Source organism: Oreochromis aureus, linkage group 3, assembly GCF_013358895.1.
Source record: "Oreochromis aureus strain Israel breed Guangdong linkage group 3, ZZ_aureus, whole genome shotgun sequence".
NCBI classification, from domain to species: Eukaryota; Metazoa; Chordata; class Actinopteri; order Cichliformes; family Cichlidae; genus Oreochromis; species Oreochromis aureus.
This window is the reverse complement of record NC_052944.1, coordinates 13,654,535-13,726,623: the sequence shown is the minus strand read 5'-3', so window position 1 is coordinate 13,726,623 and position 72,089 is coordinate 13,654,535. Positions and strand designations below refer to the sequence as shown.

Sequence of the window (72,089 nt, the reverse complement as noted above, 5' to 3'; positions counted from 1 at the left end):
AGTGTCCGGCAGCCTCGCCTCTGTCAGTGCGCCCCAGGACAGCTGTGGCTACAATGTAGCTTGTAATCACCTGTGTGTGAATGGGTGAATGACTGAATCTAGTGTAAAGCGCTTTGGGGTCCTTAGGGACTAAGTAAAGCGCTATACAAATACAGGCCATTTATAAATTAAAAAAATATGTCCGTACTTTAAGATTCTCGTTCTTCTAAAGTGTCCGAGAACGCAGTTTGGTCATCTAAAAAGACAGGCACTTCGGTGAGATGAGATTGCCTTACACACTTCTCCATCAGGCGTCGGAAGTTGCCTGGGGAGTTTGTGACACCCTGTAACATCCTATTAAATTCAAAGAAGCCAAGGGGACTTAGGTTTGTTATCCTCAGCTACCTCCACCTGATAGTAACCGGACTTAGGGTCCATGACCAAAAACCATTTAGCTTCACTGAGAGCTGTGAATGTTTCGTCAGTCTTTGACAGGGTATATGCATCTTGGATAGTTCTTAGATTTAATTTACAGTAATCTATGCATAGCCTTTTTGACCCATTATTTTTCCTTGCCAATACAATTGGTGAGGGAAAAAGGCTTTGTGGCTCTCGAATGATACCTCCATCAAGTAGTTCTCTTAGATGTTGTTTACAGCCTCTCTGTCACTTGGGTATATGGGCCTTGGCCGTGCTTAGAGGGGCTTTTCATTGCTCAATTTGATTTGGTGTTTTACAACTGTGGTGTGGCCATGTGACATCTCAGCTTTTCCAGAATATGCTCTTTCCATTGCTCTGGGATGAGAGAATTATCAAGATTGAATGTGTGGTTGTCATTGTTTAGTTCATTTCAACTTGTAAGATTCATAGTTCGACTAGATGTTAGTGGACAAACATATTGGGCCGCACAGCTTGAGCAACAATGCTATTCGACTGCAACGTAACAGCATAGTCACTAACATTGTGTACAATGACAGGTACTTTACTGCTGACATTAAAAGGAATTTTTACTAAAGCCAACTCAAGAAAAAATCCACCTGGTAACTTGTATTGCTCATGCGACTCAAGGACAAAACTTGTGTTCCGGCTGTTCTTTCTTAATCTCACATTTCCCATCAGACAGTGTTTCTGTCTTGCAGGGATTGTCACTGTCCCTTTACTAAACAACGTGACAGGGCAGGAATGGGTACCATTCCTTTGTGCTTGGACAGCATGTTGAAAGATCATTGCAAACTGCTTAGAGTGTAGCTTGTGAATGAACTTGGGGCCATCTTGTGTAGAAACTGTCCATAAACCTTTAAAAGCATATTTGTCCCTATCAACAGCAGAATTTTACTGTTAAAGTGACATTCAGGAACAACAAGGGTCAAAATGACTAGTTGTTGTTCTTTGCCTGAAATGTTCTTGGGAAATGTAATGTGAATCTGAACGTAGCCCAAGTTTGGCACATTTTGCCCACTAGCTCCTTCAATTTGAGGAAGGGCATGTATCGATGGGATGGGAAAGTGGGAAAGGTGCATTTTGTGAAAAGACTCAGAAATGGTTGTAACTTGTGAGCCTGAGTCCATTATGGATTTGCAGGGCATCCCATCAACAAGTACTTGGTCTTATGAGACCTAGAGGCAAGGGGGGGGGGGTTAAGATTTAGGCTGTCTATGCAGTGAATGGGTATGTGATTTGCATTTCAGGATCACAATTTAATGTCTTGGGAACGAGGGAATCAGGTTTCAGCTCCTGGGTGTCCCATGACAGGAGCTGCCATTAGTTTAAATAAAACACGATTGTGGCCTGTCGTGCAAAAAAATCAGCCTGTTTCTTTTTCAGCTCTGCATTCTTTACTTGGACAAGTGTGGGATTAGTAGCTCACTGCAATATGATTGTCTTCCCACACTTAAAGCAAAACCATGCCTGAGTGTGCCAGGGCGTTTAGCAGCAGCCCTTGGGCGCCTGGTGTTAACAGCTAAAGAATTTTTGGGGTGCATGCTTCTCATGTTTGGTTGAATGTCTTTGGTGTTGGATGAGCATTTGGACTTCATTCAGCTATTTGACTTTCAAGCTTGGCAGTTTCATTTGGTTTTAGCTTCAGAGATTTGGGTTCAGTACTTACAGGAGGTTCAGTACTTGGGGCGGTGCTCCTTGGCCTATGAGTTAACTGTTCAACTTCCTTTGAGAGCTCATTGACTTTTTGTTCGAGTTTCACTGTCAGCTGAAGTAGGAGTCGCAAGTGGTGCTTGGTCAAAAGTGCACATACTAAAAACTGAGTGTGGATGCGCAGAAGCTTTTGTTGCACCTTAATGTTTTTGCATGCGGTCTAACTTGGCTGAACACTGATCTTCCTCAGTTCTTAATATGAGCAGAGGCTCTGGAAATAAGGGTGGAAGAAATCTTTTTTTGCTTCGAGCTGGAGGCTTATTATCATGTTTTGGTCCCAGAACCCTCTAATGAATTGCTTAAGAAGCAGTAGGCAGTAAAAAGCTCTTCACTGTCCTCAACATTTCCAAAGGCAAAATCAAGCTGAGTGACATGAGCACTTGGTGATGCAGTGACCCCTAGAGGCTCTCAAGTATCTTTCTCACTTGAGGGCATCCGTCACAAAAGGGTCACTGAGTACAAGATGAACTTGGGTGCGCCATGTCTCATAATCGACTTTACCATTGGGTCATGGAAGTCGGCCTTTCGTTAGGTTAAATTAGGATCGTAAGGCGACTGGCAGTGGAACCTCAGCCCAGAGGAAAAAAATGTGAATTGAGTGTATATAAAATTTGGAACATTTAATTTGCCCCAAAAATGTGGGCATGAACCAAAACATTTAAACTCTGCCAAAAATTTTGCTCACCCTAATAATTCGACCTTCAAAATGTTCAGTACCGTCCCTTTAAGTGTCCATAAATGCACCAGGTACGCTGTCCATTTCAGTTGAGTGCACTTAATATTCACTATTTGGTAAGTATTTCAACGTTATTTGGATTGTCTTTGGTTCATGGTTCTTCCCTCTAGTACATCAGTTTTTTGTTAAGCAGTGTCAGGCCTGACCCAAAAGAAAGGTAGCAACATAAAGTGTCCTTAGATTCCAAGAAAAAAAACATACATCCCTTAAAAAAGTAAATAAAATAAAATACATAAATAAATAAATATTTGGAAATCGTTGTCTCCCACCAAGCACCAAAGAAACAGGTGGCCTTTGGACTGAGAGCGCCCTTTGTCGACATCACAATTGGCATCCAGTCCTTAGATGGCACCGCTCAGTCCTTAGCAGCAGATTTCTACCACATAGAAAAACCAGCCAGGATATTCTTCACAGAATACATGAACTCTGTGGCTCAACAGGACGGAAACTTCTACGACAGCTTGTTGCTCGGTGCAGACAGATGCGCCTGAGCTGGGACTTCCTGACAGCAGCGTTATGGTGCATTCACGGTACATGGGTAAACTCAATACTCAAAAAAGTAACACTTAAAATAAAATAAAATAAAATACACTTGGCCATAAAATAATCCTGGGCTACACAAATACATGAAATGTATGGAAAGAGTTAATATAAGAAACTAGAAAAACTAGGAAAGTAAAGGTGTAAAAATAGATGGAGCATGATGCTAATGAAAGTACATCATAGACAAAAACTGAAAGCGTTTCTCCAGTTACCGTCAAACACCAGTTATCAGGCTTTCTTAACAAAGGTGTCTCTGCCAGTGACACGCAGATGTGGTTAACCCAATTCAATGCAAAAATATGAATGCTGCACCGTACAAATAAATGAATAAATGATCAAAACATTCACAACAACAACAACGTTAATAATAATGATAATAATAATAATAATAATAATAATAATAATAATAATAATAATAATAATAATAATAATGATGATGATGATGATTTATTAACTTTATTAAATAAGACATTTTCTGTTGAAGGCATAGTTGTATTTCACAAGAATGTGAGCAGGTCATTAATCTGTCATCATGTTGCTGAAGAAAAGAAACAGTAACAGTAGTAGGTGAATGTCTTTATTGTGTGGCAGTTTGTAGTTTATATAAAAATTGTCTCCACTTCTATATTTAAGTAATGGCAAAAAAAGAAGTAACTACTGGAACAGGTGTGCTGATGACAACTATTCTTAAAAGTTGTCATCAGCACGCCTGACTTTAAAGAAGAAGGAAAGCTCTAAAAAAAAGTTAAACTAAAGTTAAGTAAAGCTGTACGATATGAAATGGAAACTAACCACAGATACAATCAGTGAAATGACGAAATGACGTGCAGCTGCACTACAGCGATGTTAAAGCGGCAGAGTTTACTTCTACGTTTAGAAGATGAATTATTGAAATTAAATAATGATATTCAGTGAGTTTAATTATTTTACAATGTAACACAAGTACATTTTAAGTAACTGTAATTAAAATACCTAAAAATGACGTTTTAATATCTATATAAGTAAATGTGAAGTCTTTGTAAAAACCATGTTATAGTGAGTTATTTACCAGTGATGTCAAAAGAAGCTGATGAATGAAGAAATGAAGATATCACAAAGTTCTTTTATACATGCTTGTGGTTACAGCTCAGTTTTTTGCACAACTCTTTGTGTGTGTGTGTGTGTGTGTGTGTGTGTGTGTGTGTGTGTGTGTGTGTGTGTGTGTGTGTGCGTGTGCTGCAGTGTGGTCTGTGTGCAGAGGCATTAGCACTTAGCTCCTCAGGCTTTCATTTTTGTTTCACAGATATTTGCCTGTTTCACATGAAAATGCCAAGGTGACAACCAGAGGGAAAAAAAGTACACAAAACATACAACAAATACACATACTGTTTAAATATTTCAAATGTGCACAAACAATTCTGCTCACCTTTTACATAATTTGTCAGTAGGTTTGGATGACAGCTGCGAATGATGCATAAAAGAAAAATAAAGTTTTTGTATGTCAATATCAGTCAGGCACAGGGTTTGATAAGGGGAGAAAACTAGATCATTCAGAGTCTTGCAAAGACCTTGAGTGATGGGCAGGTCTTCTACAGGAACACAAGGGAAGACACCAGCCTCCTACGCAGCCACGCCACAGACCAGGCTCCGCCACAATGAGAAACTGTACTTATTGCTTGTTTCACTTTCCTGTAAACAAACCACATTTATGGAAAAAAGATTCACAAAGGTGATGATTTATGGCCTTGGCAACTCCCATTGTGTGAGTGCTTCTTTCTTTTGCTCTCCTCCACTCTTTGCTATCTGGTGTGAGTGCAGCTGTGAATACAGACTATTTCCACAGCTAGTAGCAAATCAAGGTCTTCACTCCAGTTAAATGATTCCTGCACTTGTTCCTCTCTTGTCCTCTGTCTTAGAAAACCCTCGGTGTTCCAGCTGTTACCTCCTCGCTGTCTCCTCTTGATTCATCCCTTGGAAAGAAAAATTCTACCTCAGATTCCCTCACCTGTTCAACTTGAACCTGAAATGAATTCTCCCGACAAATCACCACTTCACTGATTAATCCTCTACCTTTGCTCACAGGGACACATTTGATCAACTGACTTATTTAATTTTGTTAATAAAAACTGTAAATCTGTTCTTAGCCTTAGCCTGTGTGCTTTTGGACTCCAGTTCTAGTATAACTATGATAAAATGGTCTGACTATAGATGTGTACTCTGTAAGTCAACAGCAAAGCTGAGTTGGTCTGTACATGCCTTACAAGGTTGTAACACAGCATGGAAGCCTACAGGCATTCATGGACCAAGACTACTAGAGTAAAAACTGTACCTCTAACTGAGCACTTGTATTGAAGTAGTCAGATATAACAAAGCTCACAGAATACTGACTGAGATCACAAGAGGGCGCCAAACCATAAGAAACAAACAAACATTAGACACATTTGACCTACACACAATGATGTTTAAAGTTTGTCATATATCCAAAAGCCAAGGGTTTTATAATCATTAACTTTCTTAATACAGGATGCAGAACAGCGAAAATTTGACATTAATGCTGCCAGTGCCTCTGGATGTGAGGAACAATGTAAACTTTACTAAACTAAAGCATTATTTATTTTTAGTAGTTGTAGTTGTCAGTACTATACTAGTTTAATAATTAATAACCACAGCTTGGAGAACATTAAAGTATGGTCAAGTTGAGTAGACTCAACAATAAAATACAATATTGTATCTCCTACTTCTAAATGAACATAAGAGATAACTTAAAATAAGATGGTAAATTGTGAAAAGGAATGGACCTACATGTGTAACCCTCATCAGCTCTGAGACCCTTTTTACAGACAGTATGCCTACCATATTTACAGGCTACATATGCAGAACGGTAAATATGTGTACATATCAAGTCAAGTCAAGTCAAGTCAAGCTTTATTGTCACTTCAGCCATATACAGTTTGTACACAGTGAGGCGAAACAGCGTTCCTCCAGGGCCAAGGTGCTACATGCAACATAAATTAACAGAAAATCACTAAACTAGCTAACTAGAGACAGGACAGACTGACCTAACATAAATTACAACATAAATTAACAAAAACTAACTATCTAACTAAAACTAACTATCTAACTAGGTAGGTAGTGCAAAGGAAACCGTAAACATACTTGGTATGTAGGTAGTGCAGGAACAGTAAACATAAAAATATTGTGCAAAAAGAGCATTTACAGGTTGATGTGTAAGTCCAGTCTCAATGCTTTGAGGTAGTTGAGTTGAGCTGAGTGATAGAGTGTGTGTGTGTGTGTGTGTGTGTGTGTGTGTGTGTGTGTGTGTGTGTGTGTGTGTGTGTGTGTGTGTGCGTGTTTATCAGTCCAGTCCCTTTTTGTTGAGGAGACGGATGGCTTGTGGAAAGAAGCTGTTGCACAGTCTGGATGTGTGTGCCCGAATGCTTCGGTACCTTTTTCCAGACGGCAGGAGTGTGAAGAGTGTGTGAGAGGGGTGTGTCCAATCTCTGCTGTTCCTACTATCCGCTGTAGGGTCTTGCGGTCCGATATGGCACAGTTCCCAAACCAGGCAGTGATACAGCTGCTCAGGATGTTCTCGATAGTTCCTCTACAGAAGGTGGTCAGGATCGGTGGTGGAAGCTGGGCCTTTCTCAGTCTTCTCAGAAAGAAGAGACGCTGTTGGGCTTTCTTGTGCAGGAAGCTGGTGTTGAGGGACCATCCGAGGTCTTTCTCCAGGTGAACGCCCAGGAATTTGGTGCTGTCAACGATCTCCACAGAGGAGCCATTGATGCTCAGCGGTGAGTGGTCGCCTCGATATATCAAAACATAATAAAAATCTTCTGGTTGTGTAAGGGTTTAAAATGAGGTAAATGAAAGTTCTCATACCAACTGTCAAGCACAATGGTGGAGGGGTGACAATGATTGATAGAGTTGACCATGAATTCCTCTATGTGAAATCATCTATCTGATAGCTGAAGCTTGGCTCAAATTGGGTCATGCAACAGGACACTTATCCTAAGCACACCAGCAAATCTAAAACAGAATGGCTGAAAAAGAAAATCAATCAAGGTTTTTCCATTGCCCAGGTAAAGTCCAGATTTTGACCTGATTTAGATGCTGTGATGGGACTTCAAGAAAAGTGTATATAAATGAATGTCCCAAAAATTGGGGCATTGTTGTAAAAATTATGCCAATGTCACTTTGTACCTGGTTTGAATTCAAAGTACACATCAAGTCAAGTAGGCTCAAAATGCCTGGATGTGCTCTTGCTCTGCTTCTATCAAGAGTGCATCAGTAGTGAGTTCTGTGTACTTGGTGCAGCCAAGTAACCCAAAATGCATTTTGTCTGAAACAAAATAAGACATTACTTATTTGCAAAAGTCCTCCAAGGTTCTTGGACATCTCCATTCCCGCTGGTTTAACAGACAGTTGTCAGCTGACCAGGGCGCTGAGGCTCACCAGCGAGAACGCCTGACTTGCACATCGCTTTCAAAATCAATCATGGCCATTGATCAACAACCATTGATCGAAGACCACTGATAAATGGCCATGAGTACCATTCACAGAGATTTGGGGAATGGCTGCAATCACAGCATCATTATGCGAAAAGGGAAAGACTATCTGAATTGAGTAGGAGACCTAATGGTACATCTTTCATCATCTTACAATGCTGTGATTGCAGCCATTCGCTAACTCTCTGTGACTGGTACTCAGGGCCATTGATCAGTGGTCTTTGATCAATGGTCATGCCAATTTGCATATTAATGATCAAGGAACTGTCCATTGTTCCTTCAGTGGGCTGGTTTCAGTTATTGTGCAAATGTACTGTTAATAAGGTTGGGGAAAGTCACTTGGATAAGTGACGAAACGTTTCACCCACTGAAAACACTGCATCCAGATGAACAGAATCAACCTTTTGGGAAAAATAAAGCAGTTTAGTAAAAGTCAACAGTTTTTCTTAGGATACCAAACATAATATATGCATATGGTGTAATAGCCTCTATTTCACCATCTACATTCTACTGTTTTATGATTTAATGCATTATTTAATGACTTTTTTAAAAGCAGAAAAGATGTTTCTCAACATGTCTGCATCACTTTCAATAGAATCAATAATTTAATTTTTCTTCTATAACTCCAAACTTCAGGTACTGGACTGAAATAACTCAAATCTATGTAAACTATTTACATAGCATTTTAAAGGTGAAAGCTGTCAGCGTGATTTGTTGTGACAATATGTTTTTGTGTTACAACTCACTTTTTCTCCTGTGTTTAAGATGAGCGGGGTTAAGAGTTCTGTCTACTTGTGGGGTCTCTGGTTTCTACCGTCGCTGTCAAACCTGCATATAATCAAACTCATCACTGACTGGACCTGAGGACCATCAGAAACCTCTAATATTTCTAAAATTTAAAGTCATTCTCCTCACATACAAGGTCTTGAATAAACAGGTCCCATCTTCTATTTAAGACCTCATAATACATTACCACCATAAAAAACCCACCTGTGCATTGAATCATTAGTTGCTATTATTGAACTCTGGCTCTTTCCCATAGTGTCTTTTATCCTGTTTACCGCTGCTCTTTTCTGTTTCTCCTCACTCCTAACATCTTGCAGGAGATTGCTGCACCTCCCTGAGCAAGGCTCTGCTGGAGGGTTCTTCCTGTTAAAAGGGAAAACACTGCCACCAAGTTTTTTCTTTAATATTTTAGGGTCAATATAAATTACACATTATGGAGAAATACAAAACTAGACAAAAAATCTCTTCACCTGGTTTAAAGAATAACGAAGTAATGCAATCTATTTATCTGTATCTAACAAAGCTCTTATTTTCTCCAGATCTTTCACTGGCCTGCTAAAAATGCATATAGAGCTATTTCTTAGCTTTAACCAATGACTTTACAGTAAATAGACATGACTATGTAGATTGTTTGAGGATGTGTGAGAAGATGAAAATGTCAGCCACAAAAACAACAAAACAACAACAAACAAACAAACAACAAAAAAAGTACATCACGGAGTAGATCATTTACCAGGGTTCAGAAAGTGTGCTTCTTAAACTAAAAAGAAAAAAATATTCCAGTCCATGTTCCCAAATGTGTACTAAGTATTGGTGGTTATCTCCCCCAGAGCGAAATTATGACATCAGGGACAGAGAGTTCGTGGCAATCAAACTGGCACTGGAAGAGTGGTGTCACTGGCTTTAGGGAGCAGAGCAGCTCTTCACCATCTGGACCGACCACAAGAACCTGGTTTATCTATCTTCAAACAAGAGATAAATGCTCGCCAAACCTGCTGGTCTCTGTTTTTGGGTTGATTCCATTTCGTTCTCTCTTATCAAAAGCTGATGCTGTCGCTCTCCAGTTTTCACAGATTACAGATCAGTTAGAACTGGAGCCGATCCTGCCCACAACCTGCATTATTGGAAATCTTACCTAGGATATCGAGTCCTTCATCCAGCAGCACCTGCAAGGAGATTCTGATCCCTGCTCAGGAGCCACAAACCGTCACTATGTACCTGTGGCTGCCTGTTCTGCCGTCATCCATTAGGGGCACACTGCACAATTTGCCTGCTACCTGGGGGTAAGCAGAACTATTTGTCAACTTAGGTGCTATGTCTGTTGGGACAATCTGGAGAAAAAATGTGAGGGACTATGTCACGGCCTGTTCCATCTCTGTCCGGAGTAAGAACAGCATGTGTCAAGCTGCTGGGTTGCTGCAACCGTTAGCTGTTCCCTATCGCTCATGGTCTCACTTCCTTTGTTACTAGTCTACCCACATCCAAGTAAGACTGCCATCCTCTTGGTTATAGACAGATTCTCTAAGGCTGCCCACTTCATTGCTCTCAATAAACTTCTGAAACTGCTAAAATCTTAGTTTTCAGACTCTGCAGAATGAATCCCTACAGAAATAGTCTCCGACAGGGGGCCTCAATTTGTCCCCCAAGCCTGGAAGGTTTTCTTTTCTTCCTTAGAAACCAAAATCTGCCTGAGCTGTGGATTCAACCTCCAAACCAGTGGGCACACAGAGAGGCTTAGCCAAAAGCTTGAGGCCGCCCCGCAGCCCCAACCTAAAACCCTTCCACTTGGCCTACTCAGTTGCCCTGGATCTGCTGACAACTTTTTAACCTCTTCGACTACAGGTCAGTCTCTGTTTAAAGCTTCTGTGGATTATGAACCATCTTTGTTCCCTTCTACAGAGTTAGATCTCACAGTGCGTTCTGTACAACTCCAATGTCAGCGGGTTTGTACATCCTCGCACCGTTCATGATCAGAGATGGGCAGTAACGCGTTACAAGTAACCCGTGTAATCCGATTACTTTTTTCAAGTAACAAGTAAAGTAAGGGATTACTATTGCAAAACCGGTAATTAGATTACTGTTATTTTCCCATAAGCACGGGGCGATCTGCGTTAACTCACAAACGGAGATTTGCCGCGTTAATGCGGTTATGGCGTTAATGTCATTTTAATGAGATTAACGCTGACAGCACCAGTAGCAATATAAAGTGTCCTGAGATCCCAGGAAAAATGTGAATCCCTTTAAGAAAAATAAAAAATAAAAAAGGAAATCGTTGTACCCTACCACCCTCCAAAGACACAGGTGGCCTTTGGATTGAGAACATCTTTTGTAGACATCTCAAGTGGCATTCAATCCTTAGATGGCACCGCTCAGTCCTTAGCAGTACATTTCTACTATATAGAAAAACCAGCCAGAATATTCTTCACAGAATATATTAACTCTGTGGCTCAACATGTTACAGTACTGAAAATTCTACAACAGCTTGTGCATCTTGCTCCGTGCAGACAGATGCAATGAAATAAAAAATCATCTCACACTGAGCAGGGACTTCCCGTGAGCAGCGCTGCGGTGCGTTCACGGTACATGGGTAAACTCAACACTCAAAAAAGTAATACTACGTGAAATGTATAAAAGGTGTTAATACAGGAAACCAGTAAAGGTATAACTATAGATGGAGCATGATGCTTATGAATCATGGACAAATAACACCAGTATTCTGGCTTTCATAATAAAGATGTCTGTGCTATTGACACGCAGATGTGGTTAACCCAATTCAATGCAAAAATATGAATGCTGCAAATTACCATAAAAATAAATGAATAAATAAATGATGAAAACATTCACAACAACAACAACAACAACAACAACAACAACAATAACAATTGTTCTTATCAAATTATAAATACCGTCATCAATAATATGATAAACATCAGCATAAACTTTCTGGTGCGGGCATACTTGCATTTCACAAGAATGTGAGCAGGTTATTAATCTGTCATCTTATTGCTGAAGAATAGAGACAATAACAATAGCAGGTAAATGTCTTTATTGTGTGGCAGTTTGCATTTTATATAAACATTGTTTCCACTTCTATATTTAAGTAATGGCAGAAAAATAAGTAACTACTGGAAATGTATTCTTAAAAGTTGTCATCAGCACATATGAGACTGTGGACAATGGTAGCTGATAGTGAAATGTTTTTTTTATATTAGAATGTAAAGAAGAAGGACAGCTCTAAAAAAAAGTTAAACTGAAGTTAAGAGAAGCTGTACTATATGAAATAGAAACTAACCACAGATACAAAAGATGCATTATTAGAGAAAAATGAAATGACTGACATGGAAGTTACAATTCTGCTTGCTTTTCCTCAAGGACTTCAATCAGTTTTTTCAGTTGTCCCAGTTTCATTTCAGTTTCCTCTATTTTCTCACCCAACTCTTCATTCTCCCTGTCAGTGTTAGCCTGTATTTCAATCGCATAATTCTTAATGTTCTCCATAAATGTGTCAACTTGAGGAAAATCATCAGGTAAAACTTTTGCAGATTTCTTCATCAGTGCGATCAACGGGTCAATAAGGCTCAAGTATTCACTCAACAGTTCAGAACCGAAGTTCACTCCTTCCTCACGGTCAGCCTGATGGGACAAAATGTAACAGTTTCATATTACAGGAAGTCAGTTTACTATGTTGTAACATTATACTGGTCAAATATATCTACAAGTTTCTTATTGCAGTTCTCTGAACATGTACTGACCTTCAGTCTGTCCAATTGTTGTTTTATGTTCTGATAGTTTTCTTTGAGTTGTTTCTGAAAATCCAGCATATACAGTTATTAAAAGAATTTAAATTACACCAGCAACTTTGTTTGTGGTGACTCGCAAAATTACTGAAGGTTAAGAAAAAAAAACAATTTACCAGCTCCTTGTCTATTAGTGTGCTTGAAAGGCAAACCAGAGACAGCAGTGTGAACATGAGGAACAAGCCTTTGGTGGTGCTGCAAACAGTCACTGCCGCCATCGCTGTTCTGAGTAACTCTGTCTCTAAGTGTAAGTTGTACAGTGTTAAGAGTTGAACTGAAGGTTTGTAAAACTGCAGCTGAACGTCTTCATTATCCAGTGGAGTTATCATTTGAAATTTTAAAAAGTGCGACTTTAAGGATTCACAAAAAATCACAACTGAAACAACTGAATTTGAAACATTTTTAATTTCTATATAAGAAAATGTGAAGTCTGTATAAACCATGTTATAGTGAGTTACTTACCTGTGATGTCAAAAGAAGCCGATGAATGAAGAAACGAAGATATGGTTCATCACAAAATTCTTTTATACATCCTTGTGGTTACACCTCCCATTTTCCGTAACACTTTTGTGTGTGTGTGTGCGTGTGTGTGTGTGTGTGAGAGAGAGAGTGTGCTTTCGTGCATGTGCGGTTGGGTGTGCTGCAGTGTGGTCTGCGTGCAGAGGCATTAGCACTTAGCTTCCTCGGGTTTTCAGTTTTGTTTCACACAAAAAAAACCTGAAGATGCCAAGATGACAACTAGAGAAAAAAAAGTGCACAAAACATACAACAAATAAATGTACTGTTTAAACATTTCAAATGTGCAAAAACAATTCTGTTCACCTTTTACATAATATGTAAATAGGCTTGGATGACAGCTGGGAATGATGCATAAAAGAAAAATGAAATTGCTGAATGTATATTGCATGAGATCCAGAAATTTTAAGAAACCTTTTTCTGTGGGGCGATCATGGCTCAAGAGTTGGCAGTTTGTCTTGTAATCCGAAGGTTGCCGGTTCGAGCCCCGGCTCAGAAAGCCCCAGTCGTTATGTCCTTGGGCAAGACACTTCACCCATTGCCTACTGGTGGTGCTCAGAGGGCCCCGTGGCTCCAGTGTCCGGCAGCCTCGCCTCTGTGGAGGCGAGGCTGCTACAATGTAGCTTGTAATCACCTGTGTGTGAATTGGTGAATGACTGAATCTAGTGTTAAGCGCTTTGGGGTCCTTAGGGACTAAGTAAAGCGCTATACAAATACAGGCCATTTATAAATTAAAAAAATATGTCCGTATTTTAAGATTCTCGTTCTTCTAAAGTGTCCGAGAACGCAGTTTGGTCATCTAAAAAGACAGGCACTTCAGTGAGATGAGATTGCCCACACACTTCTCCATCAGGCGTCGGAAGTTGCCTGGGAGTTTGTGACACCCTGTGACATCCTATTAAATTCAAAGAAGCCAAGGGGACTTAGGTTTGTTATCCTCAGCTACCTCCACCTGATAGTAACCGGACTTAGGGTCCATGACCGAAAACCATTTAGCTTCACTGAGAGCTGTGAATGTTTCGTCAGTCTTTGACAGGGTATATGCATCTTGGATAGTTCTTAGATTTAATTTACAGTAATCTATGCATAGCCTTTTCGACCCATTATTTTTCCTTGCCAATACAATTGGTGAGGGAAAAGGCTTTTATGGCTCTCGAATGATACCTCCATCAAGTAGTTCTCTTAGATGTTGTTTACAGCCTCTCTGTCACTTGGGTATATGGGCCTTGGCCGTGCTTAGAGGGGCTTTTCATTGCTCAATTTGATTTGGTGTTTTACAACTGTGGTGTGGCCATGTGACATCTCAGCTTTTCCAGAATATGCTCTTTCCATTGCTCTGGGATGAGAGAATTATCAAGATTGAATGTGTGGTTGTCATTGTTTAGTTCATTTCAACTTGTAAGATTCATAGTTCGACTAGATGTTAGTGAACAAACATATTGGGCCGCACAGCTTGAGCAACAATGCTATTTGACTGCAACGTAACAGCATAGTCACTAACATTGTGTACAATGACAGGTACTTTACTGCTGACATTAAAAGGAATGTTTACTAAAGCCAACTCAAGAAAAAATCCACCTGGTAACTTGTATTGCTCATGCGACTCAAGGACAAAACTTGTGTTCCGGTTGTTCTTTCTTAATCTCACATTTCCGATCAGACAGTGTTTCTGTCTTGCAGGGATTGTCACTGTCCCTTTACTAAACAACGTGACAGGGCAGGAATGGGTACCATTCCTTTGTGCTTGGACAGCATGTTGAAAGATCATTGCAAACTGCTTAGAGTGTAGCTTGTGAATAAACTTGGGGTCATCTTGTGTAGAAACTGTCCATAAACCTTTAAAAGCACATTTGTCCCTATCAACAGCAGAATTTTACTGTTAAAGTGACATTCAGGAACAACAAGGGTCAAAATGACTAGTTGTTGTTCTTGTCGGGGAAAGGGAAAGCCATCAGGTAAAGCTTTCACAGATTTCTTCATTAGTGTGATCAATGGGTCCATAAGGCTCAAGTATTCACTCAACTGTTCGGAACCAAAGTTCACTCGTTCCTCATGCCCAGCCTGATGGGATCAAATGTAACAGTTTCATATTACATGAAGACAGTTCACTATGTTGTAACGTTATATTTGGTCACATATATCCACAGTTTGAAACGTTTTAATATCTATATAAGTAAATGTGAAGTCTTTGTAAAAACCATGTTATAGTGAGTTATTTACCAGTGATGTCAAAAGAAGCTGATGAATGAAGAAATGAAGATATCACAAAGTTCTTTTATACATGCTTGTGGTTACAGCTCAGTTTTTTGCACAACTCTTTGTGTGTGTGTGTGTGTGTGTGTGTGCGTGTGTGTGTGTGCGTGTGCTGCAGTGTGGTCTGTGTGCAGAGGCATTAGCACTTAGCTCCTCAGGCTTTCATTTTTGTTTCACAGATATTTGCCTGTTTCACATGAAAATGCCAAGGTGACAACCAGAGGGAAAAAAGTACATAAAACATACAACAAATACACATACTGTTTAAATATTTCAAATGTGCACAAACAATTCTGCTCACCTTTTACATAATTTGTCAATAGGTTTGGATGACAGCTGCGAATGATGCATAAAAGAAAAATAAAGTTTTTGTATGTCAATATCAGTCAGCACAGGGTTTGATGAGGGGAGAAAACTAGTATGCTGATCATTCAGAGTCTTGCAAAGACCTTGAGTGATGGGCAGGTCTTCTACAGCAACACAAGGGAAGACACCAGCCTCCTACGCAGCCACGCCACAGACCAGGCTCCGCCACAATGAGAAACTGTACTTATTGCTTGTTTCACTTTCCTGTAAACAAACCACATTTATGGAAAAAAGATTCACAAAGGTGATGATTTATGGCCTTGGCAACTCCCATTGTGTGAGTGCTTCTTTCTTTTACTCTCCTCCACTCTTTGCTATCTGGTGTGAGTGCAGCTGTGAGTACAGACTATTTCCACAGCTAGTAGCAAATCAAGGTCTTCACTCCAGTTAAATGATTCCTGCACTTGTTCCTCTCTTGTCCTCTGTCTTAGAAAACCCTCGGTGTTCCAGCTGTTACCTCCTCGCTGTCTCCTCTTGATTCATCCTTTGGAAAGGAAAATTCTACCTCAGATTCCCTCACCTGTTCAACTTGAACCTGAAATGAATTCTCCCGACAAATCACCACTTCACTGATTAATCCTCTACCTTTGCTCATAGGGACACATTTGATCAACTGACTCATTTAGTTTTGTTAATAAAAACTGTAAATCTGTTCTTAGCCTTAGCCTGTGTGCTTTTGGGACTCCAGTTCTAGTATAACTATGAGAAAATGGGCTGACTATAGATGTGTACTCTGTAAGTCAACAGCAAAACTGAGTTGGTCTGTACATGCCTTACAATGGTGTAACACAGCATGGAAGCCTACAGGCATTCATGGACCAAGAATAACTAGTGTCATGGAAAATTTAACAATAACCTGCAACACACCCAGCGAGCTTGATTTGAAGTGGGTTTAATAAACACATTGCAATGTGGAGAGAGCATCCCAGTGAAACACCAGGACCATCTCTGGATTGTGGCCACCGCCTACATCTCACATGTTGGCCCCTTTCACGGGGGCTATACCTTCTCCCTCACGGAGAGAATTATGACCTCGTTTTCTGCTTGGCCGTCACCTAAGGATTTACATCCCTGATAAGCAGAAGGAGTCCCACTATCTGTTCAACGTCACCCATTACAATGGCCTCACTGTGTTAACTTTCCACATGCGTGTAAACTAGTGACAGGAGTGCTCTTACTATAGTGAAGTGAGAAAGTGATATTACTATAACTAATGTGATATGATTAAATATGTGATTAATACATGAGAAAAGAAATCTGCCACTACATTCCACCCTTTGTGATACCACAATTAAGAATTAAAAATAATTAATTAAGAATCACATAAAAACACATGGAGATTTCTTTTCGAACTACTGAACATCAGCACCATTGTGTACTCAAAGAATTCACAATGTCCATCTTCCCTAAAGTCAGAAGGAACCAACAAATTCACATTTTATGGTCACCTTCTCTCCATCTGAGTCTCCACCCTTTGTTCGAAGGATGGCAGTTATATCATAAAAGAAAACACAATATGAGATCATATAAGAAATGAAACAGTGCTCGTTTTTCATCTGCAAAGAAAACTTCATCCTCGGTTACATCAAGCTGCTCTTTCATAAGAACCCGTTGTTAAGATAAGGAAGTTTTTAGGTGTGTGATATATTTTCCCACTTTATCATTAAATCTCCCAATTTATTAACTGTTTCTGTAAAAGACCCTCTTCCCCAGTGTTATTAGGGATTGAGGCACACATGCCTCACCAAACATCACACACTCCTTTGTGCCATTTGCTTTGCCCTGTCCAGATGTTTGCCATCAAGGACAGTGAATATGTCTGAACCTGTAGGTAAATTAATACCACAAACATATACTAACACTGATGTTAGTGCTTCTCGAGTTTTAAAGTAAAACCCAAAAGTAGCCATGAATTTCCACACAGCCAACATATATCAAACACTTCTGAGCTACATTTTACAACAGAATTATAGATCTTTCCTCTCTGTCTATGCAGTGTACTGTACTCTTTACTATTGTATGGCCATCAGCCAGTTTAAAAGGTGTAAACCCTCTCCAAGGCCATTTACAATTATCTTTACTGTGCCCACATCAGTGATTGGGGAAACCAAAACAACCACATTTAATTCTCAAAGAACAACCTCCTTCTTTAGGTGCTTCCAGCATGTTTGAGGTCTATCAAAATCCCTCAATGAAATGTGATGAACCCCAAATCCTATCTTTACGGTGTCAAATGTGTCAAAGTTGAGTACACATGTCAAAAGAACTCACAACTGTTATTACTATGTTTACTCAGACAATGAGGGCCTAATGCACTTACACATCAGGAACTGACATGCTAGATAATCAGTCTACCTACCCTACAAAATGTGCACAAGTTGCTGTAAAACTTGCATGCTATAATTACTCCAATCACTTTTACTCATGCTCAGGACTCTAACAGAGTTTGTGATGTTCGGAGAGTCATGTAAATGCATATCATTTATAAAATGATTATTAACGTCACCCCAACGACCTCCTTAACTTAAAAACATACTAAGCTTTCCAGGGAAACTGATTGGCTGTTTAAGTAGGTGTGATCTGCATTCATTCGCTGATCCCTCTTGAGTGGCACAGAGCCTGCTCTGCAGTCGTTGAGTTGGAGCTTGGCACGCCCTTGTTGGAGGAGGGCGCTCTTTTCACCCCTCACCCTCTCGTTCCAACGCAGCTTTATGGTTATCGCTGTGGTTCTGGAATCTTCTCATGATGACTAGTAGGGCCCCAAACCGCACGACCTTTGACCTCAACCACTGCCTGGGCTGTCAGCTCTGCTATGAATGGTCCCTGCTTCTCGCTGGGTCTCTGAAGACTTCTGATCAGCACCCAGTCTCAGTCGGGAGATTCCACCGTTGGGACAATTTCTTCCAGCAATACTCTGGCTGCTGCACCTGTATTTTTTGCTAGGAGGAAAAACTTCTATTTGGAAAGCATGTCAACCATCATCAAACCACACTCTTTAGTTCAGTGAACTTCACTTATAGGCCATCAAAGCCTCATCTGAACATGGATGCACCACTTGCATAGGTGTAATACCCGTAAATGAACTGTTAATCACACGAATCACTGCAAAAATCATAGAACAAAAACACTCATGGAAAACATAAAAACATTGTTTCATGTTAAACCTAGAATCCCTCCTTTTGACACATGGTCTCTCCCATGAGTCAACTCATCAGAACTAGGAGAATAACAAAAAGGAAAAGGTTAGTTACACAAATTCTCAGACAACATCATGGCTTCTCCTCCGGAGTAATTTCGCTTCAGCCCTGTAAACCCTGTGTTAAAGACTAAAATCAGCATTAATGTCATGGTAAGTGGGTCTAATTCTTGGCTCTGCCTGGAGCCTGCATCCACACCACAATTACCTAGAAACCAAAATCGGTGAGTAAATATGAACTTCACACTTACAAACAACTGTAGGTTATAAGAGTAATAAGGCATCCAACACCACAGACAAAAGTGTGCCATATGCAGTTTATTTCCCCAAATCATTAAAACACTACTGTTACCATAATTTGCCCAAACCATGGATCATCCCATGTGTTTAATTAAAACTACTGTAACCAGTAATCTTAAGTAATGTTACTCAGTTGTTTTCACACTTTGAGCTCAACACCTTAAAATGAATAACGATATGATAATGAGCCCCACACTAAGATGTTCTGTAATCACTGCACAGCCGTCTTCATTTCACTCATGTCTGCCTGTGTGATGCCAGAACCCTTAGAGAGGGAAAAAAAAAAAACATTAGCCAGTGGTTTGTCCTGGCAGGTCGGGCCTGGATCAACAGATTCCAGAGGTGTTTCTATAAATCATGTGGTCAACCCTCCTTGTCTGTGAAAGGAGTGATACTGATTTTAACACAGTATGTGCTTCACATTGAATACACATTTTCCTCCTGTAGCATTTATCATTTGCCAACAATACAGTGTGTTACTGTAACCAACAAGCAGCCAGGAAAACACAGTTTTCTCCACACAAAATCAGTAACACAGAAAAGTGCTATCTAAAGGGTTAGGTCTGCAAGGCCCGCCCACACTCATGTGGACCTCCAGTCTCCCCCTCCTCTGGTCTCTGTCATCCTCCTGCTCCTGCAAAAACAAGCAAACAAAAACACATACATCCACCCTTTTTTCACTGTTTAGGGTTTATTAGGCATTAGCATTGATTAATCCTAAAATAGTTACCGTCTTCTCAATTTCAAGTCAGTCACACTTAGTCCACATCATCAGTCCAGTCACAGTCCATTCATATGTATTTATACCAATCACATGCATTTATCCAGTCACATGCAATCGTACCAATCATTGCTGGTAGTGGAAAACCGTGCATGAATTTAAATATCCACTGACAGCAATATTACATCATTCCAAAAATAAAAACAATTCTTGTTGCTTTTGAAATGGATTGAATCGCTACAATCCTTTTAAACACGGGACTTACCATCTAATATGGTCAGCGTCCTAGGTAGGTGAATTTCCTCAGAAGCCCATTGTAATCTAGAGAAGCTCACCTTATATTTGCTCTCAATTAAAGTATTTTGTAGCGCTTTTACTTCCAATCTTGCAGGCCTGCTTTTAAATCATCAACACACAAAATCTCACCCCCAGAGGGATGATACCTGGAAGGTTTTTTTTTCTCCCTAAGTGCACTGTTACAAAAAACCCCCCAAACATATTAGGCCTTGTTCAGGACATGTCTAAATATATATATATATATATATATAAAAAAAATAAACCTGTGTTTCTCTTACAAAAGAAAACAACCCTAACCTAACTGTCAAAATCAGCCTGCTACTAAAACAAAAAACCAAAAAAACCAACAACCCTCAAATCATTTTATTTTTACCTTTGTTGCGATCCTACGGACTTTTCTCAACCTCCACAAGACAGCTGGCCACAGTTTTCCAACCCAATTTTCATGTGTTCTCACATTAACAACAACAGCCTCCTTTTTTCCTCCATGCTCTCTTCTCCCCACTTCTCACAGCTTCTGTCTCTCTCATGCATCTGCAGCAGTTCACGGTTGTGGCGTGTCAGGGGCCCAGTGGGCTGTTCTTCTTCAGCTTTGCCTTTTGTCTTTCAATCTTTTCAGTCTCTGTCTTTGCCATTTCAACTCCTAGTATGGCAAATGTGAAACTCAGACAGTCTTCTCAAGTCCATTCACACATAGTGATGTCGCAGGTGAACCTCCCAGCTTGTGATCAGGAGGACATGCTTCCATGGTATTTATACATGCTGCTGAACCCTTTAAGGTTTAGGGTTTAGGGCAGTGTTCGAAGCTTGTTCCTCAGGTTAAGATGTACATGGAGTGAAGCTGTGTAATATTCAGCCAAAACATGGGCTGGGTGTGGTTCCAATTATGTTAAGCTATCATTTTGCTCCGGCCGCTGAGCTTGTGGAGGACGTTGATCCAATTCCGTAGCCACCTGTACTAACACACTAAGACATATTATATGTCATTTTCATCACTACTTATTAACACTTTCCCTCTCTTATTCTTCTGTCCACATTTTAACACATCTCTTTCCATCACTCTTGGTTATACACCACCCACAGCACTTCTTACACACACACACACACACACACACACACACACACACACACACACACACACACACACACACACACACACACACACACACACACACAGTTTTCTTTACTGCATTCCTCAGTTTCTACTCACTTCACACTACATGTATTCTTTCCCATATTTCTGAAAGAAGAAAAAAATCACACAATCAAAACCTGGATTTGCCCGGACCACCAGTAGGTAAATGGACTGGTTCTTATATAGCGCTCTTCTACTCATCTGAGCACTCAAACTTGTGCATTCACCCATTCACATGAAAGTTCTCATAAAACTGTCAGTCACAATGGTGGTGATGATGATTGATAGAGTTGACCATGAATTCCTCTATCTGATAGCTGAAGCTTATCCTAAGCACATCAGCAAATCTACAACAGAATGGCTGAAAAAGAAAATCAATCACGGTTTTTCCATTGTGCAGGGAAAGTCCAGATTTTGACCTGATTTAGATGCTGTGATGGGACTTCAAGAAAAGTGGATATAAATGAATGTCCCAAAAACCCAGCAAATTGGGGCATTGTTGTAAAAATTATGCCAATGTCACTTTTTACCTGGTTCGAATTCAAAGTACACATCAAGTCAAGTAGGCTCAAAATGCCTGGATGTGCTCTTGCTCTGCTTCTATCAAGAGTGCATCAGTAGTGAGTTCTGTGTACTTGGTGCAGCCAAGTATCCTAAAATGCATTCTGTCTGGAACAAAATAAGACATTACTTATTTGCAAAAGTCCTCCAAGGTTTTTGGACATCTCCATTCCCGCTGGTTTAACAGACAGTTGTCAGCTGACCAGGACGCTGAGGCTCACCAGCGAGAACGCCTGACTTGCACATCGCTTTCAAAATCAGTCATGGCCATTGATCACCAACCATTGATCGAAGATTGATCAATGGCCATGAGTACCATTCACAGATATTTGTGGAATGGCTGCAATCACAGCATCATTTACGCGAAAAGGGAAAGACTATCTGAATTGAGTAGGAGACCTAATGGTACATCTTTCATCATCTTACAATGCTGTGATTGCAGCCATTCGCCAACTCTCTGTGACTGGTACTCAGGGCTATTGATCAGTGGTCTCTGATTAATTTGCATATTAATAATCAAGGAACTGTCCATTGTTCATTCAGTGGGCTGGTTTCAGTTATTGTGCAAATGTACTGTTTATAAGGTTGGGGAAAGTCACTTGGATAAGTGACGAAATGTTTCACCCACTGAAAATCCTGCATCCAGATGAACAGAATCAACCTTTTGGGAAAAATAAAGCAGTTTAGTAAAAGACAACAGTTTTTCTTAGGATACCAAACATAATATGTGCATATGATGTAATACCCTATATTTCACCATCTACATTCTACTGTTTTATGATTTAAGGTATTATTTAATGCCTTTTTTAAAAGCAGAAAAGATGTTTCTCAACATTTCTGCATCACTTTCAATAGAATAAATAATTTTATTTTTCTTCTATAACCCCAAACTTCAGGTACTGGACTGAAATAACTCAAATCTATGTAAACTATTTACATACTTTTTTAAAGGTGAAAGCTGTCAGTGTGATTTGTTGTGACAATATGTTTTTGTGTTACAACTCACTTTTTCTCCTGTGTTTAAGATGAGCGGGGTTAAGAGTTCTGTCTACTTGTGGGGTCTCTGGTTTCTACCTTCGCTGTCAAACCTGCATATAATCAAACTCATCACTGACTGGACCTGAGGACCATCACAAACCTCTAATATCTCTAAAATTTAGAGTCATTCTCCTCAAATACAAGATCTTGAATAAACAGGTCTCATCTTATATTAAAGACCTCATAATACATTACCACCATAAAAAACCCACCTCTGCATTGAATCATTAGTTGCTATTATTGAACTCTGGCTCTTTCCCATAGTGTCTTTTATCCTGTTTACCTCTGCTCTTTTCTGTTTCTCCTCACTCCTAACATCTTGCAGGAGATTGCTGCACCTCCCTGAGCAAGGCTCTGCTGGAGGGTTCTTCCTGTTAAAAGGGAAAACACTGCCACCAAGTTTTTTCTTTAATATTTTAGGGTCAATATAAATGACACATTATGGAGAAATACAAAACTAGATAAAAGATCTCTTCACCTGGTTTAAAGAATAACGAAGTAATGTAATCTATTTATCTGTATCTAACAAAGCTCTTATTTTCTCCACGTCTTTGGCCTGCTAAAGATGCAACTAGAGCTATTTCTTAGCTTTAACCAATCACTTTATAGTAAATAGTGTGGCTCAACATGTTACAGTACTGAAAATTCTACAACAGCTTGTGCATCTTGCTCCGTGCAGACAGATGCAATGAAATAAAAAAATCATCTCACCCTGAGCAGGGACTTCTCATTATCAGCGCTGCGGTGCGTTCACGGTACATTGGTAAACTCAACACACAGTAACATTTAAAATAAAAATAAAAATAAAATACCATTGGCAATAAAATAACCCTGGGTTACACTCCGGAAAGCGAGCCTGAGCTCTGCGTGATCCGCTAATGATGCTACTACTGAGAGTAAAGTCTGGCTACACAAATCATGGACAAGTAACACCAGTATTCTGGCTTTCATAATAAAGATGTCTGTGCTATTGACACGCAGATGTGGTTAGCCCAATTCAATGCAAAAATATGAATGCTGCAAATTACCATAAAAAATAAATGAATAAATAAATGATGAAAACATTCACAACAACAACAAGAATAATAATAATAATTGTTCTTATTAAATTATAAATACCGTCATCATTTATATGATAAACATCAGCATAAACTTTCTGGTCAGGGCATACTTGCATTTCACAAGAATGTGAGCAGGTTATTAATCTGTCATCTTATTGCTGAAGAATAGAAACAATAACAATAGCAGGTAAATGTCTTTATTGTGTGGCAGTTTGCATTTTATATAAACATTGTTTCCACTTCTATATTTAAGTAATGGCAGAAAAACAAGTACCAACTGGAAATGTATTCTTAAAAGTTGTCATCAGCACATATGAGCCTGGGTACAATGGTAGCTGATAGTGAAATGTTTTTTTTTTGTTAATATCAGACAGTAAAGAAGAATGACAGCTCTAAAAAAAAGTTAAACTGAAGTTAAGAGAAGCTGTACTATATGAAATAGAAACTAACCACAGATACAAAAGATGCATTATTAGAGAAAAATGAAATGACTGACATGGAAGTTACAATTCTGCTTGCTTTTCCTCGAGGACTTCAATCTGTTTTTTCAGTTGTCCCAGTTTCATTTCACGTTCCTCTATTTTCTCACCCATCTCCTCATTCTCCTTGACACTGTTAGCCTTTATTTCAATCGCATAATACATAATGCTCTCTATAAATTTGTCAACTTGAGGAAAACCATCAGGTAAAACCTTTGCAGATTTCTTCATCAGTGCGATCAACGGGTCCACAAGGCTCAAGTATTCACTCAACAGTTCAGAACGTAAGTTCACTCTTTCCTCACGCTCAGCCTGATGGGATAAAATGTAATAGTTTCGTATTACAGGAAGTCAGTTTACTATGTTGTAACATTATACTGGTCACATATATCCACAAGTTTCTCATAGCGGTTCTCTGAACATGTACTGACCTTCAGTCTGTCCATTTGTTGTTTTATGTTCTGATAGTTTTCTTTGAGTTGTTTCTGAAAATCCAGCATATACAGTTATTAAAAGAATTTAAATTACACCGGCAACTTTGCTTGTGGTGACTCGCAAAATTACTGAAGCATAAGAAAAAACAATTTACCAGCTCCTTGTCTATCAGTGCGCTTGAAAGGCAAACCAGAGACAGCAGGGTGAACATGAGGAACAAGCCTTTGGTGGTGCTGCAAACAGTCACTGATGCCATTGCTGTTCTTAGTAACTCTGTCTTTAGGTCAAAGTTGTACAGCGTTAAAATTTGAATGGAAGGTTTACAAACTGCAGCTGACTGTCTTCATTATCCAGTGGAGTTATCATTCAAAAAAGTGCAACTTTAAGGATTCACAAAGAATCACAACTGAAAAACTCAAATTACAACTCAATCTGAAACATTTTAATTTCTATATTAAAAAATGTGAAGTCTGTATAAACCATGTTACAGTGATTTACTTACCTGTGATGTCAAAAGAAGCTGATGAATGAAGAAATGAAAATACGGCACATCACAAAGTTCTTTTATACATGCTTGTGGTTACACCTCCAATTTTGCGCAACTGTTTGTGTGTGTGTGTGTCACTGTCAGTGTATGTTACGTCCCTCTGCAGCCTCTAATCTGCTCAGTGTGTTCAGCTGGTGCTAATTGGCCACACCTAGTCAGGTGTGCATAAAAGCTTACCTGAGGCAAGCTTCCCAGGGAGCTCACTTGTCTTTGCCTTGGTGGCACCAGCCATTTTAGCGAACCTGCTATGCCATTTTAAGAAAAACTAGTGATGGGTAGATGAGGCCTCATGAAGCGTTTCAGCACATTCCCCAAACTGTATCAACACTGTGTCGACACAGTGTTGCTGTTTTGCTCCATACTGACACCTGCTGGACCTTAAATATCATTGCAGGCAACTTACTTGAGACTCACAACAGACACTGATTCAATGATCTAGTCATACTTGTACACTGTAAGGTATTGTATTTTCCATGGAATCATTTTATATCTTTTACGTTTCAAATATTGTAGACATCTATAAAATATATTGTGAATGACACTAAGTGAAAATTAAAATGAAAGTATTGTGAATGTAATATTACCCATTTGACTCAGAGTTTATTATAAAATTCTATTCAGAAAAATAAGTTTATCCAATGTTTTTGCATTCAGTCTATTGCATTTTTTGACACCATTTCCCCAGCTTTGGAAAACCCACAGGCTGGGGTACACAAAAACTGTAAAGCCAGGTGGAAAAAGTTCTGATAAGATGTCTTCCTATTCCCCCAGTACATTAAAGGATCCTCTGATCTTGGAATGTTTCTCTCCGACACTCTCCACAATACTAAGGGGTTGGCAGTCCCTTATAATAAAATTCAGGACTGCCTGGTCCAGAACAGTCTTACTAGATGCTTGATTTCAAAATAATAAAACACATATTAATAAAAAAAAAATGATGATAAAGCTGTTCAGTGTCTATATAGGCTGACCTGTGTTCATTCTCAGTGTGTTTGTCTCCTCATTTTCATGTTTGGCTCTGTAATGCCTAAACACTGAGGAGGTGCTTTTGTTTGTCTAAGAAAGCTCCGCAGAACAGATGCGACATTTAACCTGCATAAAATGAAATAAATAATTTACACTTCAACTCACATTGCTGTTTTTCCTATTCTGATAGATTACACTGAAACAAAGACAGACAAACTATTTGCAGTTAAAAGATCAAAATGATCCCACACAGCAGAAACATTTCTTTTTCTTTCAAGCTCCATTTTGTTATGGAGAGATGTGTTTTTTTGTTTTTTTTTTAATCTTTGCGAGAGTAATTTCGTGTTTTTTTGTGGCGACTCATTCCGTTGACAGATGCGGATGCGGTACTTTTTAAACACAGTTTGGCGCGTTGGCAATGAGCGATACAGCAGCTGTATCGCTCACGTGACTTTTTCTTAAAGCGACGCACGCACTGATACAGGCTTCGCTAGGTGAGCTTGATACATGTGTCGGTGCGTCAGTGTTGCAGGACCCATCACTAAGAAAAACCTCTTCTCACACTCACTCTGATATTCATCTCCTTTTTTATGTTGCGGCTTTGAGCCGGGTCGTAACACAAGTGGGGGCTCGTCCGGGATCTTTGGACATTTTAGTGGAGACTGAATATCAGTTTTTTGCTTTTAAGTGGGTGAGTGATGGTGTTAACTGTGATTGAGCAACGTCCCTTTAGTAAGTGTGTTTCAGCTGGGTGGCTGTGCTGCCCTTCTATCGAAGCACTTGTTTGTTGTTTTGCTTTATTGTTTTAGTTTATTGTGTTTGGTGGTTATCCTGGGTGGGGGTACGCTTCAGAGTTTGGTAGGAGACTATACCTCTGGTCTGCTGCCTACCCTTGAGTTTGCGTTTAAAGTTGCCTCGAGCCCGGTACACCACTGAAGACTAGACAGGTCAAGTTTTGTTTTTAGCGTTTTAGGCTGGGAGTTGCACATAGTAAACCAGTGGCACCAAACTTGGTAGGAGGTTTGAGACCAGTCATTAATTACGATCTGTAGCTGAGGCAGGTAGGCTGTTTTTAAGTTGGCATAATGTGTACTGTGTGTGCATATGTCAGTGTTGATGGATGCTAATGAGATCCTCATGAGGTGAGTGTTTTGTGCTGTGACCTTTAGTGTTGTGGGGAATTTGGCTGTTTTGTTGGATCACTTGTGAGTGTTGTTGGCCAGGTGATGGCAATAGCACTGTGGGGTGCTGAGCCACCCTTGATGTGATCATTGTGTGGCCATAGCTCTCCATTTGTGGTTGGTCACTAGTGTGTTTGCTCTACTGAACTTTTTGGATTAAAGTAACTTGTTGTGGTATAGGGCCACTTGTATGTGACTGTTTGTGTGGTGGAGACAACAGATCACTTAGTTGTGATTATTTGTTCCTACTTTTGGTTTTGTGTTGTAGGTCAGGTAATCGTTTTGGGTTTGACTGTTGTGCTCCTTTGTGTTGGTCACATGTTACTTTTTGTGTGTTCAGTGTGGCAACTTCAGATCCTCATGCAGGGGCATCCATGCTTAAAGATGCTAACTAACGAAATCTGAGTATTTAGTTGTGTTAGGAGAGCTGGTATTAAAGTACTCAAGTGTATGCTTTTTGAAGGACCTGAAGGCTTCAGAGGAGCTATTATGTGTGATAATGTGTGATAGCCATTATCACACACAGGATGTGTGATAATGGGTATCACACATCCTGTGTGTTGCATTCTTTCATTTCATGAGAAACTTTACTTATTGCTTGTTTCATTTTCCTGTAAACAAACTATTTACAAGAAAACAAGATTCACAAAGGTGAGGATTTATGGCCTTGGCAACTCCCATTCTGTGAGTGCTTGTTTCTTTTGCTCTCCTCCACTCTTTGCCATCTGGTGTGAGTGTGGCTGTGAATGACAGGTGTAGCAGCCCTTGGCATCAAGAACAATAGAAGAGTCTCTAACGGGTGCAGCCATTTATTTCCTCACCAAACACGGCTCATTCTCTGGACATCGTTGAGCACCGTGAAAACTATATAATAAGAAAAAATTGATGCCTGTACAGTCCCCTTGAACCTTAACAATAAGCAATATCAACAAATGCGCTTAAATTTGATCAGGTAAATTAAAACAAAACAAGTAATTCTGAGATTTACAGTCACTGCTTAAATAAAACTAAATAAAGGCTGTTTAAAAGGCATCAATGTGTTTCACAGTTCAGCTGGATAAAATATAACATCAGATCACATTGCATCACATACCTCAGTCCACTTGCCAAGGGTGCAAACTCCCGTGAACACGTAAACATTCGTCCCGTTTCTCATGGGGCGCTGCTAGCTTGAGCGACACACATGTCTAAGTTAAAAAAATAGCACATGGATGCATGTAACGTAAGTACAGAACGAGAAAGTTTTCAGGTATCTCATGATACAAACGCAGTAACATACCTTACGTTAGAAACAAACTTAACACTGAAATTGATTAAAATATTATTGCAACTCACATGGACTTTATACAGCTTATTCCTGTGCATGACAGACTGCTCTATACAGTTTACTGAGCGCATCCGTTATTAATGCTACTGTGCACAAAGCTCCAACAACCCCCGTAATGATAATTTATGGTACAGACCAGCGGTTCATTACAGCAGGTTTGGCTGCATTTGAGGTCCTGTCTCTGTTCCTGATAGGTTCCCAACATCCCTGCCTTTGATCAGATCATTACCCTCTGTGTATTTACCCATATGGAAAAGAAATAGTAAAAACTTATAAAAGACTTGCATAAGATGTGGCCTACTTCATATAGTGAATCATATAAGGCTTTTTATGATTTACTCATGAAAGTGGCCACTTTCTCATTACTTTCATATATTGTTTTAGTAAGTATCCAAAGATACAAGTTTCATTTATATAATTTTTCAAGGGATCTTATATCTGTTTTCACTCTTGTATGCTTTTCATACAAGTTTCACACAAGACAGATACAAACTTTATAAGATTTATATGCATCTTACTGTAGAAGATACAATAAGATACAGTAAGATGTGTCAGTCTGACTGTAGAAACAGTCCTTACTGTTTCTACAGTCAGACTGACACATTCCCAGATCGTACAGCTGATCATATAGACTATTTTCACAGCTAGTAGCACATCAAAGTCTTCACTCCAGTTAAATGATTCCTACACCTTTTCCTCTCTTGTCCTCTGTCTTAGAAAACCCTCGGTGTTCCAGCTGTTACCTCCTCACTGTCTCCTCTTTATTCATACCTTGGAAAAGGAAAATTCTACCTCAGATTCCCTCACATGTTCAGCTTGACACCTTAAAGGAATTCTCCCGACAAATCACCACTTCACTGATTAATCCTCTACCTTTGCTCATAGGGACACATTTGATCAACTGACTCATTTAGTTTTGTTAATAAAAACTGTAAATCTGTTCTTAGCCTTAGCCTGTGTGCTTTTGGGACTCCAGTTCTAGTATAACTATGAGAAAATGGGCTGACTATAGATGTGTACTCTGTAAGTCAACAGCAAAGCTGAGTTGGTCTGTACATGCCTTACAATGTTGTAACACAGCATGGAAGTCTACAGGCATTCATGGACCAAGACTACTAGAGTAAAAACTGCACCTCTAACTGAGCACTTGTATTGAAGTAGTCAGACAAACAAAGATCACAGAATACTGACTGAGATCACAAGAGGGCGCCAAACCATAAGAAACAAACAAACACTGGACACATTTGACCTACACACAATGATGTTTGAAGTTTGTCATATATCCAAAAGTCAAGGGTTTTATAATCATTAACTTTCTTAATACAGGATGCAGGACAGCGAAAATTTGACATTAATGCTGCCAGTGCCTCTGGGTGCGAGGAACACTAAACTAAAGCAGTATTTATTTTTAGTTGTTGTAGTTATCAGCACTATACTAGTTTAATAATTATTAATCACAGCTTGGACAACATTAAAGTATCGTGAAGTTGAGTAGACTCAACAATAAAATACAATATTGTATCTCCTACTTCTAAATGAGCATAAGAGATAACTTAAAATAAGGTGGTTTATTAACATAAATTGTGAAAAGGAATGGACCTACATGTGTAACCCTCATCAGCTCTGTGACCCTTTTTACAGACAGTATTCCTACCATATTTACAGGCTACATATGCAGAACGGTAAATATGTGTACATATCAAAACATGATAAAAATCTTCTGGTTGTGTAAGGGTTTAAAATGAGGTAAATGAAAGTCCTCATACCAACTGTCAAGCACAACAACAGCTGATCAAACGTGCTGCTGTTGTTTAACGCGACATCCGCTGGTTTCCTCTTTCTGGCGCAAAGTGGACGATAAATAAACAAGAGGGAAAAACCGATCAGCTGATCATTGATCAGTTTCATGATTAAAGTAGCAACAGGAGAGGGAGGGGAGAGAATGAGAGAAGAAGAGGCAGCTGTGCAGCTTCAGCTTTGTGTCTTTTTCATTGTAGCTGAAGTCCGGGACAAACTGTTCCTTTTCACCTAAATACGAAACGTGTAATAATTTCTCTGAATACGAGACGATTCTGTTTTTTAGGGGACGGTTGGCAATTCTAATAATTAACCGTATGAACAAAATAAAGTTCAACATCAGTAACATAGCATCCACACAGCTGTATAGAAACCCCGTCATGCTAGCTAGCACGCAGTACGAAAAAGTCAGCACAACGAAAATAAACTCCACCTAAACTTGGTTTATATCTGACTCCGATAGACTGCAGGTCATAACTTCTTACCTGAAGTTCAGTTCACCTGACACTCGGACCGGCGGCCGCTTCGGGTCTCTCCTCTTGCCTCCCCTTTCCCTCATCCACCTGCTGGCCTCCACCACTTGCTAATATTACTGAATCTGTGGAAGCTCCGCGATATCCACCACACGAAGTAACGAGTAACGAGCCTATCTAAATCCCAGTAACGAGTAACGCGTTCCTGGTTTTGGCATAATAACTAGTTACCGTGCTCGTTACCACAATAATAACGTAGTTACTGTAACGCGTTACTTAATAACGCGTTAGTCCCAACACTGGTGTTAACATACAACACAGGTCATGAACAAGATTTTTTTTTTAATTTTTTATTGTAAGTGGGCTAAAGCAGTTAATTAAAAGTAGTCTAACATAAATATAAATGCTGGAATTTGATTATTTTAATAAACCATGTAACTTGGATGGATTCGATGGTGCTGTGACCACAGTTCACACGTCTGCTGTTGCTCACAGTGGTCCAAGGGATCGCTCAGGGAGTTTGTGTGTTCGCTCAGACACATGAAAAATTAGAGGGAACATTGGAGTTGACCATGAATTCCTCTATGTGAAGCCATCTATCTGATAGCTGAAGCTTGGCTCAAATTGGGTCATGCAACAGGGCACTTATCCTAAGCACACCAGCAAATCTACAAAAGTATGGCTGAAAAAGAAAATCAATCAAGGTTTTTCCATTGTGCAGGGAAAATCCAGATTTTGACCTGATTTAGATGCTGTGGTGGGACTTCAAGAAAAGTGTATATAAATGAATGTCCCAAAAACCCAGCATTGTTGTAAAAATTCTGCCCAATTATGGCAAAATTTCTTTTGATCTTAAATACAGTTTCCTGTGTCATGAAAGTTGCTCACTTTTTACCTGGTTCGAATTCAAAGTACACATCAAGTCAAGTAGGCTCAAAATGCTCTTGTTCCGCTTCTGTCAAGAGTGCATCAGTAGTGAGTTCTGTGTACTTGGTGCAGCCAAGTATTCTAAAATGCATTTTGTCTGAAACGAAATAGGACATTACTTATTTGCAAAAGCCCTCCAATGTTTTTGGACATCTCCATTCCAGCTGGTTTAACAGAGAGCTCTCCCTATCAGTTGTCAGCTGACCAAGAGGCTGAGGCTCACCAGAGAGAACACCTGACTCGCACATCACTTTCAAAATCCCTGCTGACTTTTGCCACTTAGTGAAGCACAAATCTTCAAAAATGACACTTCTGTGAAAACCCAAAAGGATTACTGGATATGGATTAAAGGATACGTATATACACTCACACACATACATCAGGGGCTACACAATAATGAGGCACATTTCCAGCAACAGCATTACGTTTTAAAATAGTAAATATACAGAATGTAACTTTGTAAAGGTTTATATCCATTGAAATGTCATCTGTAATTAAGAGTATCCATAAACAGTAACAATTTCCAGAACACTTTCTAAAAAAATACATCTATTATTTTTATCTGTAGTAATGCCATTTTATTGCAAATACCTATTAAATCAAAACCGATATTAGAGTTGATGCAATCAAAAGTGACCTATTTCTTTTTATTCTTCTGTGTTGTTTTTCAGAAAAATAACTTTAGTTACTATAACTACGTTGGACCGGAAACAAATATGACAGTAAATTAAACAGAAAGAACATGTGCTGTAAGGTCGCTGTAGCAGAAGTCATCTCCACTGAAGCCCCCTCATAGCAGAGGGCCAGTCATGCTGTTTATTAGGATTTGCTAGTTTTCAGTGAGAAAAAACATTTTCATCAAGTTTTAAATCCTTTCGTTGCTCTTTTCTCTGCGATTGTCATAAAATCGTCGTCCTCTTTCGTCAGTCTTGTGATCAGAGATGAATCTGTGCTGCATGATGTGCGTAACATCAGAGCGATAAAAGCCAGCTTTGCCTTTCAGTGATTCGCAGTAAGGACATAAATGACCTAAACTGACACTGAAAAAAAGTGCAGTCAGTTAAATGTTAGCTCACCTAACATGTAGCAGTGTTTACATGTAGCCATGTTTGACAGACTCCAGGGCTTTGATACCATAAGATGCCTCATATCCTCACAGACTCATGAGATCACACAGGTGGTCTGACCTGCTCGTGTCACACTGTGCTGTCTGTCCGTCCGTTGTTTTTCTCCTGCAGTGATGTTATGTAGCAGAAAAACAGTTGGATGCTCGAAAAGTGCAGAGCGATGGGTGACGTGTGGAGTACATCACAGTCTGTGTGTGTTCAACAGCTGTTAGAGCCACACTTTGTCCTTTCTGTGGTTTAACTGCTGGATTTATTTTATTTCAACACTCAAAAACTGTCAGCAAAGCAAAACTTCATGATTGGATGATCCCGTGTCACGTCCACAGTGTCAAACGTGCACAGAGACAGTGACACCCACAGAGAAACCCTCAGCTTGGTGTCCATTGCAAATCTGCACCTGTTGTCTTGTTTCTACTTTCTTTGTTGAACTCAGAAACTCGAGACTTGAGATGAAGAAAAATGTTAAATAATGGAATAAAAAAAAGATGATTATTAAAAAAAGTAAAGTAAAATTATATAAATAAATGAGGTGATGATATTTCTGTTTACTTTAGAAGTTATTATACACTGTATGCTGTGATTCTGATCTGGGAAACATTAAAGACATTCATAGCCAGACTGCTGACTTTGTCTCTTTATTCAGAGCCTAACAGAAGTGCTGTGACAAACGATTTACCCCATCCTGATTTCTTAGCTATTTGCATATTTGCCACACTTACATGTTTCAGATCATGAAGCACATTTTTCTGAGAGAAAGAGCAGCACATCTCGAGCTGCCACGTTGCTGAAACCGTCTACCCACATTCAAGTAAGATTGTCATCCTCTTGGTTATAGACAGATCCCCGAAGGCTGCCCGCTTCATTGCTCTCAATAAACTTCCCACTGCTTCTGAAACTGCTAAAATCTTAGTAAACCATGTTTTCAGACTCCGCAGAATCCGTACAGAAATAGTTTCTGACAGGAGGCCTTAATTTGTCCCCCAAGCCTGGAAGGTTTTTTCCTGTTCTTCCTTAGGAGCCAAAGTCTGCCTGAGCTGTGGATTCAACTTCCAAACCAATGGGCACACAGAGAGGCTTAGACAAGAGGTTGAGGCCGCCTTCAGCCCCAACCTAAAACCCTTCCACTTGGCCTACTCAGTTGCCCTGGATTGGTTGCTGACAACTTTTTAACCTCTTTGGCTACAGGTCAGTCTCCGTTAAAAGCTTCTGTGGATTATGAACCATCTTTGTTCTCTTCTACAGAGTTAGATCTCACAGTGCGTTCTGTACAACTCCAATGTCAGCAGGTTTGTACATCCTCACACCGCTTATGATAGAATACAAATTGTACTAAATGTGGACGTACATGGTGACGAAGGCCAACTGACATTAAATTTGCCAGTGCACCCACATGCAGGCATTGCTGCACAACTAGAGCATATTTAAGAATTATATCTTTTTAAAGTAATCACATTTTATATTAAATATAACAGAACACTGACCTTTGGTATTGAATCTAAAGAATACATTTCTCCTGAAAATGAAGGCAGGACAGAAATCACTGGTGATATGATTTAAACAAATAAAAATGAAATCACATTTGTTAGAGCAAGCTTTTAATAGACTATAAGTTCACAAAAACAAAAGCGAGGAAAACAGGGCTATTTACACACACACACACACACACACACACACACACACACACACACACACACACACACACACACACATAGGAAGAGGGGAAATGGATGTAAATGTAGACAATCACAAGGGGAAGACAAAAGTCAACCGAAGACACAAAAGATGACCATCAAAATAAAGACAGGGGAAAATCCAATGTATAACTACTAACCACGAACACAAGAAACTCACACTGAACAGGAAGATTTGACTTTGGCTAGTGTTAAAATTAAAACCTTGACAAACCCACTGTGCATATAAAAGTAAATAACAAAAGACAGATTTAAGGAATGTGAAGCATTTTATTAAGAATTCAAGGTAAATGACGGCATTGCATGCGCTTAACTTTGTGGAAATGAAGTTCGCGTTTTCCTGTAAAACAAAAGTGAATATTACCACTTCTAGAAAACATAGGCACACAGACACACCCACAGACAAGCCAAGTCACGCACAGGTAAGCTGTGTCATGGGGAAGGGGGGAGGGGACACTAGAAGCATATAAAGCATTTTGTGGTGTGTGCCCTTCGTATTATCATTTATCAGTTCCCCTGTAGCAGGTGGAAAAACCCCAGCAACACTGTACTATAAGAGGATATTGCAGGTAGATTTTTATACAACATTTCCATTCAAATTAAAACATTTCACTTTAAAGATTTAAGAAGGAAATTTATAAATGTACTTTATGCTTTGTTTTTTTTTTTCCAGAACAGTGATGGCAGCTGTGAACTTATCCAGAAGCAAAGGAGTGAGTGGTGTCACAACTACCAGGGGTTTATTCATCATTTTCACCCTGTTGGTTCTGGTCAACCTTTCAAGCTCACTGATAAAGAAGGACCAACTGGTAAAATGATTGTGATATATTTATATCTATATATTTTTTTTTTGATCTGTTGTAGCTTTGCTTTTATCAGTTAGACTGTTTGCCTTCACATGTTTCACATGGCTGCTTGTGGACATTCTCTATCTGGATTTGCAGGAAGAACTGAAAGAAAACATTCAGAAGTTACAACAAGCAGCAGTGACAAGGAAGGTGAGTCTGTCTCTGTCCATGTTGTGCTCATGAATGAGTGATGTGGATTGTCTATAACTGCTAATATAAATATTTATAAATCTATTAAACAACCAAAGCCCCCCCCCCCCAAGAATATAAAAGTAGTTTTTACACATTTGTCTCGTTTCATTTTCTCCTCCAGGATAATCTCAAGTTAGACAGATTCTATTTTCCACTGTTCTATGATGATTATATGCACTTAATGGACATTTTGTCTGAAACTATAAATACAACAATGGGAGATTTTCCACCAATGTTGGATTTAATGGATGACCTGAAAAAATTCCTGAAAGCCACCAAGAAGTACATAGACAAATACCTTGAGACGACAGCTGGAGAAATCCAGGACTATGAAGAGAAACTAAATGTTGTGATGGAGCGGCTAACACACCTAGAGAAACATAAAGATGAATTGTAACACATTAGTCTACATCTGTCTCTTATATTGTGTGTATTGTGTTTGTAAAACTTCTCTTTTATACCGTGCAGTTTCAGTTTCAGTTTTTGCCTTGAGAGTGGCCTTGGTATTTTAAATTGCTGAATAAAGCTAACTTTAAACTTGGGTTTAACCTGAAAAAATAACTCGTCAAGTTTTTTTTTCCCTCATTATCTTCATTATAAAAAAGTTGTAATGCAAATACAAACCAATGATCATGGGGATTTTGTGTGTGAAGTAGTTGATAGTTATTATCGATTTATATAAAATACTTTAATGTGAATAAAAATTGTTAATAAAACTGTTATCCTTTGCTTTTTTCCCCCCCTTTTTCCCAGAAGGAAGTACAGCAACTGTGGCTGATTGGTGTCCATTGTTTACTGACTCACCAAATTTAAATTCTATAACCCACAAAGTAGAGAATATCAATCAGCTGTTTAGCTGCTTTTGACTAACTCGTTAATATACTCTATATTTTATATATCCTTTCTTTCATTGCCATTCTGAAATAAAAGGGCCAGTCTATGTTTTCTAGTTATACCTCAATGAGGTGATGAGGATAATGAACTATCTGATCAAGTTCCCTTTAATGCTATTTTTACAAACTGTGAAATTCACAAGAAAAGACGACAGCTGTGGCTGACTGCTGAAATTGGCAGTGTGCAAACCTACAACATATACAATCATTATCAAATGATAACATGTGAGAAACACAGAAACAAATAGATGTAAAAACTTCTACTTCTTATACTTTTGTTTTCAGTGTTTGCATCACATTATGAACACTAGTATCTCCATAGATAGTTACCAGGTTATAAATATATTACTTCATGCTAATGTTGCAATATATGTAGTGTCCATTTTAGTGTTAAGATATACTATTCATCATATGATAAAGATTATTTGAATATTAAATGAAAAACTGAAAACTGGAATAATTGGAAAACTGGAATATGAACTGGTCTCATTTTTAACAAAAGTGATGCTGGCTCTAACATTGGATTACATTCGCTTTCTGTTCATTTGTATATTCTTTTTCAATGTGTAAAAAAACATTTCTTTGTCTTTATAAGCAGTCCATGTGTTAAACAAACCCAGTCTCAGGGCAGTTTGTAAAATAATCCCAGGAAAACCATCTAGATTTTCTTGTTCATGTACACAAACGGTACAGTGAGTAACATTCCTAAACTCCTCCCTTTTCTGCCACATGCTTCTGTCGTGGCTGCTGTTAATATATGGAATATTCTTCAACTGTTTAACAGTCTGATGGGCCTTAATTTCCATAAAGTGGATCATATTACATCTGTGAAATGAAAGAGAAAGCACAGCTCACTTAAAGTATTTGTAGCGTTTGAGTCCCTTGTGTTTTCAGTCTACACCTGTACAGTGCAACAGCTTGTTCTCCCTCCACCAGGCAGGTAAGATCAGCCAAAACTGCATCATAAGATGGTTTATAGTTAATACGTTTTATACAATATATTAATAACATAAAACAGGAAACATAGATTTAATTCTTCATTTATTCATTTCATTTATTTTCTGTCATTTCCTCTCCAGACGTTTTTATGTCAACAGTGATGGCAGCAGCAGGCGTCTCCAAAAGCAGATCACTGACTGGTGTCAGAAACACCAAAGTTGTAATCATCTTCTTGCTGCTGTCCCTGGTTTATGAGGCAAATTCACAGACAACTGAGGAATATTTGAATGTAAAATTAAAGTCATTATAAGTTACTATAAGTATATCAAAGTAGATTTTTTTCCTTCACTTACAGTTGTTAATATGTAGTTCTTAGGCAATTGATGCATCCTGTTTTTTCAAATTTCAGAAAATCAAGGCCACCTTAGGAGAAGCTGATGAAAAACTACAGTTTCTTCAGTCTATCCAGGAACTAATAAAGACATCATCATTTTCAGAGGATTTTCCACCACTGATGGATTTCACAAATAACTTGATTCACTTCATTGAGAAATCCAAGATGCTGTTAGAAAGAAAGGAAAAAGAATTTGAAAGAAATGAAGGACAACCTAAAACTCAACGGAATGAACTTTAAACGTTTCTGTCTAACTTCTTTAAAATAAATACATTTTAAGCAGAGCATTTAGCTATGCTTTAGACTTTAGCATCATTGTTTTTTGTTGTTGGATGGGACATGTATTTGTTTTGCTTTTACCTTTCCTGAACTGTGATTTGTTTTCTTTGCTGAAACTCTGCAACATTATGTTTTGTCAACTTACGTTGTTTTTTTAAACACAGAGGTGCTGTCAGCAATACTGGCATGACATGTTGACAGTAAAAGACAAATATCATTCCCATGTTTTGCAAACAGATTTTGCATTTTTGTCTTTGCATTGGATTCTAGTGATGTCTTCTTATGTGTATTAGTTATACAAGTGTCTGTATTGGTAATGTACCATCCATGAACCAATAAATTCCTGCATACAAAGATGTTTGCTTCAAGTGGTGATATAATTTGATAAAGGTCTTCAATGTGCATCAAACCACAATATTAACCTGTTTGGACCAGATATCATTTGACCAGGGAACAGAATAAATTATTAGTATAGACATCTATATTAGACAAATATGACTGATATTTGTTCATCATTGTTTTATTTTGCGAGCTGGAGATGCTGCTCCAGCGAGCCAGAAAACCCCCGCCCCTCTCCTCCCTGTGTGGCAAGCAGCAGGCGCACCTCGCAAACAGAGGGCGCCTTTACTCCCCGCACATGGGCAATAGAAAACCGATCAATGCCCATGCAATCCCCCAAATGCGCTGGCATGATGTCAGGGCAGCATGGGTGGCAGCAACTTTTTTTTGACGATGCCATGATGCCGCCCCCACCACGATGCTGCCCTGGGTAACCGCCCATGTCGCGGTGTCAACCTAAAAGCTCACTGGTAGAGTATCAAGTAGAAAAACGTGTCTTTACAATATGTTATTTCATAACAATAACTGATGGGCTTCTATTCCTATAAACAGGACTAGACAAACACTACTTTCATGAAAACAAAAGTGAAAGGGCTGCTCACATTCATAAGATGCAAATGAGTTAAGAGACACTGTATATAAAGCATTTGTGGCATGTTATCTCATTATAGTTTCATTCTCCACCTGTATGGTACAGCAGCTCTTCTTACGTTCGCACAGCAGGTAAGAGGAGTAATCATGCACAACAATATGATTTATTTTGATTAATATTTACAGAATAAGTTTATATCAACGTGGAAAAGAATGTTGACTCTCTCTCTCTCTCTCTCTCTCTCTATATATATATATTCAGTTACTTATTAACTCTAAATGTCTATGACATCTCAACTTTTTTAAGCAGGGAGTTTGTTCCAGTTCTAAGAGCGATGGCAGCAGCAGCCTTTTCCAATACCAGGGGACCAGCTTTAGCCAACAAAGGCTTATTACTCATCTTCTCTCTGCTGTGTCTTGTTTCAGTCGCAAGTTCCCTCTATACCCAAGACCAGGTGATGAATTAATTTTTGCTGAATTCCCATTTATGATTCAACAATTACACACTTATTTGTATATATACAGTCTAAGTCATCACAAGCTCATTAGCTGCTGAATTTTTTTCTTTATTTACAATGGGTCACACAGATGATGCTTGAGCAGATGAAGAAAGCAATAAAAGAAGCAGAGAGATGGAAGGTGGGTCAGTCAGTCTCCAAGTTTTAAAATCTGCTGTGTGTAGGCAGAAATGAAGAGTTTAAAAAATACCTTAATAAATCCATTTTACTTTACACTATCTACAGTGATTGCATTACATACAATGTAGAATAATATGGTAAATTTAAATGTTCTTATTTTTTTCTGTTAGGCAGAAGACAAATATAGAAAGGAAACAATCACAAAACTATTTGATCTTTCAAGTTCACTGACCCACAAGGACCAACTGGTAAATTAATATTTAATAACCTTTGTTCATTAGTTTGACATAAATAATCTCTTCCTGTAAGAATGCTCTTCTTTTGCTGTGGTTTTCATTGTGTTCTTCAGCAGCTGTCACACTCACTGTGCTCTGCTTTTTTCTGGAAAATATTCAGGAACTATTCCAGGAAACCCTACGCAGTGCTGTAAAACAAGAGGAAACACTGAAGGTGGGTCTGTCAGTCTCAAAGTTACTCACATGTTAACTGAGAAAGTCTTTCATTCATAAAACTAATAACTCAAAACCTACAGTAACATCAGCATACCTTTAGGCATCTGATACACTGCAAATGGAAAACATTGAAATGGAATTAAATGTTATATCATTTGTGCTAAAATGTTTATTTTTCTCATTCAGGGAGGAGACGAGTACAAAATGGCAGCAACAGTATTGGATGAATTGTTTGAGAAATACATTCATCAGTCAGAACTGGATATGTTAGCTGATTATCCACCAGTGAAGGAAGTATTTAAGGTTGGTTTGCACTTTATGAAGAACTTCCGAACTTACATGGACAAGAAGATGACTTTGCTACAAGAATAGAGAACAGAAAAGAAACTGGGTGTGATGGGGAGCTTCATAAAACTGTAGAAGAAACAACAAATTGAACTGCTTACATTTCTGTCTCTATGTCTGTTCTAGTTTGCGCATATTTAGTTTTTATGAAACCATTTTTTGTTGTTTCTAAATCATAAAAAAAAATACATACATTTCCTTCAAGTTATACATATGTGACTTCTTTATATTAATTTGGCACAAAGTTGTAGTAAACTGGGGAGTTCTTTTGTTTTACTGATCTTGACCAGTGATTCTTTTATTTAGACATTATAGGTTTCTATGCATTCTAAATAAATGTGTTATGTAAAGAATTTTTCTTGTGCTTCCTTTGTCAAACCCTAAAGTAAAAACAAAAAAAATCAGAGATGATATATGTAGAAACTGTATCATAATCCCCTATTTACTTATAACAAAGACGATGACAGTGTTTCTTTGCTTCATACGTTTTGATCATAAGTCCTTCAGGTCAAGCATAAATGATGGAATCATTAATCCATTTTTAGATATTTGTTTATATGTCCAAAGTATTTAGATAATCACATATTTCTTCATTTTATTTTTATCTATTTATTTACTCACTTTCCTGCTATTTTACCTCTGTCCAACCCAACAGTGGGTAATGGGTGTTATTAGTGGAAATCAGCCAATAGATATGGGCCTGTAGTGGCCGTCTACACCTGCTAGTTTGTTCTGAAAGTTCTTATCACTCATTTGGATGGAGGATCACTAACAAGAGCATGGGAAGACTCCAGAATCTACTCTCACTGGTTTCCCCAACAGAATTTGCTTCCCCTGCGGCAGAGGTACGGTACACCCTGAACAGGTCACCAGTCTGTCGCAGGGCTAACACATGTACACAGACAACTGTTCGCACTCACATTCACTCCCACGTTCACACCTACAGGCAATTTAGAGTTTCCAATTAACCTCTCCCTGCGACAAAACATTACCTGTCCTTTTATTAACTGCAAAAGTTGTGCTGGTCAGAACTGAATTAGAAATCAAAGGTCCTTAAAAGTTTTTTCTGCTCCCAGACCCTCGAAGACAAATTTCACCCATGAGAGCTGACAGGATACGATTTTTTAAAAAAGTGACATTATCAGAAACAAAGGTGAGCAACAATACTTAATAAGTGCTTTTAACATAACTGTCATTGACATAGTGGTCTTGTATTTGTTAAACATTTTCCAGGATGGTATCTGACAGTTTCTTCCACAGAAGAATCCAGAGAAGTTTCATTCATCACTGTGGGACTAGTTTCACCTAAAAAGCTCATTTCATTCATTCCCCGTTTATGGAAATGTTTCAGAGAGACTGATTTCTCTACCAGAGGGTGAACCAGTGTGTTTCCATAGATTACCTCTTTATGAATGTACTTCTTAACCCTTTCACACATAGTGGTCACTACAGTGGACAGCTATTCAAAGGCTGTTTTCTTGTATTTGTGTCAGTGTTGATGGTATACTTGCACATAAACCACTACAATGGACACTGATGTGTCACTCCATACCCTGCCACCCACTGGTCAGCCAGTGTTGTCCACCTAAGTGGACATGTAAAAAACTCTTTGAAAAGTAAATGTTAAAAAAAAAGTTCAAAAATCTTGTTTTCATGCCTAAAGATGAATAAAAATACTTAAGAAAAAAAATGTGATTGAGGTTGTCATAATTCATGCGTGAAAGGGTTAAAGGAAGACAAGTGTTTGTTGTTCCTAAGGTACAGTGAATGATATTAAAGGCAAGAGGTCAACACTGGGGGAACACAAGAAGCAGAAGTGCTTTCAAGAAGCAGCCGCAGTGAGGATACAGCCACCTTACACAGAGGTCAGAGCTCAGAACTGTAAAAAGCATCTGAAACAGCTCAGGTTGGAAAGAAGCCTTTTATTCTAGCTGTTGTTAGGGCTCAAACCCTGGTGCAACCCTGAACTGGATTAGCGGAAGAGGATGGATGAATGGTATTCCACTTATGTAATCTGATAATTTACAAACTGAAATTATCTAATCAAAATGTAAGTAAGGATTATAAAAAGCATAGAAAGCAGACATAGGTGTGACATAAATGTAAATGTATTACCTGACATACGAGGACAGCTACATGTAGTCTGAAAAACAGTTTGCAGGTCTGTCAGCACGAGACATTCTCACATAGAAGACATTGTTAGTCTCTAATTCATTTGTCCATAATTGGGCCATAATTAGTCAAACATTTCTCACATATTATGCTGTACAGTACAATCTTACTGACACAGGATTGAAGCTGCATGATGCAAATAAAATGACTAAATCATCCTTTTTACGGTTTATTGGTTTCAAACCAGCAGAAAAAGAATTCAGAAGTCACGGAAGAAATATATGAGGCCGTGTAGTGAAACGTTTTTTTTTCTTGTTATCATAAGACATTTGGAGTGATGGCTTCTACAACTTTGGTTGTGCATAAACTAAAACTTACAGTCTAAGAAGTCAGAGTGTTGATATTAATGAGAGACATAAGGAAAAGATTAAAACAGCAACTGCATTTGTAGTGACTCTCAAAATTACTGAAGGTTAAGAAAAAAAATCAGTTTACCAGTTGGTTCTCATCTATCACTGCACTTGAAAGACAAACCAGACACAGCAGGGTGAACATGAGGAACAGGCCTTTGGTGGTGCTGGAAACAGTCACTGCTGCCATCGCTGTTCTGTCTCTAAGAAGAAAATGTACATTGTAAAGCATGAAGAGTTGAATGGAAAATGTACAAACTCCAGCTGAACATCTTTAAATTCCAGCGGAGTTATTTAAAAAAAGAAAGAAAAAAAGAGTATAAAATCAATGCGTTACATTGCATCACAAAGGAAATAATTAAAATAGAACTGAATCTAAAATGTCACATCACAATGTCCTTTTACACACATACTTATTTTTCCACCTCCCCTTTTGCTCAGCTTAATGCTGCTGTGTGTGTGTTTCCTGGTTTCCTGGTGTACAGAAACAGTCACACTTACCTGAGCTTATTGTTGTAACTCAGCTTTCACTTTTGTTTCACATATATTTCCCTGATCTTGCCAATATTGAAACTAAATGATTTGTGTCATATGCTTACCTTGATATATATATAGCTGGTTATCTTCTGTATAGCGATGAAAATGTGTGCAGTGTTTTCTTACAGTACTGCCTAAGGGAAACAAGTTTAATGTGAACAGAATTGTTCCCAGCACAGAATTCTTTGAAACTCAATGGCTAACTTTTGTACATGAAGCAGACTCCCAACTTACATTTACAAACTGAAATTTGTCAGATAGATATGATTCAAACCAGTGCAGTGCATTTCCTTAAACTGGGAACAGTGTCTTCCAGGCTCTGTGGTAAAATAGTGCTCAGATCTTTTTTGTGTTTTTGTGTGGGTTGTTTGCAGGTGTGTTGCACTGTGTTTGTATGTGTGTAGATGCAGTACGACTTTCATCTTAGCTTAACTTTGAAGCTCAGGCCTTTACATTTGTTTTACAAATAACTTCATTTGCCTGTTTGTCTTTACAGGAACATGCAAAGTGTCGCTGTGAGACAGATGCAAATGCCTTAATGACAACATGAGGAGAAAAGAAAGTGAAGCACTACAGAGTGCACTAAATTATAAATGCAATCTTTAAATATATTTTAAAACTGAACAATTTTGTTTATCTTTACATCATTTGTAAATGGGTCAGGTATATTTTAGTTAATCCATTTTTGTGGCTGACTGTTGGGGATATGGCAAAAAAAGTTGTATATTTTGAGATAGATATTCTGACAACAAACAGTAACAGCAGCAGGTCAATGTTTTTATTATCTGACAGGTCATACAAACATTGTTTCCACTGCAGAAATCAAGTAATGGTTGAAAAAAAAAAATCTAAATTCTGTAAATGTATTCCTTAAACATTATCTTTAACACATAAAATCCTCTGGACAATGATAGCTAACAGTAAAATCCTAGTTTATGTAAAATTGTAAAGAAGGGGGACACTTCAAAAAAGTTAAATCAAACCTAAACAAGTACTATATGATAAGGGAACTAAACAGATGCAACATTAGAGAAAAAGGAAATCACTGAGACAGAAGTTACAATTCAGCTTGCTGTTCCTCAAGGAATTCAATAAATTCCTTCTGTTTTTGTAGTTTCTTTTCAATTTCTTCTATTTCCCCTCCCAACTTCTCTTCCACCCTATCAATATAAGCCTCCATTTTCTTCGACATCTCTGTTTTGAAGTCCGTTGGTAGTTTGAGCTCAGTCTCTTGTTGTTCGATCTCAGTCAGTTGTTGTTTGGCGTCAGTCACATTTTGTTTTAACTCAATCTGATAGGAGAACATTTACTTAATTTCATAACATTCCACAAATTCAGTTTACTCTTGTCATATTATGTTTTGTCATACATGTACTTGAGTCACTTATTACAGCTCCTAATGCACCAGTATTGTTAGACAATATTTGTCAAGTATGTGAGAAACATGTACTGACCTTCAGTTTTTCTAGCTGCTGGTGTGATTTCTGATTGGTTTCTTTGAATTTTTCCTAAAAATCCAAAGTAAACATTGACATGGTTACAGTTACAGATACATATGGCTGAAGTTAATATAGTGTACAGTATAATGCAACAACTACATGAGAAATAAAATAAAATAAAAATTAAGTAATTAAAAAAAAAAGATTTCATCAGAAACTTTATTTGTGGTCACTCACAGAGTCTATTAACTTGCAAGTTACAGTGAAGATAACGCAAAAGACAGTTTACCAGTTGGTCCTTGTCTATCAGGGCACTTGAAAGACAAACCAGAGACAGCAGAGTGAACATGAGGAACAGGCCTTTGGTGGTGCTGGAAACAGTCAGTACACTGCTTGAGGCTAGAACTGCTGCCATCACTGTTTGGAGCAAATCTGTCTCTAAGATGAAATTGTACAAGTGTAAAGCACAGTAAGTTAAATAGTAAGGTTCCCAACTCAACAGTTTTAAATTCTAGTTTAATTAACTAAAATGCAACACATTTTTAACATTTAAAATTTTAATTAAAACATATGTTCAACGTCTTAGAATCAGCTTTGATTCGAAGAGTTTTAACTTCTGAACTTACCTGTGATGTGAAAAGAAGCTGGTGAATGAACAAATGAAGAGATGCAACATCATAGTGTCCTTTTATACATATACTCCTGTTTCCACCTCCCATTTTGCTGTCATCACTCTGCTTTGTGTGTGTGTGTGTGTGTGTGTGTGTCATAATGTTTCTCCTCTTGTGAGGAAGCAGTAAGACTTACCTGAGCTTATTCACTTTTGTTTCACAGATATGTCTGCTTCACAAACTACACCATTATGTGTACATAAATTATTGTCACATGAAATGCATAAATGACTATCCGACAGAAAAAAAATCAACATGCAGTGAAAACTATGCAACTGTCACGGTACTGGGTCTGCGACTCAGTGTTTTTGTGCATTTATAGGGACAATGTCATGGCCTGGTGGCTGATGTGTTGAAAGTGAGGACCCAAATGCAGACAAACCAGACGAGGAGGGATCTTGACAGACAAAACATTACCTGTCCTTTTATTAACTGCAAAAGTAGTTCTGGTCATTAGCTGGGAGCTAACTGGGTAAAGGTGTCATGGGTCTGTAGCTCTGTCCAGCGTTTTAGGGAGCATATTTAGTCTTAAAGAAAGGCAGGACTTTTCCCTGCCTTTCTTTAGGACTTATATTTCAAGGCTTATATTATCTAATACGCATATTCACATAATTATGGATTATTATATTTCTAATATAAAAAAACGCACACACTGTATTTTAAAGAAAATACATTAAGACAGATTATATTAGATTTATATTTCAAACATGACAAAATGCTGATTTTCATCAGTAGAATTATTGTATCTCTACAGTTTAAACATTTAATAAGCTTTCTGCCTTCACAGAATGGACAGTGAAACAAATGGAATCACCATAAATACGTTACTTTATATTTATTACTTTATTTTTTATTCTCATTACTTTTTTTTTTTTATTCCTAGTGCTATAATAATAAAAGATTCTGGACTAGCGCCATGATGCAAACTTGTGGCCATAGTATATACAGTATTCTGGAGAAGGTATAAAACGTCACTGTATGTGCATGTGTGTGTGTGCGTGATTTATGTGTGTCATGGTCCTTGCTTTGAGTTCTTGCGTTTTGATGTAGTTTTGTATCATGGTTTGTGTTTAAGTTTATTCAGTTAGTCATCAGTTTATTCTATATTGCCTGGGTTGTAAAGGTTAGCTTATATTGCAGTAAAGCAGTTACTGTTTAAACAATGTCAAGACAGAAATATTAGCTTCTGTCATGACTAATTAATTTGCTAGTTAATTAAGTTACAAGTAAAATGATTATTCGCAGATTCACAGTAAATATCCTGATTAGCTTCAATGCATCTATAATAAATATGTAATTTAAATTTGTTGTTGTTTAACACAGATTTCAGAGGAGCATTGTTGCTTCATCCTTAATAGTTTAAAGAAGAACTGAATTAGAAATCAAAGGTCCTTAAAAGTTTTTTCTGCTCCCAGACCCTCGAAGACAAATTTCACCCATGAGAGCTGACAGGATACGATTTTTAAAAAAAGTGACATTATCAGAAACAAAGGTGAGCAACAATACTTAATATGTGCTTTTAACGTAACTGTCATTGACATAGTGGTCTTGTATTTGTTAAACATTTTCCAGGATGGTATCTGGCAGTTTCTTCCACAGAAGAATCCAGAGAAGTTTCATTCATCACTGTGGGACTAGTTTCACCTGAAAAGCTCATTTCATTCATTCCCCGTTTATGGAAATGTTTCAGACAAACTGATTTCTCTACCAGAGGGTGAACCAGTGTGTTTCCATAGATTACCTCTTTATGAATGTACTTCTTAACCCTTTCACACATAGTGGTCACTACAGTGGACAGCAATTCAAAGGCTGTTTTCTTGTATTTGTGTCAGTTTTGATGGTATACTTGCACATAAACCACTACATTGGACACTGATGTGTCACTCCATACCCTGCCACCCACTGGTCAGCCAGTGTTGTCCACCTAAAATCTTTTTTCATGCCTAAAGATGAATAAAAATACTTAAGAAAAAAAATCATGATTGAGGTTGTCACAATTCATGCGTGAAAGGGTTAAAGGAAGACAAGTGTCTGTCCTCTGTTGTTCCTAAGGTACAGTGAATGATATTAAAGGCAAGAGGTCAACACTGGGGGAACACAAGAAGCAAAAGTGCTTTCAAGAAGCAGCCGCAGTGAGGACACAGCCACCTTACACAGAGGTCAGAGCTCAGAATTGTAAAAAGCATCTGAAACAGCTCAGGTTGGAAAGAAGCCTTTTATTCTAGCTGTCGTTAGGGTTCAAACCGTGGTGCAACCCTGAACTGGATAAGCGGAAGAGGATGGATGAATGGTATTCCACTTATGTAATCTGATAATTTACAAACTGAAATTATCTAATCAAAATCTAAGTAAGGATTATAAAAATGGGAAAGCAGACAGAGGTGTGACATAAATATAAATGTATTACCTGACATACGAGGACAGCTACAAGTAGTCTGAAAAACAGTTTTGTCAAGCTTGCAGGTCTGTCAGCACGAAACATTCTCACATAGAAGACATTGTTAGTCTCTAATTCATTTGACCATAATTGGGCCATAATTATTCAAGCATTTCTCACATATTATGCTGTACAGTACAATCTTACTGACACAGGACTGAAGCTGCATGATGCAAATAAAATGACTAACTCATCCTTTTTATGGTTTATTTGTTTCAAACCAGCAGAAAAAGAATTCAGAAGAAGTCACGGAAGAAATATATGAGGCCGTGTAGTGAAACAGTTTTTTTTTTCTTGTTATCATAAGACATTTGGAGTGATGGCTTCTACAACTTTAGTTGTGCATAAGCTAAAGCTTACAGTCTAAGAAGTCAGAGTGTTGATGTTAATGAGAGACATAACTGAATTTAAAAATGGCACACCTCAAGTCAGATTCATTAATAGAGATATATGCAAGAATTGTGAAATGTATGTATCCCACATAGCTGTTTTTCATTTTGTCATGAGAGACTCACCGCTAATGACAAAGTTAACTGCAACCAAAGATAACTAGTGGGGGGTACACACACAAAACCAGTGGGGTAAAAAAGAGCAATGAAAAAACTGGCAGCCTGCACAGCCACAGATGTGCTAGAAGCTCTACTCTCTTTTACTGTCAGCTAAACACCTTGGAGAAACTTGCTAAGCCTAACAGTGGACACGTACTGCTGTCCAAATTGACATGATATAACCCCACATACAGCCCAGTCAGAAAGTGAGCAAAGACATTTAGTTAACGACAACAGGGCACCAAATGCGCCTAGCACCTAAACCAACCAGCCAGGTCAGATATTCTGCTTTTTCCTTTTGGTAGATAAAAGCAGCTCATGATGTTTCTGCTGTTTCAGTGTTGATACAGAGTAAAAGAAGAATGCTACAAAGAAGTGACGCTCATGGTCTCAGTGAACAGTGTGCAATCATGGTGACACAGTGCGTGTGGTTTTCAAAGCAATATGTCTCAACATTCAATAAACTGATCAAAAACTTTGAAATATGTATTTTTGTTTGGAGATGTGTAATATTATTGCATGATAGGGTTTGTTATTGAAAATTGTTAAATTCTGTTTTCTATTTTGATGACCACATTACTCAGGTAGCTGATAGCAAAAAATTTTTTTATTTTTAAATCAAACTGTAAAGAAGAAGGAAAGCTCTAAAAGATTTAAAAGGGACGTTAAGCAAAGGTGGATATGACAGGTTTAACCAGGGAGACCCAACTCCTCATTCTGCCTGTCAATGGGAGATTTTCCTCCACTGGAGGAAAATCATCAGGTAATAGTTTCATAGTTTTCATCATCAGTGTGGTTATCTGCTTCATCTGCTCATCCGCTCTGAAGCAGAGCCCTAAAAGGAAGATTAAAACAGCAAATGCATTTGTAGTGACTCTCAAAATTACTGAAGGTTAAGAAAAAAATCACATTACCAGTTGGTCCTTGTCTTTCAGGGCACTTGAAAGACAAACCAGAGACAACAGGGTGAACATGAGGAACGGGCCCCTGATGGTGCTGGAAACAGTCACTGCTGCCATCGCTGTTCTGAGTATATCTGTCTCTAAAAAGAAAATGTACATTGCAAAGCATGAAGAGTTGAATGGAAAATGTACAAACTCCAGCTGAACATCTTTAAATTTTAGTGGAGTTATTTAAAAAAAAAAGAGAAAAGAGTATAAAATTGCATCACAAAGGAAATGTTTAAAATACAACTGAATCTAAAATGTCTTCTTTGAAAATAAGAAAATTTCATATGGTGAGTTTGAGTTTCTAAGCAAATGAAGAAATAGCACATCACAATGTCCTTTTACACACATACTTATTTTTCCACCTCCCCTTTTGCTCAGCTTAACGCAGCTGTGTGTGTACGTGTTTCCTGGTTTCCTTGTGTGCAGAAACAGTCAGACTTACCTGAGCTTATTTTGTAACTCAGGCTTTCACTTTTGTTTCACAGATATTTCCCTGATCTTGCCAATATTGAAACTAAATGATTTGTGTCATATGCTTACCTTGATATATATAAAGCTGGTTATCTTCTGTATAGCGATGAAAATGTATGCAGTGTTTTCTTACAGTACTGCCTAAGGGAAACAAGTTTAATGTGAACAGAATTGTTCCCAGCACAGAATTCTTTGAAACTCAATGACTAACTTTTGTACATGAAGCAGACTCCCAACTTACATTTACAAACTGAAATTTGTCAGATAGATATGATTTAAACCAGTGCAGTGCATTTCCTTATACTGGGAAGAGTGTCTTCCAGTCTCTGCGGTAAAATAGTGCTCAGCTCTTTTGTGTGCGTGTGTGTTTTGGGGTAGGTTGTTTGCAGGTGTGTTGCACTGTGTTTGTATGTGTGTAGATGCAGTAAGACTTTCATCTTAGCTTAACTTTGAAGCTCAGGCTTTCACATTTGTTTTACAAATAACTTCATTTGCCTGTTTGTCTTTACAGGAACATGCAAAGTGTCGCTGTGAGACAGATGCAAATGCCTTAATGACAACATGAGGAGAAAAGAAAGTGAAGCACTACAGAGTGCACTAAATTATAAATGCAATCTTTAAATATATTTTAAAACTGAACAATTTTGTTTATCTTTACATCATTTGTAAATGGGTCAGGTATATTTTAGTTAATCCACTTTTGTGGCTGACTGTTGGGGATATGGCAAAAAAAGTTGTATATTTTGAGATAGATATTCTGACAACAAACAGTAACAGCAGCAGGTCAATGTTTTTATTATCTGTCAGGTCATACAAACATTGTTTCCACTGCAGAAATTAAGTAATGGTTGAAAAAAAAATCTAAATTCTGTAAATGTATTCCTTAAACATTATCTTTAACACATAAAATCCTCTGGACAATGATAGCTAACAGTAAAATCCTAGTTTATGTAAAATTGTAAAGAAGGGGGACACTTCAAAAAAGTTAAACCAAACTTAAACAAGTACTATATGATAAGGGAACTAAACAGATGCAACATTAGAGAAAAAGGAAATCACTGAGAGAGAAGTTACAATTCAGCTTGCAGTTCCTCAAGGAATTCAATAAATTCATTCTGTTTTTGTAGTTTCTTTATGTTTTCTTCTATTTCCCCTCCCAACTGCTCTTCCACCCTATCAATATAAGCCTCCATTTTCTTCAACATCTCTGTATTGAAGTCCATTTGTTGTTTGAGCTCAGTCAGTTGTTGTTTGGCGTCAGTCACATGTTGTTTTAACTCAATCTGATAGGAGAACATTTAATCAATTTCATAACATTCCACAAATTCAGTTTACTCTTGTCACATTATGTTTTGTCATACATGTACTTGAGTCGCTTATTACAGCTCCTAATGCACCAGTATTCTTAGACAATGTTTGTCAAGTATGTGAGAAACATGTACTGACCTTCAGTTTTTCTAGCTGCTGGTGTGATTTCTGATAGTTTCCTTTGATTTTTTTTCCTGAAATTCCAAAGTAAACATTGACATGGTTACAGTTTGGGAGATACACATAGCTGGACTGGCCATCGGGCATACGCCTGGTGGGCCGATGGCCAATGTTTTTTCTTTGTTTGTTTGTTTTTTTTTTGTTTTGGAAACAGTATAAACAGTGAAAGGTGGTGGATGGGCCAATGTGTAAAAATAACTAAGTTGTTTGGTGGTGGCTGTGGCGGAGCTTCTACAGAGGCAGCAGGTGGATGAAGGAAAGGGGTGGCAGGAGGAGGAGAGACCCGAGACGGCCGCCGGTCCGAGCGTCAGGTGAACTGAACTTTGGGTAAGAACTTATGACCTGCAGTCTATCTGGGTCACATATAAACCAAGTTTAGGTGTAGTTTATTTTCGTTGTGCTGACTTTTAACAGTCAGTTACAATAACTCGTACTGCGTACTAGCTAGCATGACAGAGTTTCTATACAACTGGGTACACTGAAAAAAAGGGATTGGCCAACTCTTGGATTTACGTAAACATCTTGCGTGTATTTAACATAAGTGCCTCATGCTTTAAAGTTAAGTGTAACTATATAGTGTAGAAACTACATGATATGCAGAGATGCTAGATTAAATTGTTCATATCATGTTCGAGTGAAGTAAGTCAATAACTTTCAGTCTCGTACGCTTTGGATCGTGGTTTCAGGATGTCAGGAGTTTTCCTGTATTGCAACTCAGGTCGGAATAAAAATGCTCAGACAGGTTTAACGTGTACACGGGTGAGACTCAGGGAGAGACTCGCACCCTGCAGTAAAAAGGAAGAGTCTTTTATTCAGAGAGCACATACAGGAAGAGAGAAAATAGAACTGCAGGCTTCCTGTGTAACTTCCCCATTTAGGAGTCTGCACACAGTTGCAGAGTTTAAGCTGAATACTGAAAAGAGCAAACACATTTAGATAAAGAAACGTACTTTTAAGCATAACATAATAAAAATCCCAAAATCCTAAAAAATCTCTTATCATTCCCTCCTGTTGTACATATGTATATGTACATAGCAACCACTAACAGTGTATCAGCCTACGGCCACTTGTAAACATTAGTAGTCAAGACATCATAAAATAGTGGGTTTCGTGAGTATGTTGTATCCAAGTGTCTATCTCATTATCACCTTCTTCATTCTGTGATAGGGTGATGCAAGCATGAAGTGAAGCAGTTACCATTTTTGATACCATGTTCTTCAAACAAGGTATGACACATGAAGTGAACAGACACAACAACAGCAGAAGAACACCAACAAAAGCAAGGCCTTTAATCAGCAGGGACTTCCAAGAGCCGCTTAAAAGCCACGTAAGCCAGTCTTCTGTGTTTGTGGCATAGTCTCGTTGTTGTGCATCCCGAAGTTGTCTGAGTGTTTTCAGAGCATCAGTCATGTTCGGTGAGTGCACATTATCTGGAATGTATGTGCAACATGTGTTGTTAAAAAGGATACATAGTCCGCCTTTCTCGGCGAGAATCATGTCCAATGCTACCCTGTGTTGCATTACTGCAATGCGCAGGGCGTCAATCTCCTGATCCCGTTCGTCGTTGAATTTAAATGAAGCATTCAGAACCTTTTGTCTTTCAGTCCAAAGTTTAAATTCCTCTGGGACATCGGAACCCCATATGGAATCATGCTGCTTGAGGTCTGGGGTGCTTCGTCTTTCCCTTGTTGTTGACGTTGATGTTGACGTGGCGTCCATGGTTATCTTGAAAGTGTGGTCAGATATGAAAATGGGAGCGCACTGACCTGTCCAATTCCCAGGAAGGATATCCCAGGCCATCCCTTGCACCCAGAAGGTGCCATTTGAGATGTTGCTGCTCTTCACGGGCCCTCCAGGAGCGTTTGTCTGTACTGCTTTGCAGTTGGCGGTGGTGTTTCCCATTGGCGTGGATCTGTTCTCTCAGCGGTAGCATAGGCTGTGGCTCAAATTCCCATTGTTTTCGAGAAATACTGGGAATGATTTAGCCTTACTTCTGTGCTTCACTTTCAGGTCAACCCAGAACCATTCGTCACATATGCCATTTCGCTATCTATCGCCTATCTGGAGAGGTTCCTCATGGTTGACCACGATTCCCTGGAATCGATGCCCACTGGCTGGCGTAGCTTGCGGCACACTTTGCTTGAATTATGTCCATTGCCTTCGCGTACAAGGTGGCGTACTGCGTCGTTGGGGGCATATAGGAGCAAACATAGCAGTCTTTTCTGGGTGTGCTGTCATGTATATATCGATACCATCCATGGGTGAATGTGGTCTTGTGTCATGTCACGAAGATGTGAGTTGTCATGTGTCCATCGTGTCAGAAAGTGGTGTTGTTCATCTTTCTTCTTTCGGGTGAGTGTTAATAAACTCACCAGGAGTGCAACATTAGCCACTAGGAGGACGAGTGTCTTCATGATGACCAGACACACCTGTGACCTCTGATGAGTAGACTACTGGCAAGAAGAAGAAGGCGGGGTATACCCGATCAGCCCTCCCTCCACCAATAGATCACCATACAGGAGTTAGGGGTGTTGGCGTCTAAACGTTTAGGTTGTCACTCACTTTTTTGCAGTGGGTTTGATGGATCCAAGATGGTCTTTCTGCAGGCAGTAGGTGTGGTGAGTATCCCCTTGATAAGGACCTTCCCACCTTGGTGAACTCCAATTTTTCCTTTGGAGTACTTTGATCAGGATCCAATCACCTGGTTTCAACCTGCAAGACACTGGAGAGTTGTTCAGAACAATCTCTTTCTAGAGCGTATTTTGAGCCTTGGCATTCATTTAACTCAATAAAACCCATGTGGATTGTATGAAAAGGATGAGGTGGTGTGCATTATGTGCATTATGTTTTTGGCAAATCATGCATGTTCCGACAAATTTCTGAAATTTTATCTACCACTCCTACTCCCCCTCCTGTTGACAATAATGCTGCTGATTTGTGTAGGGACTTTGGTAGTATTGGTTTGCTATTACAAGTCATCAAACCACTTTCTGGCTGTGCTCCACCTTTTAACCATTTCCTTTGTTCTGTAGTTGGTGCGGCTTTTCGTTCATTCATAAGCACATCAAGTGGTATTTGCATTGAGGAGTCAGACATTAATGTGTCTATAGTTTGTTGTGCTGCAGCTTTTGCTGCTTGATCTGCAAAGTTATTGCCTTTAGTGACCTCTGAGTTGTCTTTCTGGTGTGCAGCACATTTACATAATGCTAACTGTTTTGGCAATATCAACACTTCCAACAGTGCCTTCAAAAGATTTCCATGTTGCACTGGGTTGCCAGTAGAGGTAACCATCCCCCTATTCTGCCAGATTTTTGCAAAATGATGCACAGCAGCAAAGACATACTGGCTGTCAGTGTATATGTTTATGTCTCGGTCTTCATGCAGTTGACAGGCACGATGATTTGGCCGTGAGTTCTGCACTCTGTGCAGAGTGTGAGGAAGTTAGTGCTTTTGCTTCTAAAACTGTGTCTACTATGGTTACCGTGATAACCTACACAGTTCCGCCCAAAGGCTACTTTTGGACGCTGAACCGTCTACAAAGACATTAATGAAACCAGCCTGTGGGGTGCTGTGAAGGTCAGCGCGTGGTTTTGTTTCCTCATCTAGCTTCTTTATACAGTAGTGTGCGTCACAGATGTGTGACTGTAAAAGCAAAAGGCCTACATAAAAAGGTTGTCTTGCATGTGTCAAACTTCTAAGTTAGAAAAAACTTGCATTGCTTACAGTTCATAGCTCACAGCTCTAAAACTAGGCATCAACAAATCATATGCCCAAATCATTATGTGTCACTGTGTTCACAAATTTGTTTTCCAAACTTACTAAGCAAACAAACAAAAACAAAACAAATTGCCTATGGCATCAAGGTCTTGCGTTCATGTCAATTGAGTGTAAGCTGCTTTCTTCATTGCAAGTGTTTATTGCAATAAGGTTTAATTCATGCATCATATCACTGAGTTCTAAATTCAAACTATCTCCTCACACGCACACGGTTTCCTGTCACCGACAGGCACACATTTCCTGTTTCTGCAGACTCTGTCTTTCATAGTCTAAAAACCCTCTTTAATTCTGCTAAAAACAATATCTAAAAACGATACACCTTTATTTCACACACACTTTTAAATTGAGCTCTTTCAGACATCAGGAATCATCACACACCAGGAATCATCACACACACTGCCTTTTCTCTGCCTTTTTTTATTATTTTTGTACAAATCACACCCAATCACTCAAAACCTACCACTCACAGCATTTACACAGTTAGAATCACTCAAAATATGCTTTCATATTGTAATGAATTCAAACTCCATTTATACAATTGTAGTGAGCAAAACCAGCATCTCCATGTGCGTCACCGCTCCTCATTAGCTTGGTAGTGTCCACATATTTAATTAATTCAGCTTCTCAATCTTGTAGCTTTAGCTGTTGTATACAGCTGTTAGTATAGGTTTGCTCTTCATCTTAACAAAGTCTCATCTAAGATGACAGGTTTACAAGCAGGTCAAGTGTCTCTATGCACCTGATTAGTGTAGTTATTTCCTTATTCTCTTCATCTCATATATCATTGTACTGAGTTTGAGCAAACCTTGAGCTTGATTTAGACTACTTTTAACAATCATCCACCTCATATCATAACTGACTGAGGTGCCTCTTCTTATTAATAGTATGTCATTATTAATGTTATCATTGTATTGTTTTTCCTTTTTTATAACAGCAATAGTATATCACAATACACTACTTTACTACTTTACTACTAATATACAATAGTTTATTAGTTTATATTTTATTATGTATCCATCACGGGTCTGTGTGAATCTGCAGCTTCACACCTTCCCAAGCTGGAGACATTTTCCTTGGCTGAACAATGACACAGCCTTAATATGCCTTATGCATCTCTCTTTTTTATTTGATATATTTTGTGTGAATTATTTGGTTTCACGCATTCTATTCATTCAGCTTGGTTGTCTTCCCAATTTTGTTTCATTGTTAATACCAGTTTATAGGTTGTTAACCTTCCTATTATCTCCTATTATCATGCTTATCACTAGATAAGCTCTGCTTTAATTTAAGTTAACCTTAATTTAACCTTTTGTTTATTCCACTTCATTCCACTTTCCATGCTTTAAAATATTACAACTCTTGTGTATGCTTTGATTTCTTTTTAGCTTCCTTTTCAGTACTTATTTCTGCTTGGAGGGTTACTTATAATTTAGTCAATGCATTTTCCCTCCCACGTGGGACATTTAGTTTTCTTTGGATTTCTCCATCTATATGCACTAATTTGTCCGGCACCTGGACATTTCTTTTCTAACCACTGCTCGTCAGCAGTGAGTTACCCATTTTAATCCTTTTAATTTTAATACTTTACAACTACACAACTGCGGCACCTTCTCTGGCACGAGAATCGAGAGAGGTAGTTGACACGGCCTTCTACTTTCAAGCTATTCTTGAAAGCGGTGTCACCTTTACGTGATGAAACACGACCTGTTTCTCTCTTTTCACCAGTACTTGGGTGGCCAACAGCAAACAAAATAGTGGAATAGTTCAGCCTCCTTATTGTGCTGTAAAATCAACTTATTCCACCAACAAAACTAAAACAACAACAATACCTTTTCAACGCGTACTACGTTTTACGGACGAGGTTTATCTAAAATAGCTTCCAGCCCTTTTTCAGGCGAGCGTTTACTTCTAGAAACCCTTCTAAAAATGCTTCCAGCCCTTTTCCAGGCGAGCCTTTACTTTTAGAAATCCACTAAAAATGCTTCCAGCCCTTTTCAGGCGAGCCTTTACCTTTAGGAATGCTACCAGCCCCTCTGGGCGAGCCTAAACGTTTTCCGCGAGGTGTCTGAGTGTTAATATTCACCTGGTTGCTGCCGGTCTCTCAGGTCTACCTCATCGACCCCCACCGCCGTGGACCACTTATAAGAACGCCGGCCAGAACCCGAATGTCACGTCTCTGGACTTTATATCCTCTACCTAGAGAGGAGCTGTCGACAGACTTCAGCGCGGGCTTCTCACGACGTCAGGGCTCGATGAGGCTTTCCTGTGGGGTCACACAAAAGTGCTGTATCCCATCCGGCTCGAAGGACCAAGAAATGTCAGGAGTTTTCCTGTATTGCAACTCAGGTCAGAATAAAAATGCTCAGACAGGTTTAACGTGTACACGGGTGAGACTCAGGGAGAGACTCGCACCCTGCAGTAAAAAGGAAGAGTCTTTTATTCAGAGAGCACATACAGGAAGAGAGAAAATAGAACTGCAGGCTTCCTGTGTAACTTCCCTATTTAGGAGTCTGCACACAGTTGCAGAGTTTAAGCTGAATACTGAAAAGAGCAAACACATTTAGATAAAGAAACGTACTTTTAAGCATAACATAATAAAAATCCCAAAATCCTAAAAAATCTCTTATCACAGGAAGGCATCCATCTCAGTCAAATCGAGCAAATTGGGTGGTTGTTACATTAAAAAAGTCTAACTTGTAAGTTAAACACAATAATATCATGTTTCTATAAACGTAATTAAATCATGAAGGATCTGTATGAAATTCAACAACTTAATTTGTTCTTGTTGAGATGACATGATACAATCTAGTAAGAGTGGTTAGTTGCTGAACTCATGAAATTCACAAGATCGCACGAGATGTCAAACTGCAGGAAAATCACTGGAGTTATAAGAGGCAGACAATTATACACACACCACGTGTATGCTATTGCTATTTATTGTGGTTTAACCTGTCAAGGACAAAACGCGTACAAAAAATTCTGCATCAAGCCTTGAAATCATAGCTTTCCTGCTTTTGTTAAGTCTGGATTGGTGGCATGGTGGTTAACGCTGTTGCTTCACAGTAAGAAGATCCTGGGTTCAAATCCACATTCTGGCTAGTTTGCACTGGTTTCTCTCTGGGTATTCTGGTTTCTTCCCACAGTTAAAAGTCATGCAGTTGTTAGAGTTAGGTTAATTGGTGATTCTAAATTACCTGTCAATGTAAGTGCAAATGGTTGTTTGTGATTGACTGGTGGGCTGTCCAGGGTGTACCCTGCCTTGTAACCTATCACTTCAGGGTTATTTCCCAGCCCCCCTGCAACCACGATAAAGATAGGAGGATGGTAGTTGTTGTACATCCATTCAATTTTTATGGTAACCAGGATCTAGACTTTGTTGAACATTACATAATATGAAGAGAACATGTAGTATTTAAGTGACCAAGTAGTATTGGGGTAAAAGTTATTGAATAGTGTTGAAATAAAATGACAAAATTGTGAAGGATTAAAATATTCCAAGAGCTCAACTTACTTCATCTAAACATGTTTCAATCGCGTTTTATGAACACAAAATGCACAGGTTTATTGAATATGAAAAAGTTGTGTTGATTGAACTCAATTGTTTAAGTTTCTGCCAAAGCAAAACATTTGTGTGCAACCGATGTCCACTATTGAATCAAGTAAATCCAACATGGCCTTTTTTTCAGTGTGGGTGCTATGATGTTACTGGTAGTGAACTTTATTTTATTCATAAGGTTAGTTAGTAGAGTTGCCAACCTTCCCGTGAAAAATGGAATCGTCCCGTATTCAGAGAAAATATTACACTTTTCTTATTGAGCTGAGAAGGAACACAGGTTTGTCCGGTACTTCAACTACAATGGAAAAAGACAAAGCTGGAGTGGGTGTCACAAGCCACCACCTCTTTCGCTGTCAGCTGCCTCTTCTTCTCGCATTCTCTCCCCTCCCTCTTCTGTTGCTACTTCAGTCATGAAACTGATCAATGATCAGCTGATTGGCTTTTCTGTCACAAATCCTGTCTGTCTTGTTTCTTTATCTCCCACTTTGCGCCAGAAAGAGGAAACTAGCGGATGTCGCGCTAAACAACAGCAGCATGTTTAAGCTTGATCAGCTGTTGTTAGATTTTATTTAATATTATTTTCTAGTATCAGTTTGCTGGAGCCACAGCTGTAAAAGCTGCTGGTCATGATGTCGGTTTGGATATGTGGTGAGAGAGAAACATGAAAAAATGGAGAAACAGGTTAACCTTTTAGGTGACATGAATGACTTGAAGGGAAGTTATGAACTGTTTCTGAGAGACAAATAACACCAGGATCCTTTGTAGCTGACAACTGGTAACTGTGCAGGGGTGGGTCTAGCAAAGTTTTGCCAGGGGGCCATGTAGGGCATTAACAGGGAAAGGGGGGCACAAAGAAATACTTTTCAGGAAGTCCTAAAAACTCCCTGAAAAGCCTTCAGTTAATCCAAAATGCTGCAGCAAGGGTACTGACAGGGACTAGAAAGAGAGAGCATATTTCTCCTGTTTTGGCTTCCCTTCTTTGGCTTCCTGTTAAATCAAGAATTGAATTCAAAATCCTGCTCCTCACATACAAGGTCTTAAATAATCAGGCCCCATCTTATCTTAATCACCTTGTAGTACCATATCACCCTATTAGAGCACTTCGTTCTCGCACTGCAGGCTTACTTGTTGTTCCTAGAGTATTTAAAAGTAGAATGGGAGGCAGAGCCTTCAGTTTTCAGGCCCCTCTTCTGTGGAACCAGCTTCCAGTTTGGATTCGGGAGACAGACACTATCTCTACTTTTAAGATTAGCCTTCAAACTTTCCTTTTTGCTAAAGCATATAGTTAGGGCTGGACCAGGTGACCCTGAATCCTCCCTTAGTTATGCTGCAATAGACGAAGGCTGCCGGGGGATTCCTATAATGCATTGAGTTTTTCCCTTTCTAGTCACCTTTCTCACTCACTATGTGTTAAATGACCTCTCTGCATTGATTCATATCTGTTATTAATCGCTGTCTCTCTTCCACAGCACGTCTTTATCCTGTCTTCCTTCTCTCACCCCAACCGGTCGCAGCAGATGGCCGCCCCTCCCTGAGCCTGGTTCTGCCGGAGATTTCTTCCTGTTAAAAGGGAGTTTTTCCTTCCCACTGTCGCCAAAGTGCTTGCTCATAGGGGGTCATATGATTGTTGGGTTTTTCTCTGTACCTATGAAGCGCCTTGAGGCGACTTTTGTTTTGATTTGGCGCTATATAAATAAATTGAATTGAATTGAATTAAGCTGGATGCAGTCAGTGTTATTGGCACCTCTTACCATAATCATCATTTATTTTTTCCCCCCTCTTTCCTCCTGTAAAGACATTCTCTATGGAGTTGCCTGAACTAGAGTCCAGAGACCACCAGCTTACATCAATTATGACACAAAAGAACTAGTCACAAAAAGTGACATAACTATTTTTTATTGGGTGAAACTAGTAAGATGATGAAATCTGCAATGTATTGACTACACTGGGCTGAGACAACATATATAATAAAAGGAACAAAAATAAATATCCCTCACCACTGATTAGCTCTGCTTTTAAACCTAGAGGGCTCTAGTATTGACTAATTTTGAGATGAGTGTAAGAAAATGTTTAGCTCTACACTTTTGGGAACATTAAGCAATGAGCTGTTTATTTATTTATTTTTTGGTTTAAGAAACCCACTTTTCAGAACCCAGTAAATTGTTAAACTAGTTATTTTTGTTGACTTAGATTACGTTTTGTTCTCTGATTAGACTCTTGCCTCCACAACCCGAAACCCCATAAGCAATAGAAAATGGATGGATGGATCTAATCCATGTCTTCAAAGCACTTTGGGTCAACTTCTTTTGTCTTTTTGTTTATTCAGTGGGCTAAATATGTTATTTGAACATGTGAATATAGTCTATAGCTGATCTGTCTGCTAACGTAACTGAGGGATTTCCTTCCTTCTTTCTTCAGTTCTTTTGCTACGTTCTTCTACACATTACTCTGTTTTCTCACTCACTCTAGCCTGCTCAGTGCTGTAGGACAGCTAAACAGAACAGAGCAGCAAGGAGGGGTTGAGGCCAAGTGCACCTGCATGAGAGGAGAGGTGTTTTTGCATAGACATGTCTCCTTTCTGGTGAACGGGAGCAACATACTGAACCCCTATTAGCTTCATGATTTACCAGGATGTAAAAGGTGCATTGTTAATGCACCTGTGTTTTTACAAATATGCATAGTCAACATGTTTGCCTGTAAAGAGGTCTATTGTTTAAGATGACTGCCAGAGCAGAAAAGAAGTATAGTGTCTTTATTTTGTATTATTTGCAATAAATAGTGTTTACATTTCTCAAATTATGTCACTGGATGTTGTCAGTATATTAACACATCTGACAGTGTAAGTCATAGTAAAAAACTATTTTATGTCAAGCAGGTAAAAGGGCAGTCCTATTCAAAATTAAAGAGACACAGTACTCAAGTATTGAATGAGAGAAATTACAGAGAAATTATTCCCAGAGGAATTCAATAAAAGCCTAATAAAGGCCTTCTTCTCAGTTTCTTTTCAGTGTGTGAAATTTCTTGATCAAATTCTTTATTTACCCTGGCTACATCAATCCTGATTTTCTCTAAGAAGACATTAACTTTCTGCATAAAATGTGCCCTCTGGAGTAATGCCAGAAGATGTTACAAGTACCAGGTTGCGGCAACTGTGGACAGCTATACATGTGTTGTGAAAACACGGACACAGGAAATGTGGCTTGTTGCTGAATACCACTTCACACTTTATATGCTGTACTATTAAAAACTCACTTATAAAATGAAAGCTAGCTAGATGCTAAAGTACTGCAACTGCAACATATGGACACGTGCAGTTGTTCCAGTGCTGTGGTGAAAAAAGAAAAAAAAAAACACCAGCCCACTGACTACAGCACACAGTTTTTTTTTCTTTTATCTCTTTTTACGTGACATGCCCTGGTGATTAGTACATGAACAGGACTGCATTTAATGTGTTACTGTTTCGGCTCAAACTGGTTTGATGTCTGGACGGTTATAGTGATGTAAAATAATAACTCTAAAACATAAGTGCAATAAGCATGGTTTGTAAATGTAAGGAGTAGAAAGTACATAGATTTCTTTGTGTGTTTGCATGCGTGTGTGTGTGCTGTTGGGTGTGCTGCAGTGTGGTCTGTGTGCAGAGGCATTAACACTTAGCTATCTCAGGCTTTCACTTTTGTTTCACAGATTTTAGCCTATTTCACATGAAGATGCACACACATCTTCATGTGAAAAAAGGAGGAAAAAAGTGTACAAAACATACTACAAAACCCCCTCAAACTTTTAAATATTTCAAATGTGCACAAACAATTCTGTTCACCTTTTGCATAATATGTAAATATGCTTTGGATGACAGCTGGGGATGGTGCATAAAGGAAAAAAAGTTGTTGAATGTACAGTATATTGCACGAGATGCAGAAATTAGAAAACTGTTTACTAAAAAAATTTGTCCATACTTTAAGCAGTAAAACAGACTGACACTGACAGTGTAAAAAGTGGGATAATGGGTATACCACATGCTGTGTGTGGCATTCTTTCATTTCATGAAAAACTTTACTCACTGCTTGTTTCTCTTTCCTGTAAACAAACCACATTTACAGGAAAACAAGATTCACATACGTTTGAGGTCCTGTTTCTGCTCCCGATATGTTCCCAACAACCCTGCTTTTGATCAGCTCATTACCCTCTGTGTATTTAAGGACTGTTTCTACAGTCAGACTGACAAACTGTCAGATTGTACAGCTGATCATGCAGACCATTTTCACAGCTAGCAGCACATCAAGACTTTCACTCCAGTTAAAATATTCCTGGACCTGTTCCTCTCGTGTCCTCCGTCTTAGAAAACCCTTGGTGTTTCAGCTGTTACCTCCTCGCTGTCTCCTCTTGATTCATAACATTTTTAGATTTTATATTAGATCTCCTCTTGATTCATCCCTTGGAAAAAGACAATTCTACATCAGATTCCCTGTTCAGTTTGACATCTGAAAGGAATTCTCCCAACCAATCACCGCTTCACTGATTAATCCTCTACCTTGGCTGCATAGGGGCTCATTTGATCATTCGACTCATTCAATTTTGTTAATAAAAACTGTAAATCTGTTCTTAGCGTTAGCCTGTGTGCTTTTGGGACTCCAGTTCGAGTATAATTATGATAAAATGACTTAACTAACGACAGGGCCCAGGGGACATTGTGGAAGTAATAAATCAGCTTTTAGGAAATCAAGGAATTCTATTAGAGCAATGGAAGCTGCACTGAGATCCACAGAAAAAAAGAAAAAAAAACCCCCCTGCAAACTGACAGCTAAGTGTAAGTAAGCATAAGCAACATCCTGCAACAGTTTAAATCTTCACCTTCACCTGCTGCAGCTATATTTTTGGAAGGGTTTGAAGCTATTCTCACAGGTTTTCTGGTGAGCTACATCACTACTGCTTTGTCCTGTGAGACTTATTTATGTTCAGCACTGAGGGATCCAAGGTATAATACATTGTAGGGCAGCGGGATTGGTTGGTACGTGGATTAATTATATTTTGTTTGAGTTTGAGGAAGGGAGCTTAAGAAAGTTGCATTCTGAGAAAGCCATTAAATGAGTGCTAAATCTATATTTGTTTTTGTTTTTTTACTGTGGTTGAGTCTTCCAATTTCAAAGAGGCTTTCAGCATTTTTGAAGCTGAGACTTAGTATGATGACACAAATCTTTGGGGAGTAATTCTACACAGAAACTGCCAGGTGGCTAAGTTGGGACTCATTGGCAGATGTATTGTCGATCTCTTTTACACCTCTCTGGGTGTACTTGTTCTTGAATGATAAATGAGTAAAACCCTGCACTGTATTGACTAACGTTATCTAAATATTTTGATTTTTTTTTATTTACTTATTTATTTATTTTTTTTACCTTTGTAAAAGTGTCAAATAACACTTTGACATTTGTTATGTCTTTCATGAAAGATTATGTGGGGGCATCATCACAGTGAAAAATAAATCACTGATTAGTTTAGCTCTAAAACCTGTCAAACTGTTTGCTAAGTTTGAGATAAGCAGATATCATCATTTAACACACCCTTTTTGGCACAATGAATACTTAGCTATACCTGCCGGTATAACCGCCACCCCACATGATTAACTGTCACAACCGCTTTGTTCTTTTGACCTGAGTGACAGTTTCATTTTCCTATCAATACAATCTCAAAGAACATCGTATCCCCATCTATTTAGTGCATGGGGGAAATAAGCACTTAGTTTGAGATAAGCAGATACCATCATTTAACACACCCTTTTTGGCACAATGAATACTTAGCTATACCTGCCGGTATAACAGCCACCCCATACAGCTTTTCAACCTTTGGTTAATCATGTGCTCACATGATTAACTGTCGCAACCGCTATGTTTTTTTTTTTGACCTGAGTGACAGTTTCATTTTCCTATCAATACAATCTCAAAGAACATCATAGTCCCATCTATTTAGTGCACGGGGGAAATAAGCACTTAGATGAAGCTGAGAAATGTGAGATCCGTGCCTTTTTTGGGATATATTGAGAGTGTGCAAAAGACTTGCAGAAGATCAGATCATTTTGGGGGATTTGTTAATTATTTTGTGCTTTTCAAGACACTAAAGCAGAAAAGTATAAGGAGGCATGGTTACAGGTGAAGTGCTAGAAATGTAGTTGTCCCAGTGTGCCAAATGTGCTAGTTACTATGAGTACTACAAATGTTTGTCTTCAGTTGCTTTCAAAACAAAAGCATTTGTGACTCTAACAAATGAAAATGGGAAACTCACTAACAATCTAAAAAAAACCTTGGTTTAGTTCTTCATGTATTTTCATAGTTGAGATTTCAAAAGAGGAAAACACCAGTGCATTAATCACAGCAGAAATCCCCAAAACTATTCGATTTTGAGGAGGTTCACTTACATGGATTACTATTTGAAATGAATCCATTATGCTTTTGGACGTACACCACATTAAAAAACGCACTATTTAAAGTTATATTGTTTGATTTAACTATGAAAAAGTATTTTGATTTTGAATAAACATTGTTCACATTTCACAAATTCTGTAAAGTTTTCAAATAAAGTGCATCAGTGAATTCACTAAAAGTTTATGGTACATCAACACATTTACTACCACTCCATTCAAGAGTAAATCAGCTACAAGGTAGAAAAACTATTTCTGTGACTACCAAACACACTTAAAACGACTCTGAACATAAAGCATGGATTCCCTTGTTATCCTGACAGCATGTACACTAGTAATGTGTCATGCGCAAAAGCATCAGCCGATGTTTTGTAGTGAATCAGAAGAGACAACTCCCATTGAGTGAGAGCCTGCTCCCCACTTTTTTTAACGAGGTTTGTTGTGTTGCCACAGTATTTAACTGGCTTCCCACATGCATCGCACACAGAATAATTTCTATGTTGAACGTAAACGCAGTTATGATCTGTGAACCAGTCAAGATTGCGTGTTTTGTGGTCGAATGTTTTGTGCCTCGGGTTTTGGTACGTAGCACGCACATGAATGAGAGGCGGAAGGCGATTGTAGTTCCTATTAACAGGGTATTGCCAACTATCACGCTTATTGCAGAGTTTACTTTTGTCTTTATGTCATATTTACAATTAAAACCAAATTTAATCAAATTAAATATTGATATTTTCATAAGGGAATTGATCCTGCAACATGAAATGTTGGTATTGGAATATTTCAGGATCGCCCGTCACGTCACTACCCCTCAGTCAGTAAGTGAGATGGTGAGGAGGAGAGTGCAAGTGCATCGCAAAAACACATAAATATTACTGACACGTGTAAACGAAGCAGCATCTGACTGCAATTTAAGAGCCATTAGGGGAGCCAAAAGAGCCAGCTCTTCTTTGGGAGCCGTGCCACAAGAACCGGCTCTCTGGAAAGAGCTGAACTTCCCATCACTAATGTACACAGAAACACAATGTCTCTGCGAAAAGCAGATATGTCACAGATTCATCACTCCAACCAGAATTCACTGACAAGCAGAGACATTACATGTCTGTGTACATGCTGTCAGGTTATGGGAATCCATGATTTTTTGTTTATATCTTTTTGCTAAATTTGTTTAATTGGTCTTTAATTGGAGTTCCATTGAAAATTAAAGAGAAAAGCTGCACATGTCAATCAGCAGCAAACTAGTTATCTTCCATCTGGACAAGCAAAGCAAGCAGTGCTTGCCTTGTCAAATCTAAAAATATACATAAAAAATAATCTACCAAAGTAAATCAATATTTCTCTCAGACAGCTGTCATAAAGCTTCTCCCTGTTTGTATCCATCCTTTATGTTGCTGCCATCTTTTGGCAGCAGTTGGCAATTGTTGCAAGCTGCTGCTGGCTCTGAGTTCTGTAACAACATTTGCCTTATTGTGGAAACACAGATAGTGTTAGCAAGTAAAAAAACTTAAGTGATTGAGTTTCATTTTACTAACCACCTAGAACAACATGTGTGATGTCGGGAAGAAAGAGTGTGAAGAAGTTGTTAATGTTTTTTTTTTTTAACATATTAGTAAAGAAAGCTGTGACGATGATTGAGAGGGTGGCGGCAGCCCTGACCATGCCTGATCTAATAAACATGGAAGTTATTTTTAACTTTGACATTTTATGCATAATTTTCCAATTTTGGTCCATACATTGACCAAAAGAATTACTAGAATAAAAACTGCACGTCTAACTGAGCGCTTGTATTGAGGTAGTCAGATATGACAAAGCTCACAGAATACTGACTGAGATCACAAGAGGGCACCAAACCATAAGAACCAAACAAACATTAGACACATTCAACCTACACAAAATGTCGTTTGAAGTTTGTCATGTATCCAAAAAGCCAAGGTTTTCATAATCATTAATTATCTTATTAACCACAGCTTGGACAACATTAAAGTATCGTGATGTCAAGTTAAGCAGAGTCAGCAATAAAATAAAATATTGTATCTTTAATCTTATTTATTATCATAAATTGTGAAAAGGAATGGACCTAAATGTATCACCCTCATCAGCTCTGAGACCTTTTTTACAGACAGTATGCCTACCATATTTCAGGGCTACATATGCAGAAACGGTAAATATGTGTACATATAAAAACATAATAAAAATCTTCTGGTTGTGTAAGGTTTTAAAATGAGGTAAATTAAAGTCCTCAAACCAACTGCCAAGCACAATGGTGGAGGGGTGTTTCTTTAGGCTTGATTTTGAAGCCACAGGACCTGGCCACCCCAGAGTCGACCATGAATTCCTCTAAAGGATCCTAGAAGCCATCTATCTGATTGGGTCATGCAAAAGGACACTGTTCCAAAGCACACCAGCAAAGCTACAACAGAATGGCTGAAAAGAAAATCAAGGTGTTTCTATTTCCCAGGGAAAGTCCAGATCTTAACCGAATTTAGATGCTGTGGTGGGACTTCAAGAGAATGAATGCCCCAAAAAATCCAACGAACTGGGGCATTGTTGTAAAAAGTTGCTGTCGAGCTTAAATACAGAGTGTCCTGTATTATGAAAGTTGCTCACTTTTTACCTGGTTCGAATTACACATCAAGTACACATCAAGTCAAGTAGGCTCAAAATGCCTGGATGTGTTCTTGAGAGTACTGAGTTCTGTGTACTTGGTGCAATCAAATATCCCAGAATGCATTAATCTGAAATGAAATAAGACATTACTTATTTGCAAAAGTCCTAAAATTTTTTAGGACATCTTCATTCCCGCTCATTTAACAGACAGCTCTCCCTATAAGTTGTCAGCTGACCAGGAGGCTGAGGCTCACCGGCGAGAACGTCTGACTCGCACACCGCTTTCAAAATTGCTGGCTTTTGCCACTTAGTGAAGTACAAATGTTCAAAAATGACACTTCACTGAAAACCCTAGAGAATTATATATATCAAAGGCTACACAATAATGAGGCACATTTCCAGTATGCAGATTACAAGTCTCACTTCAGAAATTTCAATGCTTATGTGTAATTTTAACATCAGGCGCTGCAGTGACATTTATTGGCTCATTGCAAAATTTTGCAGACACACTTAATAGTTTTAACTAGGGTAGTTCTGGTGGTGGTTAAGTTCAGCAAAAGCAGTAACATTTACAGTTACAAGAAAAACACTGTAAAAGAAATCTAAATGTATTAATGTAATATAACAGAATATAATCCATTATTTCTTTTTATTCTTCTGTGTTGTTTTTCAGGAAAATAACTTTATTTACTATAACTACTGTGGGCCAGAAACAAATATGACAGCAAATTAAACAGAATGAACATGTGCTGTGATTTCTTTTTTATTCTACCATGTTTGAGTTGGCATACTGTGTCAGACAGCAAATATTGGCATTGTCATAGTTGTCCACATGATGTGTCCCCCCCCCCCTTCTATTATTAAAGTTTATCAACCAATAAAAGGTGGCAATCTTATAAGGCCCCCAAAATACATAGGTAAAATGACAAACATAAGAATTTCTTATTTTATCTAATACAGATAACTTATTTGTTCTCCCTGTGTATGCATGTGTTCTCTCCCAATATTCTGGCTTCCTCCCACGGTCGAAAGATCTGCAGTTTGTGGGGTTAGGTTAATCGATCATTCTAAATTAGCCCTGTGACAGACTAGCAACCTGTCCAGGGTGTACCCTGCCTCTTGCCCTATGGCAGCTGGCATAGATTTCCTGTGAGTGTGTGTGAGTTACAGAGGACCCAAATGCAGGATGAAGAGGTGTGCTAAATAAATATAGATACGCAGGAAAGTTTCACTATCAACAGCTTGCCATTTTCCGAACTAGTTTCTACAGTCTATCAAATCAGACTGGTATACTTTAAGATCTGCAAATTGACTGGATATACAGCTTATATGTTGAAATATATTGCGCATTGGACAGCTTTGCCAGTCCAGACTGTTATAGTTAAAATGCACACTGTGTGAATAACGTTCGAGTCAAAAAACTCGAACTCGGTCTGATAAGTTTTGGATTGTATCAGTGAAATTTGTGTAAGCAGTTCAAAAAAGGAAATGTGGGGTTGTGTGCTTTAAAGTTTGTTTACCTTTGATGTGAGGTTTAGATCTTGTTTGGTTAAACCTCCTGAGCATCCAGACTTTGGTCAACATGTTCAAGGATATTCAACTATTTCTACTGTAAGTGCCCTTTTTTTAAAATTTAAGAATAAATTCTCCTGAAAAACAATCAACACCAAGAATTAGTTCTGAAGTATATGACATTTGAAATGGTTGATTATCACACTATATTTACCTATGCTCTGTATTGACACACATAATGTTAGTAGGCCTGCTTTAACCTGCACATCTGACCTGAGTGTAACTGATGTTATCTATAACTTGACACATACCAAATATTATACTACTAAGTGCAGCACTGTATACACAGAACAAACACAGTACAATAAAGTGCATGATAATAGAATTAACAAAAACTGCTTGATAACATCTAATCAAGTCAAGGTCATACTAGACACAAATATTGTCAGTCTCCAATCAAAGACAGAAATATAGGACTGTATTGATATTTACAAATTGTGACACATTGCTGTACAACAAATTACAGAAACTATTAGCAAAAATCAAATCAAAGTCACACAGTAACACAGTAATTACAGTAAAAAGCATCAAACCAAATCATATTTAAACACCACATCCGAAAAATTGTTACAGAAACTCATTCAGGATTTTTAAGATGTTCTGTAGATCTTCCAGTTCCTTTTCGTTGACTTTTGTATTTGCAGCAAAACAGTCCTTCTGCCTATCAAACATAATCTTACTTCTCTCATAGAAGCGATTCAAACTTTTTGCCATTTCCAGGAGTGGTGGAAAGTCATCTGCTAATGATGATGACTTTATTAGTTCCAGTAAAAGTGTTTCAGTTTCTCATCATATTCTCTTGAGGCTTTTTTCCTCATGTGTTCGTATCCTCCCTGTTGTAGAAAATATTTTTTTAACACAGATCAATTTCCTGTTGACTGCATTGTGTATAGTGCGCCACTTAAATGAGTTGCAGTTCTCTCAATGTGCAGTGTATCACATCACTAAAAACATTCTAATAGGAAATCCAATTTTTAGAGTTCACAATTTAGTTTTTTGTTTACCGCCTGTATGCGTGACCAAACTTTATTGAAAACATGATCAACATGAGACCTAATGACTCACCATTTCTCCGTCTTTGCTTCTTTCTCATGTTCTTTGTTTTAAATTTGAAGAAAGAGGACATGTTTTATTGTTATTTGTAGTATGTAAAACTCAAGCAAGTAAATGTATGTTGTAAAGTTCCAACCATTAAAGAGCCTATGGTGACTTGCAGTGACTGTAATTGTTTGTACAAATAAGTATGTCTCTTGCTATATCATATATCGTCACACTGTGACCGTTCAAATATTGTCATTGTCATAGTTATCCACAGGATCTTTGTGTTTTTGTTTTTTGTTTTTTTTCCAGGGTGGCTACATGTTTCAACCAAGCAAGCCAGCAACCTTGTAAGGCCCCCAGATGCTTAGGTAAATATTTTATATTGACATGAATACAGATAACTTCCACTTCAATACAAATAGAATGTTTAACCAGCTCCACATTGTTGTTCTCTTTCCGAAACCCAAATTTGGGATACACGGAGCACACATACATGACCATGCGGATACATGCAAACTCCACATCTGCATATCAAAAGTAAAAAGAAAAAAAATGGAGGAATATGTTATTTTCTTCTTGCACTGCTACAATCAGTTCAAGTGCAGGTGAAGGAAAATGGTTGAGAAGTGGAGACATGGACATTACTAGCAATGTATGATGGTGAAATGTAAACTGCGTCAAGACAGGAACAATCTTTATAATATTGCTACCACAACTTCAGCTCTTTGAAAACATGTACACAGACAGAATGCTAACAAAAAGCTAGCCAATCCAGAATTATGTAGTGGAGTGCATGTTGACTCCAGCTCAGCAACTATAGGTTGATCTACAGCATGTAACAAAGGCATTAACAGGCAGTCACGCTTGTAGCTTTGTACCCTCCATTTTCACCTGTAGATGTTTCTACAGCACAATCACTATGACAGTTGCTTAGAAGAAGCTTTCTTGATTTTTGATCTTATTTTCATAAATCTAAACAACTTAAATAATGATTATATCCTCGCGAGCATAAGGATTTGTGTTGATGTGTAAAAATGATAATTATTAGCATATATTTAACACTATGTAAATATACTAGTGCTGTCAAAATTAACGCTTTAACATGAATTAATCCGCCATGACAGTCAATGCAATTAAATTTAATTAACGCATGTGGAGTGCAGAATTCAAGAAAACTATTCAAATTCTCTTTGAATTCAAGCATACATCCTTTGTGTTTATTGTCCATTTACTTCATTATATTGCATAAATGTCTGTTACAATCTTCAATACAAAGTTAAAAAC

General features: G+C 38.4%; 1 protein-coding gene and 1 long non-coding RNA gene across 4 annotated transcripts; one reads left to right on the top strand and one right to left on the bottom strand.

Moving 5' to 3' along the window:
• Window positions 1–11,712: 11,712 nt before the first annotated feature.
• Window positions 11,713–25,490, bottom strand: LOC116311263 (structural maintenance of chromosomes protein 3-like). 3 transcript variants are annotated; one of them, XM_039605416.1, is made up of 4 exons: window positions 25,337–25,348; window positions 12,593–12,715; window positions 12,432–12,485; window positions 11,713–12,312 (listed from the first exon to the last, which is right to left on the bottom strand). In XM_039605416.1, the coding sequence occupies exons 2-4, from the start codon at window positions 12,692–12,694 to the stop codon at window positions 12,025–12,027; spliced, it is 444 nt and encodes a 147-aa protein (XP_039461350.1). In that variant the 5' UTR covers window positions 12,695–12,715; window positions 25,337–25,348; the 3' UTR covers window positions 11,713–12,024. The 3 variants fall into 3 exon arrangements, with proteins under 3 accessions (XP_039461350.1, XP_039461349.1, XP_031584182.1); XM_039605415.1 differs by lacking the exon at window positions 25,337–25,348 and adding an exon at window positions 12,939–12,985; XM_031728322.2 differs by lacking the exons at window positions 11,713–12,312; window positions 12,432–12,485; window positions 12,593–12,715 and adding exons at window positions 24,104–24,711; window positions 24,831–24,884; window positions 24,989–25,111 and having other exon boundaries at window positions 25,337–25,490.
• Window positions 25,491–37,619: 12,129 nt separating this feature from the next.
• On the top strand, window positions 37,620–38,769 carry LOC116311264. Its single transcript, XR_004198784.2, has 3 exons — window positions 37,620–37,743; window positions 37,883–38,031; window positions 38,152–38,769. It is a non-coding gene; the product is annotated as an uncharacterized LOC116311264 (long non-coding RNA).
• The last annotated feature ends 33,320 nt before the right edge of the window (window positions 38,770–72,089 follow it).

Bases quoted from the DNA above. Each gene is read 5' to 3' on its own strand.
- LOC116311263 (XM_031728322.2), bottom strand. From the start codon at position 25,090: ATGGCATCAGTGACTGTTTGCAGCACCACCAAAGGCTTGTTCCTCATG. The intron at 24,885-24,988 runs GTAAATTGTTTT...CTGGATTTTCAG, and splicing joins CACTGATAGACAAGGAGCTG to AAACAACTCAAAGAAAACTA. The intron at 24,712-24,830 runs GTCAGTACATGT...TTATCCCATCAG, and splicing joins AACAAATGGACAGACTGAAG to GCTGAGCGTGAGGAAAGAGT.